Genomic DNA, 64034 nt, shown 5'->3' on the forward strand with positions numbered 1-64034 from the left:
AGAAGAGGAGTAATATCCCAAGCCCAAGATGGAGGAGACACACCAAGAAGTAAAGTCGTACAGTCTGAGAAAAGAACACAGAACAGCAAAAGGGAGAAAAGGAAAGAAGAAAAAGGTAAAGAAAAGAATTGAAAGAGAAAGGAATAGAAAGCGCAGTATACCCAGTGCGCCATCCCCGCAAACAGAGCTACATTCATGAAAGGCCGTGGTTCAAGCCGAGGGATTGCAGGTAATAAAACCAAGGCGACCAAAAACGTACTAAAAGAGTCATTCAGAATCTCTGTTAACTTTTCATTGATCATTGTGCCCATGAGCCTCTGTTTGACCTTGTTGAAGTTAAGTGTAGGTTTCTTCCAAGATCTTGCTATAGTGTGAGGAGTGGCCAAAATTACAAAGGTGGCTAGCTTAGTTATTATTTTAGTTTCAGTCCATGGTGTCTTATTCCAAAGGGCCTCCCAGGGTATTCCGAGGGAGGTCGCAATGTAAGAGAGTTCTAAGAAGATTGTACACTCAAATCCATAACTTCTGCACCTTTGGAAATGACCACCAGATGTGGAACATAGATCCAGGAGAGGCACAACCCCGAAAACAGTTAGGGGAAGCGGCAGTAACAAACCTTGCCTGCTTTAGATACCAATTCATCAGAACCTTATACGAGTTCTCCAGGCCAGGGCAATAACATAGGAAGAACTTTTAGACACATATAACCAGATTGTGTTCCAGTCAGCGCAATCAAGCCTGCTGCCCAGATCAGCATTCTGACATACTTTATTGCCAAAAGTACACTATATTGCCAAAAGTATTGGGACACCCCTCCAAATCATTGGATTCAGGTGTTCCACAAAATTTCCATGCTACTAAATATTCCGCGGTCACCTGTTACTGGTATTATTACAAAGTGGAAGCAACTGGGAACAACAGCAACTCAGCCACGAAGTGGTAGGCCACGTAAAATGACGGAGTGGGGTCAGCGCATGGTCAATAGCTACAGACCTCCAAACTTCGTGTGTCCTTCAGATTGGTACAACAATAGTGCTTAGAGAGCTTCATGGAATGGGTTTCCATGGCCGAGCAGCTGCACCCAAGCCTTACATCACCAAGTGCAATGCAAAGCTTGGGATGCCGCTGCCACTGGACTCTAGAGAAGTGGAGACGTGTTCTCTGGAGTGACGAATCATGCTTCTCTGTCTGGCAATCCGATGGACGCGTCTGCTGGCCCGGATTCCCCACAAGGCCACCGAGGCCAGGCCTCGGAGCAGCATGGAGCGGAGGGGCGGCAGCAATGTGGAATCCCCCAACGCCCGGAACATTCAGTCCCGGGTGCGGGCAGTTAGTTATTTTCTACATTTAGCCCTGCTTTGGGAAAGCAAGGCTAAATGTAGTGTGAAGCCGCTTGTTCGTCCCCCATCCCCCCGCAACTACCTCTCTCCTCGCTCCGCCGCCGAGTCCCACACTGGCCGCCGTTGTGGTGAGCAGAGTGGCAGGGTTAGAAGTAACCCTGCTGCTCCGTGTAGACAGTGAGAGGGGAGAGCTGTGCTCTTCCCCTCTCTGCTGTCACAGGAGTTCTAGCACAGCGCTATGCTAGAACTCCTGTCCTGGAGGTGCCAGGGTCAATAAACAGAACCTGTCACCTCCAAATGCTATCACACATGGGATTGTTAGCTCCTATGTGATAGCAATAAAGTTAAGTGAAATAAAATACAATTTAAAAAAAATGATTAAATATAAACAAATTAGTACAAAATAATAAGAAATAATAATTAAAAACATTAAAATGGTAATTAAAAAAGTAAAAATACGAAAAAAATAGAAAATAATAAGAAAATAATTATTAAAAAATAAACAATAAGATAACAAATTATAAAAAAAGTAAAAAAACAAAAACAAATTAAAATTAACTCTGCCGCCCCTGCCTGACTACATTGTACCAAGTGTAATGTTTTGTGGAGGGGGGATTATGGTGTGGGGTTATTTTTCAGGGGTTGGGCTTTGCCCCTTAGTTCCAGTGAAGGGAACTCTTAAGGCATCAGCATACCAAGACATTTTGGACAATTTCATGCTCCCAACTTTGTGGGAACAGTTTGGGGTTGGCCCCTTCCTGTTCCAACATGACTGCGCACCAGTGCACAAAGCAAGGTCCATAAAGACATGGATGAGCAAATTTGGGGTGGAGGAACTTGACTGGAGTCCTGACCTCAACCCAATAGAACACCTTTGGGATGACTAAGAGCGGAGACTGCGAACCCGGCCTTCTCCTCCAACATCATTACCCGACCTCACAAATGCGCTTCTGGAAGAATGGTCAAACATCCCCAAAGACACACTCCTAAACCTTGTGGACGCCTTCCCAGAAGAGTTGAAGCTGCTATAGCTGCAAAGGGCGGGCCAACTCAATATTGAACCCTACGGACTAAGACTGGGATGCTATTAAAGTTCATGTGCGTGTAAAGGCGTCACAATACTTTTGGCAATATAGTGTATATGATTGCCGCACAGGTACCCTCAGAAAAGTTAAGCCTCTATACAAGGAAGAAATCAGCCCAGTAGATTTTGTATTATGAAAACATCTGTCCTCAAAATTGACCTGTGATGATAATGAGGTTTGAGCATATCAATATTAACTATGAAATTCTGTTTTCTCTCATTTTGAAAAAACGCAGCCTTCAATTCAGTTCAGTTGACCTCAGGCTGCCCTAACTTTGCCAGGCGTCCTCGAATTGCAGCACTGGATATCTTCTAATCTGGGCCTGTGATCTTTATAGTCCTTAGTGAACCACTAAACTCTGATTGTTTATACAGAGCTTTCCCTAGTCCTGATGTGGATTAGCATTAATGATCTTTTACAATAGGTGCAGCAAATCTCTAACGCCATGATAATTGTCTTACACAGCTTAGCTGCTTCCCTACAGATTGCCTGGTGGATAAGGAAGGAATGTGTGGTATCCCACTGAGTCATAAACTGAGAGTGACAATACTAACCCAATTTCCATAACTCAGCATTGGAGAACGGCAGTGTAAAATGAATTGCATAAATACCGTTTCCCCGAAAATAAGACCTAGTACTATCTTTGGGAATTGTTAAAATATAAGACCTACCCTGAAAATAAGACCTAGTTGTGACCATTCCCGGGGCCGGTGGTGGCATAAGAGGGAACTTGAAGAGCTGCGGGAGAGAATCAGTGGTGCCAACCAAGCCAGCGCTAGAGGAAGTGAGGCGGCACCGGAGGGAGCAGAGCCGCATAAGCCGATGCCTCCTCTATAGCGCCGGCTCCTGTCACATGCGTAGTGATACCAAATGCACTCCCGCCTGTGAGGAATCCATAGTGAAAGCGCGCTTCGCTCATTCTGGCCAGCGGTTAGCAAATTGCTCTTGGAAAGGTACGGCACCCCTGATTGCCCTGATCACCATATTTTTGTACTTGAATACATGTAGACTGCTGTACATGAATAAGTGTGGAATGTTGTACATTAAAAAAAATACAAGACAGTGTCTTATTTTCGGGGAAACACGGTAGCTACATCGTGTATATGAGAAATCCACACATATCAATCATGGGTGGGTTACAATGGTCAGAAGCATTAAACCTCCTGGGCAAGCCATAATTCATATATACGTCGCGCCTAGCCCCAATGTGAAGCTAATATCATGATGCACAATACTTTAAGGGTTATCGGACAGTAATAGGTAAGAATATTAAGATATGTGAAAAGGTATGAGTTTGATAGTTCCGGAGGATCAGAAAAGGACATTGTAAAGTATTTTGCTGTGTGGGCAGTAAGGTAAAGTAGGAGCTTACTATCCCAAAAAATAGCTTACAGAGAAAAACACTGGTTCTATTTCCAGCCACATTCCTAAACATTTCTGTTTAATATTGTATAGAAATAGTGTAAGCTTTATATGGTTCAGCTTCATAAAGAAAGTTCTTCAGAACTTATCCACTCTCCAATGTGTGTTTTAGGGCTTCCAGCTCACTTTAATACAAAATAAACGCAGTTTAACAAAAGGATCTTTGCATGGAGGGGATGTTCCTGCACAACACGGTACCCATTTTCCAGCCTCCTGTCTATATAATGCACAGCTCTCTCTGTTTCATCATTAGGACAGAGCTGCTTCATTTCCATTCTCTAAGCTGGATTGACTCTCAGTCACCAAATTGGACTTTCAGCCTATTCACACAAAGACTAATACTTAAACAGATTAGACTCACTTGTCTGGTCACAACACTGAGACTTCCTCCAACTGTCATTCACATTGGTCTGGTTCAGGTGCTTGGCCAGACTGGGAATCAATGGTGTGGAGCAAGTTCTTGTGATAAATACAATTATACTTGACTCCTTTTACTGTGATAAAGGATTGTATGTAAGTCCAGGGCAGTGCAAGTTTGATCTCTCTGGGGTTATCTTTCAGGGTGTATTTAAGCAGCTGTTTCTATTGGGATTGGGAATTACTGTACTACACATTCATAGATTATCACACCAAATACTTAAACATTGTTAGAGTCCTGTGCGTTCCTATGTCCAGAGTCCAGTGCGTCCCTATGTCCAGAGTCCAGTGCGTCCCTATGTCTGGAGGGCAGGCTCATAAAGCGAACCTGTCACCTCCGAATGCTATCACACAAGGGCTTGTTAGCCCCTGTGTGATAGCAATAAAGTTAAGCGAGAAAAGTACAAAATAATAAAAGAAATTAAAATGAAAAAAACTGATAACAAGTTAAAAAAAATAAAACAAAAACATTATTACCTGTGTAACCTCAGGACCCACATTTTTCCTTAGTCATTAAGTTGTGACCCAAGTTGCACAGCATTGCGATGCTGCACGTTCCGATGCAGGCAATAGAACTGTGGGTGGGCGGTGCATTTGGGGTGTCATTCAAATGAATGGCAATGCAATGCACTTTTCACACCAAAATGCATGGTAAGTGCGATGCGAAGTACAGTGAGTTAATTGCATGGGACTGTGCGATTAGCGCACTGTACTAGTGTGAATGGGTCCTCAAAAACACACAACCACAGACACAATCTCACACACACACTCCCAAAAAAATAATTTTTGTTCCTTTTTTAAGATCCACCCAGTCTCCTTACCTTATGAGAACTGGAGTGGATCCTTAGCCTGGGGTCCAGTGTGGGCTGCTGTACTGTGACAGAGCTCTATCCATATGTGCATTGCTTGTACAGCTCCCTTGCGCACGCTGTAGAGGTGCAGGGAGCCAGTATGTTACATCACTCCGGTCCAGGCTCCGCTACAGGACATGCAAGGGAACTGTAAGCAATACACATATGGAGCCCACCCTACCTCAAGCTGACACTCGGCACCGGGCAGCATATTTTGAATGGCTGCTTGCGCAAGAACTGACAGTGCTGTGCTTGGGGGTAGGCTGTGGAGCCTCTCACCTAGAAAAGTGGAAGGCACACAGGGACCCACGGAACACAGGCAAATAGTCCCACCGCAATCCTGACCGAGAAGCCCCATATAATGTGGGGGGGGGGGTGCTGTAGTGGCTGCGGATGACGCCGCCTAATACTTGTAAAACAGAAAAAATGGTCACTAGCACTCCAAGTTCTCTTCAAAACGAAATCCTTTTATTCATTGTGCAGGTCATATCACCATGCGTGGCAATGATTCGGAACCTGTCCGGTCCCTTCATCACTTTTGTTTGCCGGATTTTGAAGAGAACTTGGAATGCTGGTGACCATTTCCACTGAACACAGGGTCGCGACCCACTTTTGTTATACAAAATATCAAATAAAATCAAATTTCTTCCTATGGGTAGGCCAAAATGTATTCTGCTAAATGTTTTTGGTGTTGACAGGGGACATGACTATGTATGTCAGTGAGAGGTTGAAAAGGGCAACTTTCTCTGGCTAAGAAGGGGTTAAGCCTTGCCCCAACAGGTACACCTCCTCTCTGTATAAATTAGCCTGCACCTGATCGTGACTGAGAGGGGGAGAGAGCTCAGAGCAAGATCCAGGCTGCACTGGATGGACACAAACTGGAGAGCGTCTGAATATCTGTGGTATAAGGTCTGCCAGAAAAACTGTATGTAACGGACTTTGGTTTCTATGCATTTTCATTTATACTGGAAGCTGGATTAGCTGCTCCAGTAGGACATAGTAAGGGATACTACAGTTAGTTAGCCTCCTAAGGTGGAGTAGGCCTGTTTATTTGTGTTACTTTTGAGTTCTGCCGGAAATTGTTTGGTTAAATAGGGAAAATGTACCCTGTGGATGATGAGACTTTTTATGTTGAACGCAATAAAGCTGCATTTATTGCCCATACTCAGGACAGCCATCAGGCGGGTATGGCAGATACTCATGTAAGGGGCCCGGGCAGCCTGGGGGGCCCGCCCAGGTCCCTTACATGACTATCGGCCGACGGTGAAGGGCGAGGAGGCAGAGGCCTGGCCCTAGCAGCGCAGGGCCCCAGCATTGCCGCTCCAGCGGCTTTGAGACAAGCTAGGGCCCCATCAGCGACGCTGCTCGTCTGATATCTGACTGGCCGGAAGTGGCGTCATGTTAGTGACGTCACTTCTGGCCGGTCCGGCGGCAGACGAGGCCATGTGTGCAGGTAAGAGGAGCTAGGAAGGAAAGGAGGGAGGGGAGGGATGCAGCCTTTACCAGCCCACCTGAGACCCCCTCAGAGCACACTATAGACAGTCTCAGATGGGCTGTGCAGCATCTATGGTGGGCTCTGCAGGGCCACTCAGGTGGGTCCCAAAAATTTCTGATGGCTGCCCTGCCCATACTGATTAAAGACCAGTGACTTTCTTACAGTGTATACTAAGCGGTTTGTGTGAATTGGTAGGTACCATTTATAAGACTTTTTAAAACATGGTTTTTATCCATATGGTGTCAAACAAAATCGGTATTGCTCAGGGTAAAGTATTGGTTTAGGAATGATATGGTTGGTATATATTTTCAAACCTTGGTGTGTCTGCTACATAAAGTCTTATAATTTGAGGAAGCTGAATCCAACCAGGGACATTTTTTTTATCTACGGCCCTGGCATTCTAACACAAACAGATGTGACCAAACAAAGAAAAAATTATTTTTTTAAAACAAGTAATGTAACCGTAGACAAATGTGCAAATTTTGTTCCATGAGTTGTCTCATTTAAGAGACACAAATTTGCATTTCGGGTAAAAAAACAAAAAACAAAGTGAAGTTACTCATAAATGAAGTAAAGGGATTTATTAATATTTTTGTGCAATTTTTAATCAAATATGACACAACAAAAAGTGAAGTAACAAAATGCAACATATGAAAGGTTAAAAGAAAAAAATTAATAACCAAAAGGAGGAGAGAAGGGAGGAGTTGAAGAAGAACTTTAAAAAGAGAACTATGAGGTGAGTGCTTTTCACTCGCCTCATAGTTCTAGACGACCTGTGACAATGAGACTGTCACAGGTCGGCTCAGTAGATCGGGTTCGCTCGCCTCTCGATCCTGTCACCGCTCTCTGCCGTGACAGGGGGAGGGGCTGCATTCCCCTCTCCCCGCTCCGATCTGCCAGCGCTGACTGGCGGAATGGACGGGGGAGGGGGCGGGTACAGCTGGCTCTGCCTCTAGATAGGCAGAGCCAGCTGTCACTCACGCAGCTGGGCGGATCTCGTCATCTACGTCGGGATCCGCTCCGGCTGCGGCGTCTCAGTATATACTGAGCTTAGGGTAACGGGAGGACGCTAGTTTGTGTCCTCCCGTTACCCTAAGGAGAACTATGGGGAAAAACACTGACCCCCATAGTTCTCCTTTAACCATATCTTCAAAATAACAACAAAGGCACCTATAGAAATGTTTTATAATGGCAATCTATAAACAGATACTTCCTCCCCTTTCTTCTCACAGCGGCCATTTTTATTAAGGGTCAGATTATTCCATCTCCCTTTACTTCCTGGAACTCTGGCACATGTGACTAGGACATGTGACCACGCACATCATCTCAGGGGAGGAAAATGCCTTTCCCTGAGACCTTGTGAGATTACAGATGAGATTTCCAAGCAATGCTTTGCGGATATCACCTTCCCAGGATGCAACGCTCGGGCACATTACATCACTTTTGCCAAAGAGGACCAGGAAGCTGAAAAATAATAATTGTAGGTAAAATAAAAATGTTTGTTTAACTAATGAATGTGAGATGATTTCATATCAGCATGCAGAGCTCCATACTGATGTGATTTTTAGCCAAAGGTCCGCTTTTAAAGGATGATTCGGGGTTAAATTTAAAAATGTTTCATTTAAAAAAGGAGACATTTATTTAACTGCAATATTAATTATATGCACTTTTTTCATATCCAGTATACTGAGAAACATTATTAATTGGATAATTACATCTCACAAAACCATATGAATATTTTAGGTTTGACATTTCCTGTACATTGTAGCCCCACGGCCCCCGGTTCTTGATGACCCTGTCAATGCTCCAGCAATATGAAGGTCAATACAGCCTACAATTCTTAATTACCAACTAAATTAGACCAAAGCCGCAGAGGAAGATTGCCTTTACTTGGGATTCTTGGCTTCTTGAAAACTTCTACTTGCTTCCCCTTTGTAATGTTAAGAGCGGCTAGTAAGGGTTTGTGTAAATCCCATCTGTACTGTGCTGGCTCATTTCATTATCATTTTTAAAGTAGATTTGAACACCGCCTGTCCTAATAAAGGGTTAAAGGATTACAACCCTGTAGGGATGTCCCGATGCCACTTTTTCAGGCCCAAGTACAAGTACATCCTCTCATGTACTTGCCGATACCAATTACCGATACTTTTACAAAAACAAAAAAAAAACCTAGCGCAAGCTTCGTCGCTAGGCATCGGGGCATTTTGACAAGTACTTGTCAAAATGCCCTGTAATCGGGCCCGATTCCGATGCTAGCATCAGTATCGGGACATCCCTACAACCCTGGCTTGTGCATTGTATGTTACTGGGACTAAACACAATCCACATATTCCTGTTCTCAGTCTTTATATAAGGAGATGTCACTGTGAAGGTGCTGAGCAAAACCCGGATTCAACCATGTTGCCTGCTGCAACAAACCATTTCAAAGGCTAGAAATATATATATATATTTTACATAAAATCACATTTTTTTCCATGTCTTACATTTTGTTTGCTTTCTAAAGCCGAGTAGAGTAGAAAGCCCGTGCCCCGCCAGCACCTGCAGAGCGGGACTCTTGCACTCTGTGGGTAAGTGGTCTCTCTGCAGAGATCCAACACGCTCCTTTTTAAATCAGAGCTAGAGCTCTCCAATCATCATAGCTAATGTTCCCCCGCTGATTACATAGTTACATAGTACATAGTATTTGAGGTTGAATAAAGACATTAGTCCATCAAGTCCAACCTATTAGGATCTCATTCTAGGAGTACCCGTACCCCTGTATATTACATCAGCCACATCCAGATCCCCCCCATCATAGAGGAGTTTATCATGTCTCTCTCCGTCATCATCTCCCTCCTCAGTATCACACAAGTCCCCTGTGTCTGATTCCTGTAAGACAGTCAGTGGGTCAGTCATGTTACACATCTCCTCAATGTGATCCATCTTCCTGGACAGCTCGGCCTTCTTTATTTCCAGCTTCTGGATCAGGTCAGACAATGGATGTGAGAGCCGCTCTTCCTGCCTGGAGATCTCCCTCAGGACTCTCTTCTCCAGGTCTTCCAGATGTCTCCTGAGGTCTCTGAACAGGGCAGTGACTCTCTCTGTTACACCGGCTGATTTTTCTTGTACTTTTCTCCTGCGTTCCTGCAGACTCTGGACTCTTCTCTCAGTCTCCTCTCTCTCTGTGATCAGTTTCTGAAGACCAGTTCTCAGTTTCTGTCTCTTCTTCTCAGAGGCCTCATCCAGAGTCTCCACCTTGTGTCCCTGGTGTTGTCCGGCCAAACTGCAGGACATACAGATACAGGCAGCATCTGCAATGCAGTAATATTTAAGTAGTTCTCTATGGACGGAGCATTTTCTCTTCTCCATGGAAGTGGTGGGTTCAGTTAAGACGTGGTCTGGTGATTTGCTGTGGACTCTCAGGTGATCATCACACAGAGAAGCTTCACAATGCAGACAGGATTTAACAGCAGGTACAGGAGAGTGAATACAGTAAGTACAGAAGATTCCAGTTGTCTTCTCCAGATCTGGATGAGTAGATCGGAAAGTCTCCGCTATGTTTCGCAGTGTTATGTTCCTCTGCAGTACAGGCCGATCCTGAAACTCTTCTCTGCACTCAGGACAGGAATAGCCTCCAGATTTCTCCTGTGTATCAAACACACGATCAATACAGACCCGGCAGTAGTTGTGTCCACATCTTAGCATTACAGGATCCGTATAAGTACACAGACAGATGGAACAGTTCAGCTCCCGTCTCAGATCAGCAGACGCCATCGCTGACAGCAGACGAGAGAAATTAAACTGAAAGAGAACAGAGAACAATTTACATTATTCTGTATAGGGAGGGGTGAGCTAATCTCTCAGCTTTTATCTACTGCAAACTACAAACACAAGGATTGTATTATGAGTTACAAACATCCTACTGCAGACTGAAAAAAGAGACCCGGGAATACAAACAGCACAGAATTTACAGACACCCCAACCCTGCCACACATGAAATACCTTATTGAAGTTGCTTATAAACTATCTGAATAATAGGGTGAATAGGGTATAAAATACATTGAGGGGAATTTACCAAATCTGGAGCAGTTGCCCGTGCCAACCAATCAGCTTCTCTCTTCAGTTTGTTCAGTGAAGATTTGAAAATAAAAGACAGAAGCTGATTGGTTGCAGTGCACAGCTGCTCCAGATTTTGTCTGCTCCAGTTTTGATAAATTCCCCTCATTGTGGTTGGTGTAACTCTGCGGATGGACAGCCAGTATATTTTACGGTTCTTTTTCCTTTTTTCTCTGTTATTCTTCTCTCTTCTGCTTTCTATTGTGCACTATTTCCCTATTTTCATGGCATCAAATCAGATCATTAATAATGATATACACGCACACATGGTTGCAATTTAAAGCTATGTATTATTTACTAATGTAGAACCTTGCTAAAAAGGAGTGCTAGATCATATATGTATTCTATGTTCAGTTCAATGACAGAACAATCTGTGAAGCTGTGTCTGCCTGCTGCTGGGTGTGGTACCACACAAAGCAGAACAGCCAATGAGGATTGCTATGTGCATTTATGTCTCCCAGCCAATCACTGTAGTACAGTAGCAGTGATGCATGCTGGGAGAGGATATAAATGGTGAGTGTGGCTGATGCAACAGTCTCTTCCCTTCCCCGGGGCCCTCCTGGCCTGGGGGCAGGATGTCTGCTGCTAATGAGACAGAATGGACTAGGCCTGAGCTGGGGGCCCAGTGGTCAGCCACTCATGTCTGAAGTTCAACCTGAACAAGACCCTTGACAGTACTGCTTGCCAGAAGTTCTCCACACAGATTGCCGGTATGTCTTAAAGGTCCAAGTCTGTGGTGGCAGCAGTTACTTTGCTCTGTTTCAAGTACAAGGAGTCTACCTTCATCCTGGATGTGCCTGACCCTCTTCCCTCTCTCCCTGGAGTTCAGAAATAAAAGAGAATCATCTTGGAGTTATTGTCTGGACTTCAATCTGTCGGTAACCACTAGAGGTGGTAAGTGCTATTGGGGCAGCCATGTGTTTTAATAATCCCTAGACAGGCTATGGAAGATCCGATCATTCATCAGCTCCTTCGGGGGTGAGCGCTACACTAATATCAGAATATTTTAAATCAATGTGACTAGACAACCAACCCAGATCAACCTCACCCCAGGATTTTGTACTTACCAAGCCACGCTCATTTGCTCCTCCCTCAGCAGCATTCTGGTCTGCCTAAGCTCCGGTGTCACCTGGTGTTTAGACAGGAAGATGTCGCTGGCCCCGCCATGTGATATTTTTCAGCCCTGGTGATTGGCTTCTCAGGTCAATGTACTGTCACATGGGTAAGATCCTTCCTCATATCCCAAATCCCAGCTCTGTTAGCCAGGGCTCTGCTGGAATGTGGGATCAAGTGTTAGGAACTATAATTGCCTGAGGGGGTGGGCTACCTGCATACACCGTCATTTTAATGGAAATGTTGCAGTGTCTCTTTAAAGTGGAACTCATTGCAGCTATTGAAACCACACACATACAAGCACATGAAGTGTGTTTCTGAATGCAATAGCTAAATCTTCATCGAAACATTTTGCAATTCCCGGTTACAGCAGCCCTCAAACTGGGAGAAGGAGTGAGTACTAGGAACCAATAAGGATCTGCTGCATGTAAATGTGCTGATAAGACAAATCATAATAGAAAGAGAGGGAAGAGAGATTACCTTATTGGTCTGCTGCTGATCCTTCACTCACAAATTAAAGGTTAGGGGGAGGTTGGTGACCACACTATTTCTTTTACAGACAGTTTATTCGTTTTTGTTAGAAATTAAATTAGTACAAAACAACATGAATGGTAAAGAGTATCATAACACATCTCAGGAAATGCAAAGCAAAAATACAACATAAAAAAATGACAAAAAAAGTTGCAATGCAAATCTTACAACTCAATTATTTCTTGAGAAAGTTAAACTGCCTATTGAGTAATGACAAAGCCAGTAGGAGCAACCCACAGCAAAGAGCATAGGTGTCGCTTCGGGGGGGGGGGCAATTGCCCCCCTAGGTTATTCCTTGCCCTCCCCCCCCCGCTGATTTCCCTTTAAAAAACGGCCACAGCCACCGCTAATACAGCGGCGATCTTCTTTGACAGCCCTGCTCTGTAGATGAGGAAATACATTAGGCTACCTGCCCGCTTCACTGTACGGGCTCCTCGGCAGTCGGTAGCCACCTGTATCTTCCTCAATTCTCCGCTCACCTCATGCTACTGGCTGGGAGGGAGAGTGCAGCACTGTCATTGCCTGCCTTTGTTTTTCAGCATAGCCTGAGGGGAGCAAATCAAGGCTGCTCCCACCACCCGGAGAGGAAGAAGGACGCGAAGACAGAGCACATGAATTTCACATCAGCACTGTAAGTCCCTTTTCTATCTGTGTTACACTGCTGGCATCTGCACTCTGCGTCAAACGCACCACTGACCTCTGCACTCTGCGTCACACGCACCACTGATGTCCACACCCTGCGTCACACGCACTGCTGACCTCCACACCCCTACGTCACGTGCAATGTTGACCTCCGCACCCTGCGTCACACGCACCGCTGACCCCCGCACATCTGTCCCAATAGTAAAACCGATACCAGCAAATTTTTCAAATTGACTTGGGTGTTTTAGGTCAGGCGCTTACTGGGGACCTTGCGGCAGCCTTCTGGGGAGCCACACAAAAAACACACCAACGACGCAATCTGTGACAAGGTAAATGGAGGGGAGAAGTCATCACCCTCATCACTTTGATTTTGATTATAGGTTGAATATCCCCAAATGGACAACTAGTCAGATCCATAAAACAATGAGCCCTCTCCATAGGTTTTCTCTGGGGAAGTCCTGAAACAACTGGCGAGTATCCACTTCTAACTCCCTATGCCGGATGACCAGCCCACTGTTCCTCACAAAAAATTGACCCACCTCTTTGTTTACCTTTATCATTGCCTTGTTCAGCCGTTCCACCGACCTGGCCAAACACCAGGATGCGCGAGCTACAATCTCCGACCACACCAACGTGTCAGGAAACGCTGAACGAAGCCGCAAAAAGTCGAACTTTACATCACGTATAAGCTCCCTCATAGGTCGTAAAGCCAGGTCATTCCCACCAACGTGCAGGAGTAAAATGTCAGGAGCCCTATCTAACCGTGCGACACTATGCACTTCCGGGACCACCCTGCTCCACAGCATGCCCGGCCTACCAATCCATCGCACGTCGGCCACGTTCCTTGGAACTCCAAGTTGTCTCCCATCAGGACGAACGTCAGCCCGCCTGGCCCCCAGAACACATAGGAATGTCCCAGGATTCAGACAAGGCACGGCCCACCACCTGAAAATAATAACAAACAAAATGCCGACAAAAGCCACAACAATATAGCTTAAACAAATTGAGGACGGACGCACAGGCGATAACGGTCAGACTCCCATCTACCTATGCGTTTGAGGGCGGGCTCGCCCAAACCCCATCTTGCCGCCTCCGTAGCAGCCCCAATTCTGAAAGAGTGGGAGGAAAAGTGTCTAGCGTCCAAGCCAACCCCAGCCAGACACGAGTGAAAGACCGAAGTAAATTGAAAACGGGATAAAGCAGAACCGTTGACATGAATTAAGAATGAGCCTGGCTGTGCTGGGCGGACCACCAAAAAGTCTTCTACCGCATGAACCGGACACAACGGGGAACCGCTCACCCGATAAAGCTCCACCCATGCACCTCTACCCATCTGATCGGTCTTAGAGCGCCGGATCAGAATGCAAACGGAATCATGCGACAGAACAACGTCATGGGACAAGATACCCCCCCTGAGGAACTAACCAATTCCCCAATCCTAAAAGCCCCAAAAAAGGCCAACAAGAAGGCCACACGAAAAAGCACAGTCTCAAAGTCAGAAAAGCAGCACCGCGGAAGATAACTTACGATTTTCTCCAAAATCTCAAAAGTAACCGGCCTACGCGAATCAGTATGACACTGTCCCTTACAAAATCCTTTTATTACTTGCCTCACCACAAAATCTTTGGTGAAATCTTGAAAACCTTGTAGCTTGAACAGAAACGCCAAAGCCGAGAGCTTATTGCTGACGGAAGCTGCAGACACACCTTGCAAACTGTTGCTAGCAATAAAATACAGAACCAATTCGGCACCTACCTTCCCCAGATCAATGGCGCCGACTTCCTGAAGTAACAGAAACCACTCTCGCCATACCTTTACATATGCAGACCACGTTGCCGGGCTCACCGACTGCTTGAACAGTTCCCCAATTACTCCAAAGGAAGCCTCCACAGGTGCCGCGGACAAGGAACCCCATGTTGCTCCGCTCCCGGTGCCAACGCACGGAACCTGTCCCACTGGAAACGCTATAAGGCATCTGCTAGAGTGTTATGAACCCGCGTCAAGTGGACTGCATAGATAAACGTATTAAGTTGTAAGCAGCGCAAAACCAGGTTACGGAACAAATGCACCACCGGCGGCGAGGAAGCGGAAACCGTATTGATAGCCTGCACTACCCCCATATTGTCGCAGTTAAATTGCACCCTTTTGTCTCCCGCTTAAAGGCCCCCAGATGTCAACCGCTAGCACCACTGGAAATAACTCCAGCAGAACTAAATTCTTCAAAAATCCTTCGCCCGCCCACTTCACAGGCCATGGTTCCGCACTCCAATGACCTTGAAAATACGCCCCATACCCGGTGGACCCGGCCGCATCCACAAGGACCATCCATTGAACGATTCCAAGAACATATGCCAGACCCGCAAATCAGCGCAATGTTCCTGCGTCAACCGAACAAAATGCAACGGCGCCCGGCCCCCGGCAGTAGCCGCAGCTAACCGACGACAAAAAAACCCTCCCCATAGGCATAATCCGACAAGCGAAATTTAGTTTACCCAGCAGGAATTGCAACAGCCGCAATTTAATTTTTCGTTTACCAATAGTCTCTCGGATCTCCGCCTGAAGGGTGAACAATTTGTCGTCCGGGAGGCGACATTCCATCTCTAGGGAATTGATCACGACACCCAAAAAACTAATCTCTGTGACGGGACCTTAAGTTTTGTCTTGCGCCAGGGGGACTCCAAAGCGTGACACCACATGTTGCAATGTCGCTAGTAACACCCCACACACGTTAAGAGTCAGGAGGGCCTATGCAAAGGAAATCATCTAAATAATGAATGATTGAGTTGATACCAGAAACATCTCTGATCACCTATTCCAAGAAGGAACTAAACGTCTCAAACAAGGCACAGGTAATCGAGCAACCCATCGGCAAGCACCGGTCCACGAAATAAGATCCCTGCCACATGCAGCCAAGTAACGAAAAACTATCCGGGTGGACCGATAACAACCGAAAGGCGGACTCGATGTCCCTTTTCGCTAGCAAAGCCCCCCGACCACACCGTCGAACCCAAGAGATGGCTGCATCAAAAGACGTGTAAGACACCGCACTCACCGTCGGATTAATAGCATCATTAACCGAACCGCCTCTGGGGTACGACAAATGATGTATCAATCGAAACTTGTTGGGTTCCTTTTTCGGTACCACCCCCAAAGGCGAAACCACAAGGTCTTCCAGGGGAGGAGCCGAAAAAGGAGCCCCCATGCGTCCCAAGCGCACCTCTTAAAAAGCCTGTCCGACATAACAGATGGGTGTTGCAAAGCTGACTTCAAATTAGCAGGAACTGGGGGGGCAGACAAAGAACAGGGTATCCTAAAACCAGACAAAAAACCCCTCTCAAGTAGGCGGGCCGCCGCCCTATCCGGATACCTACTTAGGAAAGGCAACATCCTTCCTACCATCACCGGAGTCCTCCCTTTTTCCCACAGCATCGCTGGCACGACCCTTAGCTTGTTTGAAACATTTTGAGAAGGCGTGGCTCCCCCCACATCCGTAACATTCGTGCCTGGACGGGCAAATCGCCATCCACTGACGAAATTGTTCGTCATAGCAGAGCCACCCCCGCCACCCCCGTACACACCAATCGCATCCATATAGCAAAAAAGAGCCCTACAATGTTCAGGCGTCTTTTCCCCTATTACGCTAGCTAAAATCGCAAACGCCTGCAGCCAATTAGCAAAAGTGCGAGGAATGAGGCGGTAGCGCCGCTTCTCTTCGCCTTCTATTTTACTCTCCTCCGGTTTGACTGTCCAAATTGAACTTTTCCAATGGAAGAAGAGTAAAAATCTCCACATACTCACCCTTCCAGATTTTTTCCTGAACTTCCCCCTTCAAATGTGACCCTAAAGGTCCCTCGAAACACACACAAACTTCACCTTGCGCCGCATCAACGAGACAAATGCCATCCCCACTTTTTCCTGCAGCTGCGTGACTCACCTGTATGTATCCCTCCAGTGACCCAGGCATACTTACCTCAGGCCTTGTCTGTCCAGCCTGTGTCCCAACGCCAGCTCCCGTCCTGAGCTCGCCGACTGCAGCAGAGGAACTCACCGCAGATGTGGACGCCCTCGGCAACCAGACCTCCACGGGCGCCACCGCCGTGGGGCCCCCAGAGAGCTGACCTAAAAGAGCATGCAGCCCTAACAAAAGGCCCCTTACCTCCCCAGACTCAGGGGTGCCCGACACTGTCCCCCTTAAACCTGAGCCAGCCTGACCTGCGCTAACCTGAGGGTCAGTCCCCACCTCTGCTAGTGTCCCCCTTCTAACACTGTGCACAAAATCCCCCACAACAGTTGGAACGGAAATAGAAGGATTAAAAGGTCTTACCTGGCTGTCTAGGGCCTCCCCATCAGCCGTTGCTCCAGCAGCCTGCGGTGTCCGTCTGGCCAGATGCTCGTCTTCTGAGGCCGACACCTCACCTTCAGATCTCACATCTTCGCGCTGGGGAACGACCATCTGCCGAACTTCTGGCTGCCCAAGCGCAGAACACCCAGCATCCGCCGTCCCGGCCGACGATCACGGAGCGAAGTCTTCTGGGGCCAGAGGACCTGCCTGACGTAGTAGGCTGCCCCGTGCGGCGCCTGCTCAGAACTGCAGCTGCAAGGTCAGGCACTGTGGCAGACAGCCCTCGCCGAGTGCTGGAGGAGAAGGGGGAGGGGCCGCTGGCCGCATCAAAGGCCTGGCCGGCACCCGCAGCGGATCTGTTCCCACGCCGAGCCACCTCACTGACCGGAGCCTCGCCAGATGAGGCGGCCGGGAGCTCCTGAACAGGTGAAGTGGGAGAGGGAGAGGCAACATGATGCCTGGACGCCACCCTCGCCCTGGGGCTCCGCCGATGGGGAGGATTCCTCCCAGACCCACTGCCTCTCAGCGCAGGTGCACGCTTGGGCGGTGGACCTGGAGGGTCCCTGGAGGGGCTCCTAAAGCGGCGCTGAGCGCCAGAACTGGATCCGGCCTCAGGGGAGAAGCGCGCAGGAGGGCTGGACCTCCTCGCACGTGGGGGCCGTTCTGCAGGAAGCTGCTGCACACCTTGCAGGATGCTGGAAACCTGCAGCCAGTCTGATCCATGTTCAGCCGCAGCAGCTGCGAGTTGTGCCATTAAATCACCTAAATCTGCCATTTTCTTCACAGAATCTGTAACACCGTGAAGGGAAGTGAAGTTCGTTTGCCGTGTGCTGGATCCCAACTGACCCGGAAAATTCTCCGCCCTCTCGGATCACTACGAAGCCCCTCCTGTCCCATCTATGACTCGACCAATCAGGTAAGTGACCTCTTTAGTTTAAAGAAAACCTTGACCTAGAACCCCTCCCATTCTTGTTCCCATGTCCACCCAGTCATGTAGTCCCTCCGCCTATTTCTTCCTGTCTTTTGCTCCGTGACTATCTGGAAGTGATGTATATTACATCACTTCCGCATTCAGCTGTCATTGCCAGCTACAGAAGCTGGGTAGAAGGTGGTGAAGAAGGTCTGTGCTTCATCAGCTTCTCTGGGGGTCCCCAGGTGACATTAGGGGTCTTGGAGACCCCGGATGTCTCCATAAAGAGTACCTGTCATGTAAATTGGCTATTGCATAGGGGCTTCTTATCCCCCTTGTGATCGCAATAAAGTTAAGTGTAAAAAAAAAAGTAATAAAAAAAATTAAAGCAAAAAATAAATAAATTCCACTTAATTTTATTTTAGGTCCCCCGCCCCCCACATACACACGCAAACATGCATCAGGTGCGCCTATGTGTGAAAACGACTATTGCGCCTATTGTGCTGCACGTTACATATCGCCGTGAACATGTCAGTGTGTGCAATAATTTTAGGGCCATCACTGATAATACTAAACTGATGAGCAGTAAAAGCGTTGCCTATGGCCAATTTTGGGTGTGGTAGTTTTTTGCGATTTTTTTCCGGCGAGCGCAATTTTAAGACTTGACATGTTTGGTGTCTATTTACCCGACGTGACAAAAAATTGGGGTGATATTAAATGTTTTATTATATTTTATAGGGAAACAGGGTTTTTTTTTCAAAACGTAAGGTACCTTTTTGTTATATAGTAAAAAATAAACGTGTGGTGGTGATTAAATACCAACAAAAGAAAGCTCCATCTGTCCCCAAAAAATGGTATAAAATGTATTTCAGTACATCGTTGTATGATGGAATAAACGTCAGTCAAAGTACCACAGCGCTGAATACTAAAAAATGGCCGGGACAGGAAGAGGGTGTAACACCGCGGACTTCAAGTGGTTAATATACCTATAAGAACTCAATATCCAGTAATATTCTGCACATTTAGGAATACATCCAGATTTTTTTTTTTAACTGAGCTTGCTAGAACTAGCTCCTGAGGGAGTCTATTCCACATTTTCAAAGCTCTAACTGTGAAGAATCCTTTCCATATGCAAAGGTTAAACCTCTCTTCCTCCAGACGCAAAGAGTGCCCCCTTGTCCTTTGCAGTGACCTTAAAGTGAATAATTTGCCACCGAGCTCACTATATGGAACATTCATGTATTTATACATGATGATCATGTCCCCCCTTAACCTCCCTGGCGGTATTCCCGAGTGTAGCTCGGGGGTTACTTTTCCATACCATAAGCTGTAACCCCGAGCTACACTCGGGAAAGCCGCATTGCATTTAATTACCTTGTCCCTCGAGCCGCTCTGTGTTCTGTGGCCGATGCCGGCTTCCATCTTCCGGGTTCCGTCCCTTGCGAACGTACGCGTCGCAGGGGGGCGGAACTGGCGGGATATTTAGAAAAAAAACGAAAAATTCAACAGACGAAAAAAATTCGGGAAAAAAAATACCGAAAAATGACATGAAAAAAAATAAAAAATCATACCGCCAGGGAGGTTAATCGCCTCGTCTCCAGAGAGAACACATTCAGGTCAGCTAATCTTTCCTCACAGCTGAGCTCCTTCATGCCTCTTATCAGTTTAGTCGCCCTTCTCCCCTTCCTGTATATACATCATTGTCAGGGTTCCACCATGACTTTACTGGTTTGCAGCATTCTGGCTTGGCTGCCATTTTCCCCACCTGTTTCCTTCTTTGCTGGAGCAGACTGTGTAACGTTGCTCACTACTCCCAGGCTCCCTCTTATGGCCAGACAGGAGAGCATCATCTGAGAGAGCCAGATGGGAGTTTCCTGTCTCTGAGTGATGATGTCACTCCACTCACTATATATAAACCACTCAGCACTGTCTGACCTTCTTCCTGCTAGTGCATTCCTGTTGCTCTGGGTATGCGCTGCGGTACTTTGACTGACATTTATTCTGTCATGCAACACTGTACTGAAATTAATTTTATACCATTTTTTGGGGACAGATAGAGCTTTCTTTTGGTGGTATTTATTCACCATTGCGGGTTTTAATTTTTTTTCTATATTTCAGAAAATTTACTAAAAATTTTTGGGGAAAAAGTTTTACATTATGTTAGGAAACAATTATTACCCAATTTTTTGGTAAAATATAAAAGTCGGGGTCACGTCGGGTAAATAGACACCAAACATGTCAAGCTTAAAAATTGCGAGCACCCGCGAAATCGCAAAAAAACTACAATACCCAAAATTGACCACAGGCGATGCTTTAAAAGCTTTTACAGCTCATCAGTTTAGTGTTATCAGTGATTGATAGCCTTGAATTATTGCTCTCACTGCGACGTTCGCGGCGATATGTAACGCGCGGCATAATGGGCGCAATCATCGTTTTTGCAGGTATGTGCACCTGACGCATGTTTGCATGTGTGTATGGGTGGGGGCGTGGCTGAGCGGACATCTAAAGACGCCCGCTCAGATCTAGACCTCTCGGCCGCCCGTTTTTTTACAACGGCCGGCCCTGAGGTGGTTAAGAGGATATGTCAGCAATATATAAAGTGCAAATGTTCAACAAAAAGGTATTTCTTAGTGTGATATCCTTAAGCTGGGTTCACACCTGAGCGTATTTTTTCAGCTCGGTTTTTTTGCGCGTTTTTACGTTTCACTGGCGTATGATTTTTTTTCCCCCCCCCCCTTATTTTCTCTACATATGTATGATGTCTCCCGAGGCAACGAACCTAGCGTCATGTGACGTCATGCTTCCCGCCTCCAAGATGCATTTTTTTTGTAAATGTGCACTTTTGGATTCGGAGCTTCGTTGCCTCAGAATCCTAAACAGCGTAATTATTAGTTTCATCAAACGAAACAAATGAAAATGTTTCTCCCTTTTCATTCATTTTGTACAAAACTACTTTTTATGCTGTGCCCATGTCTAGTGCATATTATGTCTATATTCTGAATTTAGGAATGAAGTTTAATGGGGTGGTTTCCTTTCCTATAAAGGTGGTTTTCACTTCTCCTATTTAACATGACACTGCAAGATAAAACTGAATGTATCACTTTAACCCCTTGAAGACCGGAGTGTTTCTCCCCCTTCCTGTCCCGGCCATTTTTCAGTATTCAGCGCGGAAGTTCTTTCATTGACATTTATTCCATCATGCAGCGCTGTACTGAAACGAATTTGATACCATTTTCTGGGGACACATAGAGCTTTCTTTTGGTCATATTTAATCCCCACTGGGGTTTTTTATTTTTTACTATATAACAAAAAAAGTACCCTACATTTTGTTTAAAAAAAAACCTGTTTCCCTATGAAATGTTATGAAACATTTATTATCACCCCAATTTTTTGGTAAAATATAAAAGACGGGGTCACGTTGGGTAATTAGACACCAAACATGTCAAGCTTTAAAATTGTGCGCGCACGCGAAATCGCAGAAAATGACCACACTCAAAATTGAGCATAGATGATGCTTTAAAAGCTTTTAAGGCTCATCAGTCTAGTGCTAACAGTGATTACTGGCCCTAGAATACCCGACGCATTTTTGCATGTGTATGGGGGGGGGGGGCTTTAAAAAAAGTTGTGTTATTTTAAATTACAAAACAAAAAAAAAATCCCCAGCACACCTGCCAGCTGGCCTGCCACAAAACAAATTACCCCGTCTAACAGTATATGATGAAAGCAGAGGTTTTAGTTGCACAAACCTTTGGCCAAAAATATGTAGAAGCCACACTGCCACCGTCAAGGCACCTCTGCAAAGTGTGGTCCTAACTCTATTTATATAAGTCTCCAAATGGGAGCAAATTGATGCAGTTGATAGATTGAATGCAGGTGTACCAGGAGGTAGCCTACCCTGCTACAAAGACTGGTTATAAATGTATGAGGTTACCATCTTTTTCTAGTGTTATTTTACATTTTTTTTTATTTCTGACAATTTTTTTTATGCTTTAATTTGTATTAAACTTTTTTTTTTACACAACTTTATTGCTATTACATAGGGGACTAAGAAGCCCCCTATGTGATAGCCAATTCACATAACCGGCCCTCTTTATGGAGACATCAGGGGTCTCCAAGACCCCTAATGTCACCTAGGGACCCCCAGAGAAACAGATGAAGCAGAGATCTGCTTCAGCTTCTCACCGGTGTTCTGTACCGGAGAGTGACACTGAATGCAGGAAGTGATGTAATATACATCACTTCCTGCATTCGGGGACCGAGAAGAGATCAAAGGGGGATCGAGTACTACTGATTTCCACTGAGAACATTGCTGTGCCGGTCCCAGCCGCACCGGGCACAGCGGATCTCGGGACCTGGATCGGCGGGGCTGGTGGATGTACGGGGGGGAGGGGGGCGCACACCCGCAGCTCCTGCAATCGATCAGGTGTCTCTAGAGACGCCTGATCGCTTGAATGTAAACAGCCATCGCTGGCTGTTTACATGCTGACATTTTCCCCAATCGTGTGCGCGCTGTGCGCTGCGCATGGGCAGGACGTCATAAGGCATCTTCCCGCTCCTACAAGACTCCCGTCCGGCCGTTCAGGTGGTTAATATTGAAAGCGGACCTTTACACTCATAAATCAAATTCTACCCATGCATCCCTCTATGTGTGATGATTAATAATAACAGACATGTCGGGTGATTGTGAAATACTTACACTTGCAGAGCGTTCTCTTCCTGCTGTGAAAGGGCAAAATGACTTCAGTTTGTCACACTGGGATCGCCTTGTCATCAGTAGAGCATTGCTGGGAAATCTCATCTGTAATCTCAGGAGATCTCAGGGAAAGGCATGGAGATGATGTGCATGGTCACATGTCCTAGTCACATGTGCCATAAATCCTGGATGTAAAAGGATAGCTAGTAATCTGCCCTTAGTAAACTGTTCGGCTATTCACTTCTGGCTTGTATAGCTGATTTCAGTCAGCTGAATATGCTCAGCATGTTCGGCTGAGCCAAAGTGCAGAAAGAGTTCGACTCAGCCAATCCAAAATCTGGATCGGCTGAGCGGAAGCTCCGGCAGCTCACTTGCTGCTGTTTGCCCCTATTCTCATAGGGGAACGGCAGCAAGTGAATAGCCGAATGTCGCCGAGTGACCAAGCACAATAGAAAATAAGTGACATAAAGAAAGAAAAAAAAAAAAGTTGAAATGTATTAAAAGGTAGGAAAATTGAAAAAAAAAATTTAATTGGTTTAAAGAGAATTTTTTTTTTTTTAAACGCAGGCATAGATGCCAGCAAAAGAAAAACAATTGGGCGGAGCTAGCAGTGAAAGCTAGCTCCGCCCAACTGTTTCCTATTGGCCGGGACCTGCTGGAGTCTTCTAGCAGGTCCCGGCCAATAAATAACAAATTAAGTGACGTCACAGATGGCTCAGCCAGTTGCTGTTGTTTAATGACAGATCAGCGTCCCCAGGTCATATGGGGAAGCTGATCTGTCATTACAACTGGACGGAGCAAGCTGGACGGCTGGTTCCGCCCAGCTGTCATTTACGGGGGGCGAACGGCCGGCCTTCAGCAGGCCGTTCTCCCCGCTTCGGCTGTCACTTCGGCTCAATCGAGCCTAACGCACATGCCTTCGGCTGCTGTACAGGCTTTTGTGAATAGCCCGTACAGCAGTCCTTTCCGTTCGACCGAACCGAAGGGCTCCGGCAGCCAAAGAGAGATGAAGCTACAGCTGTATCCTTCGGCTAAATAGTGAATATCCCCCCTTTAGTAGCTTTTCACAGTCAATGTCGTACCTATTACCTTTATACAATTTAATATGTGTTAAATAAGGTTTGTAGTTGGTAAGAGAGAGATTACATATTATAAAGTTGGGGAAAAGACATCCAGGTCCATCCAGTCCAACCTATGTGTGTGCGTTACATTAAAGTGACAATAAACTCAGCAGTTAAATCTTCAAAATGCATTCAAGTAACTTAACTAGTAACAAAAATGTATTTTTTTGGGGGGTATTACTCGGCTCACCGCTCCAAGCTCGCTCCTGTCATAGACTATAACTTCAGTACAAATGAGCAAACTAAAAATGAGATTGTAGTCCATCACAGGAGCGAGCTTGGAGCGGTGACTACTTTACAACACACAGAGACCATGGGGAACAAAAGTTGCCCCCCTCCAGAAGGAAGGACAGTGTCAGCACCAATTCAGAGATGATTGGAGGATCTACAGCCGAGCTGTACACAAATAAGATACGTTGTTGTTAATAGTTCGGGTACTTGAATGCATTTTTAAGCTTTAACTCCTGAGTTTAGTGTCACATTACATTTTCTATTCTAAAGGTGCCCATACACTGCACGATTCTCGTACGAGAATCGCGGGAAATAGCCTTCTCAGCTCCATTGAAATGCATTGGACAAGCTACATAGAGCGATATCGCGCGGAAATATGCACGATTTCACGGCAAAAAATGCACGATAAACTGCTCAGTGTGAACGGGGCCTTAGGTAAGTACGTTTAGATTACTTAATTGTTCCTTGTTGCTGGGGCCCTCTAGACCCCTCATTCATTTTGCTGCCATTTGCTGGACCGTTTCCAATGCTAGGACATCCCTTCTATGACTTAGGATCTTCTATCCCCCCCGAATAAATACAATTTTCAATGCATTAGAATATTTATCTTGCTTTGTCAGTGGCCTCCTGACATTGCACGTTGTTGGTAAATCTGTGGTCCACTAGAACCCAAATCTTTCTCTATCGCTTATTCGCCCAGATTGATCTCTCCTAATAAATATCCCAACTGCAAGTTTTTAGCACCCAAATGCACAACATTTTATCTTTGAAGGTTGAACCTCATCCGCCAAGTCTCTGCCCGTCCCTCTATTTCATCCAGGTCTTCCTGTAATGTTCCTACATCCTGTGCCATTGATATATCTCTGCATAAGAACAATAACAAATAACTAAACAGCCGTTACCCGAACACAGAACCCTGGGGCTTACCCTCCCAAACCTAAGCCTTCTCAGAAGCTGTACCATTTACCATTACCCTCTGAAACTGTTCCTAAAGTCAGCTTTCTATCCATGTTCATATACTTCCCTGCAGCACAATGGATGTAAGTTTATAAATTAAACATTTGTGGGGCACGGTGTCAAATGCCTTTGTATAATCCAGATAAATTACATGTACGGGACCCCATTCTGCTATCTATGTTACTGATCACTTCCTCATAGAACATTTACAGGCTGGTCTGAGATTATTCTGTTCAAAAAGAAATAATGTTCCCGTACCCTTTTTTGCTGATATTTTGTCCTTTTTTTTACCTTAGCCCCGGTGAAGAGGATGCCGATTCATTTTTTTTTTTAATTGTTTTTATTAAGTTTCATATAAAACAAACAGTACAGAACAGACACAGACAATTATCTCCTGAGAAAAGTCGCCAGGGACAATGGAGCGAGGATGCCGATTCATAAAGCTCCTTCTTTGGCTGGCAATAAATACTCCATGGATGTTATGACTGGAGCCTTTTTGATTTACTTTGCCTTCCATAGACAAAAGCATTGTTCCTCCCCCTAGAAAGGTGGTCTTGCTATGTTCTAACTAACTGACCTGAACTCAGAACCTGACCGATAGAAGATCACAGCTCTATGAAGGGAGCCTCCGTGCCGTCATGTCATCAAAAAAAGTTCAGTGTCCCAGAGAGGGCTGGTATAAATAAAAAGCCATTGAAAGCAAGTTCTCATTTGTATTTCAGTGACTCAGATAACAGGCCTATGGGATTGAAACCAGAACCATACAGTTACAAGACAACAGGTGAAGTAAATAGAGGTGCACATGTATGTATGTGTGTATGTGTATCTCAATTCATGCCTGCAAGCTGACACATATCTGCTTGCAATATATGTAGTAATACCACTGCTGGGTGATAATATATCCAGCTGCAAAGTTATACTATGTGCCAGTGCTAGGCAAAAGCAAACACTGCAATTGATGGGCAATATAATGCTCGGCCATTGCCGCGTGTTCCAAACAACAAACTGTCATGTGGGTACAGTGCCTATAGCTTGTAATGGTTGAAAGGTCTGACACTATGTCACCACTTCAGTTCTGGCTCTTTTTATATCACTTTAAGGAGCAGAGCAAATTATACATTTCTGCTATGAGCCTATTGATTGGGCAATCATTTTGTTGTAACTTAAATAACAATACTAATACACACACAAATAAAATAAACAAATATGGCAAAATATTTAATTGCTATGCAATTTAAAGACAAAAAGACTTGACAAAACAAAAAACAAGATTTTTTTTGTTACCAGTGTAAGTTTTGAAACAAATAACATTACTGTAGACAAAAGTGCAATTTTTTTATGATTTGTCAAATTTATAAAGATACTAAAATTACATTTCGGATTAAAACAACTTAATAAAACCCTGTATTTCATTTGTAAACAACAAAGTTATTTACAAATGAAATAAAGGGTTTTATTAAGATTTTTGTGCAGTTTTGAATAAAATGTGATGCAACAAAAAGTGAATTAACAAAATGAGTGACAATTAAACATACATATGAATGGTTGGAAAAAAAAAAGGAAAACATTAATAACTAAAAGGAGAAGAGAAGGGAACCTCTATAGGTTGAACTCGATGGACTTGTGTCTTTTTTCAACCTGACTATGTAACTAAGGGAGGAGTTAACTAATGATGAGTCGGTTTAACTAAAAGGCTTATTTGCAGAGCCATTCACCCTGCGAATATCTGTGAACGTGTGTTCTGTGTGGATATATGCCAAAACAAAAGTGTTCTTTAGTTTGTTCTGTACAAGGACATTTTTTTTTTCATGTTTTTTTCTATGTAATATCACATTATGGCCAATAGATAGCAATCAGGAGCATACAAAATAAATACTTATTTCCTATGCTCCTTTACCTACATCTAGTGGCCATAATATGATATTACATCAACCAATCCAGTACTAAATCAGTCTCTGACTCAACAATTGGGCATTGTGGACCTCTGTAGCAACACTACGGCATCCCCACAGAGAGCAAAGGTCCAGCTTTACAGCTTGCTGACAGGGGATAGGTGTTTCCACTCAGGATGTGTGGAATGGCTGCATTCTAAGGAAACTGAACTGTAAGCCTTCCAGCCATTTGTTTTGATGCAATTGGAATGTATTTAGCTAAAATAAACAGAATGTACAATGGGGATTCAAGGACAAATATGCTGTATTTTTTACCACCCCATACTTTATATTGATTGAATTAACAGCTGAAAAGTGTCTGGACACAATGAGGGGAGTTTATCAAAACTGGAGCAGACATAAACTGGAGCAGCTGTTCACGGCAACCAATCAGCTTCTCTTTTTCATTTTCCAATCCTCACTGAACAAACTGAAAAGAGAAGCTGATTGGTTGTCATGCACATCTGCTCCAGTTTTGATAAATTCTCCTCATTGTATTTCCACTCAATCCATTTCCCATAAGCTACACAACAAACTGTTATATTCTTCTACCTGTAGTGTTCCCGGTCTCTGGGCTGATTCTTTGAGATATGATCACTTTTCCCAACCTGACCCCCCAGATATCTTTATAGAACCTTTCCCTACCCCTAACGCAGCATGTAGGGGCTCAGTGAAGGTTGTGGTGAAGGTGTGTAAGTGTCGGATCGGGTCACACAGATCATAAAAGGACAGCTGTCCGGCCTCATAATCCAGATAGATCCTGACTCTGTTACTGGAGATATTGTTGGGTAACTGAATCTTTTTATTGTTATGGTACACTGAACACTGATTTGTGTGGCTGTATAAACCCCAGGACTTGTTGTTATTTCCAATCCATGACTGGTTTCCTCTCCTCTCTATACTGGGATAACACATCCCGACTACCCACCAATCTGATCCACTGACATCCACTTCCCAGTAATGCTGACCTAAGGAATATCTCCTGTTGCCTAATACCTGAAGGTATTTCTGAAATCTCTCTGGTGTTTCTGGACGATTCTTTCTAATATCTGACCAGGATACAGTTTTCATGTCATTTGATATCTGTAGATCATTATGAGCTGTGTTTACATCCAGTACTATACCTGACGCTTCCTGTATATTAAGGCAGACATTTACCCCTTTCATCATATCAGATAATCCTGTTTGTAACATGTGTGAGATCCCAGCCAAATCCAGATCCCTTCCATCATGGAGGAGTTTATCATGTCTCTCTCTGTCCTCATCATCTCCCTCCTCAGTATCACACAAGTCCCCTGTGTCTGATTCCTGTAAGACAGTCAGTGGGTCAGTCATGTTACACATCTCCTCAATGTGATACATCTTCCTGGACAGCTCAGCAATCTTTATTTCCAGCTTCTGGATCAGGTCAGACAATTGATGTGAGAGCTGCTCCTCCTGTTTGGAGATCTCCCTCAGGACTCTCTTCTCCAGGTCTTCCAGATGTCTCCTGAGGTCTCTGAACAGGGCAGTGACTCTCTCTGTTACACCGGCTGATTTTTCTTCTACTTTTCCCTTAGGTTCCTGCAGACTCCGGACTCTTCTCTCAGTCTCCTCTCTCTCAGTGATCAGTTTCTGAAGATCGGTTCTCAGTTTCTTTTTCTTCTTCTCAGAGGCCTCATCCAGAGTCTCCACCTTGTGTCCCTGGTGTTCTCCATCCAGCCTGCAGGACACACAGATACAAGTGGCATCCACAAGACAGAAATATTCCAGAATCTTCCTATGCACAGAACATTTTCTCTTCTCCAAGGAAGTGGTGGGTTCAATTAAGACATGTTCTGGTGCCTTGCTGTGGACTCTCAGGTGATCATTACACAGAGAAGCTTCACACATCACACAGGATTTAACAGCAGGTACAGGAGAGTGAATACAGTAAGTACAGAAGATTCCAGTGTCCTCCTTCTGATCCGGATGAGTAGACCGGAAAGTCTCCGTTATGTTACGCAGTGTTATGTTCCCCTGTAGTACAGGCCGATCCTGAAACTCTTCTCTGCACTCAGGACAGGAGTAACCTCCAGACCCCTCCTGTTTATCCAACACACGATCAATACAGACCCAACAGAAGTTGTGTCCACATCTCAGGTTTACAGGATCCGTATAAGTGTTCAGACAGATGGAACAGTCCAGCTCCTGTCTCAGATCAGCAGATGCCATCGCTGACAGCAGAAGAGAGAAATGAAACTCAAATAGATTGGAAGTTAATTCACATTCTTCTGTATAAGAAGGGGTTGAGCTAATTTCATAACTGTCTGTAGGGAACTACTGAGGTGAGTGTGTAGGTTAAAGGGTTTCAGGATAATACTGAGACTGTGTATGCAATATATCTACTGCAACCTACAAACACAAGGAATGTATTATGAATTACAGACATTGTATCCCAACTACAGACTAAAGAAAGGCATCCAGAAATTATTATTCACATAGTTTAGTGACATGCAGGCAACTTCAGTAGGGTAATTCTTTTATATGTGGGAGGGTTGGGTGTTGTCCGTATGTTCTGTGCTGTTTGTAATTCCTGGGTGCTATTCCTCAGTCTGTAGTTGGAGTACGATGTCTGTAATTCATAATACATTCCTTGTGTTTGTAGTTTGCAGTAGATACATTATTGCAGACACAGTATCACCCTGAAACCCTTTCTCCTATACATGCACCTCAGTAGTTCCCTGCAGACAGTTAAAATTCTCTTCTCATCCAGAGAATACCCCTTTCACCCACCCTGTTACCCTTACTTGCTCTTCAAGCTCAGCTCTTGACAGCAATTGAAATTCCTGTATGGCTTGCTTGACCTGTGCCTGCTTCTGAAGTTTCTCATGTTAGCAGGGGAGAATTGTAAGTTATTGCTGGAGTGTAGTGGAGGTGTGTGCTGTATATATGTACTACATATACATTACACACGTCCAGTACACTATAGCAATAGATTTAAAGCCAGCCCTGTCCCAGCTTCCCTCAGTCACAGTTTCACTCTGATCCCTGTTGCCTCACGCGATGCCTCTTGTAGTCGGCGCTGGGCAGGATCGCTGCATCGCGTCTCGGTGCTCAGCTTGTGGGAGGCGCTCAAAATTCTTCCCTACTAACCTTCCCTACTATGAATAGGTTAAATCATGATCCATAGTACATATACAGTACACACGTCCAGTGTATGTGTGTACTGTATATGTACTATGGATTATGATTTAACCTATTTTATTGCTACAGTCTGCAGCAATATAATTGTGTACTGTATGTGTACTATGGATCATGATATAACCTATTCTATTGCTGCAGTCTGCAGCAATAGAATTACATTTCTCCCCTGCTAACATGAATGGGTTAAGTGATCCATAGTACAACTATATATTGTACTTTTATGTACTATGGATCTTTTAACCTATTCATATTAGCAGGGGAGAATTGTAAATCTATTGTTGCAGTGTACTGGACGTGTGTAACATACAAGTACTATGTACTACATATAAAGTACACTGCAGCAATAGATTTACAATTATCCTCGGCTAACATGAATGGGTTAAATGATCCATAGGTTAAATGATCCATAGTACAACTACATGTTATGCACTATTAATATTAGCAGAGGATAATTGTAAATCTATTGCTGCAGCGTATTGGGAATATGTACTGTATACACTGCAGTAGTATTACAATTCTCCCCTGCTAACATGAATGGGTTAAATTATCCATAATACAACTAGATGTTATGTACTACGGATGATTTAACCCATTCATATTAGCAGAGAATAATTGTAAATATATTACTGCAGTGTATTCTATATGTAGTACATGTATACAGTACATATTCCCAATACGCAGCAGCAATAGATTTACAATTATCCTCTGCTAATATTAATAGCTTCTTAATAGGGACCTCCCTTGCCTCACTTACTGCTCGATGTGCCTCGCTGGTGAGGTCGTAGTCGGCGCTGTGCGGGAGAGCAGCGGCGAGTCAGCGCTGGTCCGGTGGGAGGAGTTCCAGGTGGGGTCCTAATTTAGCTGGCCAGCGACTGCCCGGTTGCCGGCCAGCTAAATTAGGACCCCGCGTGGAGCCTCTCCCACCAGACTAGCGCTGACTCGCCGCTGCTCTCCCGAACAGCAGCCGGAAGGTAAGGGAAAAAAATATTTAAAAATAGCGCAAGCTTCGGGCTATGTATCGGGGCATTTTGACATGTACAAGTACTTGTCAAAATGCCCTGTATTGGTCCCGATACTGATGCTAGTACCGGTATCGGGACATCCCTAGTGGACATAATGGGACTGGAGAAGCAGTAGGCAGAGAGGATGCTGTGATGGACCCTGGCCCTGTTGGCTTTGGAGAGAAGGGAGTTGGTAGGGGGAGTAATTAAATGCATGCAACTCATCATCAACAGCTTGGGCCTGTGGCTGAATGATGGGTACACCAGAGACGTGTTCCTGCTGTTCTTCACCATAGCCAACAACCATCTTAGCTACCACCAGAAGGAACACTTCTAAAATAAATGCTGGGCACAGCATTATGGTGGGTTAGGTATTTTGCTGTGTGAGCAAAGAAATTATGTGGGAGCTTATGATCCCAAAACAGCCTACAGAGGAATAACATTACATGTGATTGTATTTTTAGCCACATTCATCCAGATTTCCATTAACACTGTATGGAAACAGTGTATGTGTTACACGGTTTCAGCTTCATTCAGAAATCTTTTAAGTCTGCTCTCCAAGGTTTGTTTTAGGTCTTCCAGAAGGAGCACTCTCCAACTGTCCATAGTCTGGTGCAAGCAGATTAGAAGAGTTACCCTACTCTCCCGTATTTATTAAAGATCCAAGGAATTTTATTCTACAATACCACATGAGTCTTTTATTCAAAATACAAATACAGTGGAACCTCGATTCACGAACAGGAAGTTCGGCAAAATTTTGCTTCCGTTCACGAACTCCGCATCGGGTAGCGAACATGACCGCGGCCATCTTCCCCACTCTGACACGTGGTCGTGGCTTCCGCTAGTCAAGATCGGGGTTGCAGACAGACCTGTGAACAATTGCTGTGAAGTTTTTTTTGTAGGCTGTACAGTATTATTCAATCCAGCATGGCTCCAAAGAAAGTGCAGAGCAAGCATGGTGGTAAAAAGAAAGTGCAGAGCGGAAATGAGTTTACATATGGTTCAGAATGGATTAACCTCATTTACATTGAACCTTATGGGAAAATCTGATTCGGTTCACGACCAAAATCGTTTCGCGACCACGTTCGTAGGGGTCAAAATAGATTAACCTTATTTCTATTGAACCTTATGGGGAAATTTGATTCGGTTCACAACCAATTAGGTTCGCAACCAGAATCATGGGAACGAATTAAGTTCGTGAACCGAGGTACCACTGTATATGCAGTCCATACATGCTTGTACATCCGTTTCGGACCCCCTGGATCGTTCCTCAGGTAACAAAAGAATGCTAAAAGTGCTTAAACACTTCCCCTACATATACTGTATATTCACAATCATAGACCGGAAATATGTATCACGCATTATACAAAGAAATCCATCTAAAAATACATTTTAACCACATATCAAACAACAAGGTACCATAGCAGTGCAGCTCTCTCTTCAACTTAGTATTTTCAGCAAAAAAACCCCCACAAATATGACTACAGATGACTATAAAAGACATGAAAGTCATAATCAACATTAAAATCTGAATTGCTTCAAGATCTGAAATCCTTTCACTTCAAAGTTAACTCTACATTGCCATCTCATTGTGGTTTTGTTACCTGATCTGTAATCATGAACCCTAATTGTAGGGATGCACCAATACCATTTTTTCCAGACCAAGTACGAGTACCAATACTTTTTTCAAGTACTCGCAGATACCAATTACTGATACCTTTTTAGTGTCATTTGACAGTTTTTCTAAAACAATGCAGGCTTATGATTTTAGGACAGTGGTGAAGTCAGGGCCGGATTTCCCACAAGGGCAACCAAGGCCCGGCCTTGGGGCAGCAGGGAGTAGAGGGAGTAGAGGGGCAGCAGGGATGTGAAGATCCTATCTCCCAACGCCTGGGACATGCAGTTCCGGGCACCGGGCAGATGGTTGTTTTCTACATTCAGCCCTGCTTTGGGCAAGCAGAGCTAAATGTACAGCGGGGAAGCCGCCTCTTGTTTTGTACAAGTGATCCCGGCGATGTCACCGAGATCACTTGTATGCAGCCTGCAGGTCTGCCATTCTCCATGAAGGGGGGGCTGGTAGGGTGGCGCATTGAAGAACCTGGGCAGCAGAGAGAGTAAATTCGGCCCTGGGTGAAGTTCCAAGGCCCATTCACAGCTGCAAAGGCTGCGATCATGGTAGCTCTGCCACTGACTCCAAGCTGTAGAGGATCTGCAAATCTCAGCAATACATTATACAGCAATGCAGAATACCACCAGTTATAGAGGACTACAAGTCCCAGCATTACATTATACATCAATGCAGAATGGCACTGGCTATAGAGGACTACAAGTCCCAGCATTACATTATACATCAATGCAGAATGGCACCGGCTATAGAGGACTAAAAATCCCACCAATACATTATACAGCAATGCAGAATACCACCAGTTATAGAGGACTACAAGTCCCAGCATTACATTATACATCAATGCAGAATGGCACTGGCTATAGAGGACTACAAGTCCCAGCAATACATTATACATCAATGCAGAATGGCACTGGCTATAGAGGACTACAAGTCCCAGCATTACATTATACATCAATGCAGAATGGCACCGGCTATAGAGGACTAAAAATCCCAGCAATACATTATACAGCAATGCAGAATACCACCAGTTATAGAGGACTACAAATCCCAGCATTACATTATACATCAATGCAGAATGGCACTGGCTATAGAGGACTAAAAATCCCAGCAATACATTATACAGCAATGCAGAATGGCACCCGCTATAGAGGACTAAAAATCCCAGCAATACATTATACAGCAATGCAGAATGGCACTGGCTTTAGAGGACTACAAATCCCAGCAATACATTATACAGCAATGCAGAATTTATATATGAATTTACTAAATACTCTCTGCTGCCACTCTGCTCTGGGGTGCTGGCCTGATGTCACGGGTGGAGGTTCTCAGGAGGGGGAGATGTGGAAGGTCTCAAGAGGGGTATGGAGGGTCTCAGCGGGGGGGAGATGTGTGGGCCAGTGGAAGCTCTGTAACCAGACACCGCATGGTTCCTCAGAAAGCTGCTGTGAGGTCCCCAGAAAGCACTGGAACTCGGGCAGCTGGATCAATTTGAAAAATCAGTTTTTTAGTATTAGGGCATTTTCACAAGTACTCATGACAATGCCCAGTATCGGCACCAATACCGATAACAGTATCGGTATTGGTGCATCCCTACTTAATTGAGACACCGAATGCTTATATTCCCTGTGAGTGTATGTACACATCCTAAGCTACTGGGTATGGCTTTGATTGATGGGGATCAGACTGAGTAATCATAAAGGATCTTGTTGAAATTGCTAAGTTACTGATGGGGAAGTTGAGACTTTAATTTGATGAGTAATCATAATGAGCTTTTCTTCTATTGATTGTTTAGTGAATCTAACACTCAATTGCAATAATTCATCCCATTATCATTGTTTGGGCAGCAGTGGGAGCAATATAACTGCTCTGTCTAGTTTGTGAGAAACCAGAATATTAGGTGGAGTTCACTACAGGAATTGGCTTGGAGTCAAATCCCCATACGGTGACAAGTAGGCAATCACTCGGGGGGAACTGCCCCAGTTGTTGGAGGTAGCCGCTAAGGGTGACAGGGGAGGCACCAATCAAGCCAGTAACAGGACCCAAGATTGGCTACCTCTGGGAAAGGAGACCTTAGTAGGGTCAGGTTGGATCAAGCCAAAGTCCTGAGTCTATCAACAGGACATGATAGACAAGTATGGAGCGTGGTTGATCCAGGATATGAGTGACTGGGATGAGTGGGCTGGTATTCTAGGAGAGATACCTTCAAGCCCAATATTCTTGCTTCTGTAATTGTGGTACATAAACGTACAAAATATTGGGATGCCCTGAAGATTATGATTCAGATAACTGTTGAATTTCACGGGGAACTTTATAAGGTACAGGAGTAATTGTTGAGAAGTTTGGCAGAGCTTAAAACTTGGAACGATTTCTATAAAAATTGTGATTTATAAACTGATTTGTCATATTAGAGAAATGAAACATTCTTCGCTGCATACTTCCTCATTCTATAAAGCCGTGCCTAAGACACTGCCGACTTACTAACTCAGGTTCCCTTATGACTTCTCAGAGCGCGTGAATTGAAATACAGGAAGTATAGAGGTAGCCGCAATTTAAGAAGCGAAAGATATGTGTATATTTTTAAAATCACTATACTATGTTCAGGGTCGTCTTTAAAGTATGGCAAAAGGGGCAGCTGCCCCGGGCCCAGTCATTGTTGTGGGGCCCTAGCGTAAGGCTCAGGCGGCTGGCATAGGAAGAATGCACCCTTCACCGACACTGTACACCCATAAACTAGGGCTGATACTGCATCTGCACTGGCCACCTCTGCCGCACCGCCCCATCGGACCGCTAGGGGGCAGCAGTCTCTCCTCCTTACAAGCTTCTGTAATCTCTGCAGCCCGGGAAGTCACCTCCCGCACAGTCTGTGGAGGAGGACGGATTGTTCGCAGCACAATGCGCATTGGGGCCCCAGCCTTCCCTCTTCATGGCGGCAGCCTCAGCCACCCCCTGCTCATGTGAGTCCTCAGGGCTGCTGATTTGGGCCTCTATCGTGGGAGGGGTAAAAGAGGGTGGGGTGTGGCATTGCGACTGGATGATGTCATATGACGTCACTGCTGGTATCACAACAGCTGAGGGGCTCAGGCTGGGATGTCATCCCCATCATCGCCAATGTGTCACCATCACCCCCTCTTACATCATAGTGGGTGTTTGTGGATGTTCCATAGGGACATGGATGTGGCATGTATGCCACCGCTGGGACATGGCATAATGCTGCCCGCGAAGAATAATACTGACTCCAGTGGACATGCTCAGGTGTCATTATTATTATTAATGTTGTTACTCTATGCAGTGGAAGAGGTAGGTGGCAGATTATGACACATTTACCCTGAAAGGAGAATTATGGAATGACTGAAATACACTCATCCTCATAGTTAGAGCCGACGTGTGACAATGCAGCTGTCACATGTCGGCTCTATGAACTGAGCGATCACATACTGCTGATCACTCAGTTTCCGATCTTCACATGAGGGGCAGGGTATAGCAGGGGCTTGACAGGTGGCGGGGGAAGGGGGAAGAAAATGTTTGCCCAGGGCCCAATCAATATTAAAGACGGCCCTGAATTTATTTCATGCATAACACGTTATTGTCCTTCAAGGGGAAAGATAATTCTAAGGATATTTCCAATGCACTCAATGCGGTGATATACTGTATGTATTCCCTTATGGACAGCGTATTATAAATTACATCAAATTCCTAATTCAACTATGGTGAATAAATGATGATCTTTGGCTGTAAGAGAGGAACATAAAGATATCCACATGGTATTAATGGATATTATTAATATTATTATAATACAGGATTATTATAGCACCAACAGTTTGCACAGCTTTTTACAATACAAGGAAGACATTACAATCACAATACAATTCAAGACAAGATGGTAAGGAGGGCCCTGCCCCTGAGGGCTTACAATCTAACAGGGAGGGGCAAGTGATACATGAGGAGGTAGCTGTGTGGGAATGAACTGTTTGAGAAAGTGATGGTCGAGTGGTTAGGTGGGGGTGGGATAGGCTTCCCTGAAGAGATGAGTCTCAAGGGATCGCCAAAAGGATATAAGCTCATTAGACTTTGGTAAGAACAAAAGTGCACCATAGCGGGCCACAAGTTTAAAAAACCTGTTTTGTATAAGTAATCTTTATTGATGACCATTTATAATGTATTAAATTTCGTGGCTCATTCCTAGGAAATGAATATGGTGAAGTGCCGGTGAGACTTCTGGGTTGTATTTATTCTGTTTGGATTGTACTAAACGGTATTAACATTCTTGTCTGATTCTTTTTGGTTCTGTAGGATTAAAGAAGAAGACTACAACAATCCTATATATTATCTGTTTCTAGGGATGTGGGAAATGTTTTAGGACAACTAGTATAAAGCCCATTAAGCATACTAAATAGATTAAAGAAGTCCTCAAGGCTTTCCTGATGAGGTGGCAAATATAAAATATGCAGCAAGTGTTACTAATGTAGCGCTCACCCCTGAAGGAACCGCCAGAATAACCTGGGTCATCGCTACTCTGTCTAGGGGTATGATCTTCAGCTGCCCCATTAGCATTTAACCGCCCTCTTCTAGTGCCCACAATGGGGTCCAGCACTTTCAGTTTTTTCCTCCATCGCAAGAGTTTCCTCTCCTGATCGGCCAGTGTGAAAGGGGCCTAAGTGTATTGATGAATGCAGGGGATTTATAAGATCATGTTCATCTTGTACAAGATATTCAAGTGCACCTTAAATTTATAGGTAGAAATTAATACATATATATATAATTAATATGTGCTTTTAACTGTTGTTCCTCTGTACATTTATAAATCCATCATGATTCAAAGCAATGTATTATGAGAGTGCGTGGAGTCAGGGCCGGATTTACTCTCTCTGCTGCCCCAAAGCCAGGTTCCCTAATGCGCCCCCCTACCCGCCAAACCCCTCCAATGGAGAATGGCAGACCTGCATCACCGAGATCACTTGTACAAAACAAGCGGCGGGTTCCCCACTGTACATTTAGTTCTGCTGCCCCGAGGCCAGGCCTTGGTTGGCCTTGTGGGAAATCCAGACCTGCGTGGAGCGTGTGCTTTGTACATGTGACAACGTTGTCATATTAAAATGGAAGATATTGCGGTGTGGTGTTGGTTACAATTCATTCTTTGGATTTTAGGATCATAATAATAAAGATTTTTGATATATGCCAACTTGGGAGCCCTTGGTCTATTAGGTGACTTCGTCCTTTGCAAAACAGTATTTTTGGAATTATACAGGAGCAAAGGACATAGGATCGGTAAAATGTGAAGGTAACAAGTTATATCCCCCAGATCCCACTGGAGAGAATTATGAAGGACGGTATATTATTTATATTATCTTCAGGCGAGGTGAAACAACATAAAATGAATTATTACGACTCTCCTGCCCTTGTTCAAGGATCCTTAGCTGATCAACATTTCCACCCTGCGGATAGTACCCTAGAGATTTTGATCACTAAAAGCCCCAACGATGACACAGATACACATCCCTCCCCTTACTTGTTGAACACACACGTCAAATCATGTAGTATGAGAAAACATTTGCATTCCTAGCTTCTAAATCAGGGGTCTCAAAGTACCGGCCCGCTAGCCAGTACTATGTGGCCCGCAGCCGGCTGACAAGTCGGGCACACGGTCACGGACCGCGTGCCCGACTTGCAGGAGCAGATATCCGGTCTTCATCTCTGTCGGATGCAGAACGCAGAGCTGCTCCTGTCAGCTCCGGCCGGAGCTCTGTCAGTTCTGAGCTCCGGCCGAATGATGGATCATTAGTAAGGTCTGCACTAGACCTTACTAATCACCACTAGATCACCAGGGAACGATGATGTGCCTCCTCCCTGCAAAGATGCAAGCAGGTGAGGGGGCTTGGAAGGAAAGGAGGGACGGGGGAAGTTTATTATTATATGTGCTGGGGGCAGTGTATTAAATGTGTGCGGGGGGCTTGGACGTAGGGTTGCCACCTTTTCTTCAAGTTAAACCCGAACACTCAAGCGACACACAGACATTTTTTGGGGAGAACGAGTGGTGGCTTATTCATAGGTAAATAGCGCTGCTCATTTATATGTTAATATCACAGTTGAGACTATTTTCTTTGGGGGGGCCAGTAGCCCTTATCTTAATTTTGGTTGCCCCTGTCTGCCTGACATCTTGTGTCCGGGTTTCTGCTGCCTTGAAACCTGGACACAGCATTCAAAACCCGAACTGTCCGGGTGAATCCTGGACAGGTGGCAACCCTACTCGGACGGGGGTGAAGTGTATTATGTGTGTGTGGGGGGGGGGGAGTGTATTATTATGTGTGAGTGGGGGTTGGATGGGGGAGTGTATTATTATGTGTTGGGGGGGGGATTGGAATAGGGGAGTGTATTACTAAGTGTGCGGGGGGGATTAGAATGGGGGTCCCCTATATTTCAGGTGCGATTAGGGATTCCTGTGTCACAAACTTGCGTTTTCCTGCAGCAGGAATCCCTAATCTGGCGTTTACATGCAGCAACTTAATGATCAGGTGACAGCCGCTGCATTTACACGCCTGCATACCACATGTATCGTATGTGATATGATTACATGCAGTTACAAAAACAATCACTATCCCTGGATAAACAATTGTGTATCCAGGGAGAGTGATTGATTCCTAACTGCATGTAATCCTTTCACATATTTCATGCGGTGTGCAGGCGTTTACATGCAGCGGCTGTCACCCGATCATTAATTTGAATTGGTGACATTTGCCGCTTGTAACATGTGCAGACATTAAAACTGGTACCGTATATAGTAGTGGCCCCCACCGGACTAAAAAATTTGTCCAGTGGCCCTCGACTAAATTGAGTTTGAGACCCCTGTTCTAAATACACCAAAACCTTAGTACTGAGAGAAAGGACTGATACTAAAGATTTGAAGTAATGGAGTTGGAGGCAGGAATGTCCCTATGCGCCTTTGTCCTACAAACTATGAGAGAAACTTGAAAGTCTTGTGTAATAAAATAAGAAGCTTGACTGTTAAAGGCAGTAGATGTACTGTATATCTCTAGCAAGTATTTCTTTTTAAGAGATAAAGGGATATGTGGTTTCAGAAACGACTTTTCTGAAGATCTTGTTCTCTTCATACTTAATTTTTGAGGACACCCCCTTTTGGACCGGGAATCAGTGAAAAGAGCTTGGAGAGGTGTCCATTATAGAACTCTAGCACTGCTTTCTAATCCTCCTTTTGATATTTGATTTGGAACCTGGAGACTTGTAATTGTACAAATATATCCTTCCTTCATTGATAAAATTGTGATTATTATTTTTTGATATTTAAGTGAACAGGTATGGAGTATTGATCTCAGATACCACAAATGGATATCTCCCTGGACCACGGAGCTTCATCCCTGGGTATGATAGCGTTTTAGAATGCTAACATACATCAGATGTACGGGGCTGAGTGGGATCAATATAGAATAGGTAGGGAGAGACTAGGAAAATGTTTAAATACTTTGATTGTATTTGAAATTGCATGATCAATATTATCCATAATCAGAATGATTCCAGCAATGCTTGTTATCGGTCCATTCTAATAACTGTTTAAAAAATGTTTGTTTTTTTAAATCTCCTTTTACATGTACGTTACTGCGCACGGTGCCTGATCCATATGAGATGAACTCTTTTAAACTTTGCCCTGCTGATAGCTCACAATGAATATTTCTTCTTTCATATTGTATCAGAGGTCATGATGATAGCTAAAACATGAAGAGTTCCTCTTTCAAAATATATTAAAAAGCTGTAAAATAACAGCTAGAGATGAAGGCTTCTCCTTTTTTCATAAAATGTCAGAAGTGTGCAAAGAGGTCAAGTTCCTTAAAACATTTATTATTTTCTAATCTAGACCTCAAGTCTAATTCCTCGCGTGTTCAGTTCAGTTTGACTCGGATGTCTGGCACAATGGTAGTTCAATAAGTAGTTTTTTTTTGTAGTTTTGGACAGTTATCTATCTGTCGTGCTAATTAACCCCTTAGGCCCCATTCACACTAAGCGGATTGCCGCGCGATTTCCGCCGTGATATCGCGAGTAGTCGCCGGCCAATGATTTTCAATGGAGCTGTCTTAATGTACAGCTCCATGTCGCCCATCGTGGTCGCAAGTCTCTCCCGCAAGACCCTTTTTTTGACAGATTTCGCGCAATTTTTCTATTTATTAATGCAGCCCGACGGTGAAGGTCGCACTACCGTCACTGGATCGTCGCTGGAACGTCACCCCGAAAGTCGCGCTATCCCGGTGTCAGGATCCAGAGCACCCCCAGGTGGCGCTGGAGCCAGGTCCTGCAGTTCCTGTGCTCGCCTGCGGGTGTCTCCAGCAGCCAGGAACTGTCAGGAACCTGCAGCTCCAGTACTCACCTGCGGGTGTGCCCCAGCTTTGACTGATCATCCCATCACCTGGTGCTTCCTGGGAGGGTATTTAGGCTCCCCCTGCAGTCAGGAAGCTGGCTCAGTATTGCGTCGTACTATGGGACCTGGAACGTTGCAGATTACATCACGTCTGGTCCCATAGCAGTCAGTGCTCGGCTCCGGAAGCCCAGCTATAAGCTATTGAAGTGCGATCTGCACTTCAATAGCTTATTTCAAGTGTAAAGGTGACACCAGCGGGCTTAGTGACGCGCTGGACTCAGGGCTTAGTGATGCGCTGGACTCAGGGCTTAGTGATGCGCTGGATTCAGGGCTTATTGACCCGCTGGACGCAGGGCTTAGTGATGCGCTGGACTCGGGGCTTATTGACCCGCTGAACTCACCTGAGAGTGACCCTGCAGAGCCCACCATAGATGCTGCACAGCCCATCTGAGACTGTCTATAGTGGGCTCTGAAGGGGTTCTAGGGTGGGCTGGTCAGGGCTGCATCCCCTCCCTCCTTCCTTCCTAGCTCTTCTTACCTGCACACAAGGCCTCCTCTGCCGTCGGACTGGCCAGAAGCGACGTCACGAGCAGCGTCGCTGATGGGGCACCAGCTTGTCTCGAAGCCGCTGGAGCGGCAATGCTAGGGCCCTGCGCTGTTCACTGTCGGCCGATACTCATGTAAGGGTCCCGGGCGGGCCCCCCAGGCTGCCCAGGCCCCTTACATGAGTATCGTCCGTACCCCCCTGATGGCTGCCCTGACGCTGACTGAGGTCTGTAGAGTCTGAGATGGAACTCTCTGTTTTTTTGCAATTTCTCCGAGCTTTGCACGGTCTGACCTTGGAGTGAATTTGCTGGGAAGTCCACTCCGGGGAAGATTGGCAACCGTCTTGAATGTTTTCCACTAGTGAATAATCTGCCTCACTGTAGAATGATGAACTTTAAACTGTTTGGAAATGGCCTAACCGTTCACAGATTGCAGGCCAGTTCACACCACAAACAGTGCGTTCCAGAGCAGTCAGGCCAGCTCCCTACGTTCAGGTTCCGTAATATTTTGTCATTAGTCTCTCAGTGTCTGGGTTTAAATAGGCACTGGGGGTTAAACCATTGGAGTAGATATCTTATGCGCGGCGGAGCAATGTCTTCTTGGCGAATGTATGGACGCACGCCTGGGGCCCCCCATGCAATGCATGGATTTATTGGCTTGCGTGGATACATTTGTTTTGAACGCAGTAAAGGAACGTGCGTTTATTGTCTCTAGTGCGCCTGATCAACCGCTGGAGATAATATGACATTGTCCCTGTAATTAAGCACGCATGAGAATCACAGTTTCACTCCGGTGGTAATAGATTAATACAATAATGTGTTTTGTTATGTTGAAGTGATGGTGGTTTCCTGTTCACTTCCTGTCTGCCCCACTTCCTGTCTAACATCAGTTCCTGGTTTGCTGGTTGTTGAAATCATCTGCTGGTTTAAGACATCACTTCCTGTCTGACATCACTTCCTGTTGGGGGAGCTATAAAACAATAAACAAAGGCTGTGCTCACTCGTAGCATGGGATTAACAAGCCAGCAGCATCGGTCTCCTGTCTCCTAACTCTACATTGACTCTAAAGAGGGATACTTCCAGTCCTTGCACAAAAGAGCGTAATACAGTTGTGCTTTTAAGCACAGGGGAAATTGTTTGTGTTTGGCGCAGTTTAATGCGGCATGGATTTGTGTGTTGAACCAAGCGAATTTCCATAACAGTTTTAAATAATTTTCAGGCCTAAAATGTGGAATATAATATGAGTGCAAAAAATGAAGACAAAAAAAAGGCCTCAGTCATGAAGGGGTTAAAGGAAATACACATAAAAGAGCACAAATTGTGACAAATGATCAAGAAAAATACAGAAGTTCTACAGTATGAAAAAGGGAACATTTACTATACAGCAAGCCAGTATAGAGCGGGGGAGCCAGCGGGGGAGCCAGCCGGGAATCCATTATCAGGAACATTGCGGTGTGGTACAGCAAACAAATCATAATTTTAGGAATTTAAAGACAACATGAAACATGTAAGATGTGGTGATTGCAAAGTGATGAATAACGATGACAACAAAAGAACCCATCACCCTAATCTAGAGCAGGCTGTGGGTCAGATATATGAAACTCACCGTATTCAGAGGAAGAGGGAAAGGAGGGAAAAGTAAGCAGAGAAAAGTATGCGGCTAAAAAAGAGAAAGGAAAGATACAGAGGAAAGAAAGGAAAATAGAAGCAAGAAAGGGGAAGAGAAGGGGTTCGGGTGTTAGGAAAAGTCACAATTTGACATTTAGGAGTAGGAAATCCTACTAGATGTATTACTGATCCTAGTAATCCGAGTAGAAATTCTCAGTACAAGTTTGCACTATGGGGGAGGGGGGTAAATCTGGTTGCCGGCGTTACCTCCTCGTAGTGCAAACTTTTTTGTATTGAGAATTAAACATTGGTTGCGTTATTATAGCAAAGAGGTTTGCCTCGAAACGCGTTGCTCCTTTACCCATCCGCTCTTTTCACTTCGATTCCCCACTGGGTATACACCAACCAGGTGACTTTAGATTTCACCAAAACACTCCTCTGTCATTAGCAGCCATTCAGGTGTGACACAGCGCTGACACTGTACCGTCCATCGTACCCGGCCCCCGTCACCATCCAGTGTAAAGCGACGGCGACTTTTTTCTCCCTCTCATCATCAGCCCTGAGGCGATCCACTCCTCCTCGCAACTCAGACCGACAACAGTTTTTTGGGTGCACGATCTCCCGCGTACCCCACACCACATCCTGTGCGGACACTGACGCCGTCACAGACGGCACTTCATTTACAGCTAGCAACACATCACAACTCACCCAGGATACCACCCATCCTCCACCAAGGCCGCTTGACGCCCAGTCCTCACCAGCATCATGTAAGTGTTCTCAGCAATTGGTCATGTGATTGCGCTCTCGTTGTTTTGTTGGATTTGTAGTTTTTGCACAGGTACTCTCCGCCTGTTTCTGTCAGAGCTGCACCCCAACCAGTGTACCCCCCTAATACCTTCCATACCACACTTCTTACTTTGAGAGCGCCAAACAATGTTCTATATTTTTTAGGATACGGCCCGTCTTCTATCTGAGTTACCGCTCACTTCCTCATAGAACTTCTACAGGTTGGTCTGAGATTACTCTGTCCAAAATTATTCATGTTCCCCCATACACATGGTTGGTTATACAATTAAATGACAATAAAAAGATCATTTTTTTTCTCCCCCAGTGTAAGTTTTAAAACAAGTCATGTTAACGTAGATAAAAGTGCAAATTTTATTCTTTGATTTGTCTACTTTAAAAAACACTAACTTTTTTCAGGTAAAAAAAGCACATTGAAGATATTTATAAATGAAACTAAGGGATTGATTAAGATTTTTGTCCAATTTTTAATCAAACGTGACACAACAAAAAGCGAATTAACAAAATCAATACAAAAAGTTTATTTGTTTCTTTACAAGGAAATGTATATTTGAGTCTTTGTTTTTCTATGTAATATCACATTATGGCCACTAGATGGCAGCGAGGAGCATAGAACATAAATATCTATTTCCTATGCTCCTTTAGCTCCATCTAGTGGCCATAATATAAAATGACATTAAAAAATTAGGAAATATATTCTACTTGTAATGAAAAAAACTAAAAGAACGTTCATTTTGACATCTATTCACACAGAGTGAACATTCACAGATATTTGTAGAGTGAACCGCCCTGTGAAATGTTTATGCATAGACCCCTAAATGTTAACAAGAGGTTAAATAGAAAAATATTTCATTAAAATATATATTATATTTTTTGTGCAAAATTGCTTTAAATGCAGTATGAAATTATATGCAATGTTATCATATCTAATATACTGAAATACATTATTAATTTTATAATCACATCCCACAAAACCCACATTTCCTGTACATTGTAGTCCCACCGCCCTCGGGTTCTTGAAGATCCTATTAATGTTCCTGTAATATGAAGGTCAGTACAGTCTACAATTAGGGATTCCTGCATCAGGAACTTGCGTTTTTCTGCAGCAGGAATGCCTGATGTGGCGTTTACAAGTGGCAGCTGTCACCTGTTCAAGTTAATGATCAGGTGATAGCCGTTGCATGTAAACGCCTGCACACCGCATGTAATTGTATGTGATATGATTACATGCAGTTAGAAAACACTGTCCCTGGTTGCACAATCGATGCGTCCAGGGAGAGTGACTGATTCCTAACCGAATGTAATAATATCACACACCATTACATGCGGTGTGGAGGCGTTTACATGCTGCTGTCACCTGATCATTAACTTCAATGGGTGACAACGGCCGCTTTTAAAAGCTAGATTAGGTATTCCTGCTGCAGGACAATGCAAGTTCCTGATGCAGGAATTCCTAATTACACCTAAAGATACAGATGTGAATGTAGCCTAACACACTCCCCCCATACACATAACAAAAACTAGCCCTGCACATATACAATACAGGCAGTCGCCGGGTTACATACAAGATAGGGACTTTAGGTTTGTACTAAGTTGAATTTGTATGTAAGTCGGAACAGGTAAATTGTTTATGTGTAACTCCAGCCAAAAAAACATTTTTTAGTTTTGGATAGCATAGGGAAGGGTCACGGTTTTTTTGCTGTCTGTTCCTGTTGTTCAGAAGATTATAATATAATTAAAAACTAGGGATGTCCCGATGCCACTTTTTTAAGACCAAGTACAAGTACAAGTACTGGCCCTCATGTACTTGCCGATACCAATACTTTCTCTTACCGGACAGGTGACATTTTTTTCAAAAAACAATGCAGACTAATAATTTTAGGCCAAATTCTTTGATATTATGAATAAACGTAATTTAAAAGACTGTTTTAGAGCAATAAAACCAGCCCACATGAGGATCTATGGTGGGCTCTGCAGGTTCACCCTCAGGTGGGATCTCGAGTGGGCTCTGCAAGTACAAGTGAACTGCGGGCACTGGACGAGTTGTCACTGGATAAGATGCTGCATTGAATTGTTAGCCCCCGACAGCACTTCCGCAGACAGCACTTCCACAGGCGGCCCAATTTGTTTGCATTTTTATTTATTTAACGTTTTCTTTACTTTTTTTTGTCTTTTTAATTTAGTTTTTTTAAATTTTTTGTATTTTAATGCTGGGAGCCATAGCCAGCCTACTATTGGATATTTCAAATTGCATTAGCCAATAGCAGGCTGGCTATTGCGTCTGCCCACTGCCTGCTGTCAATCAGTAGAGGAGGGGCCTGAAGCAGAAAGTTCTCTATCAGGTCCTCCCATGCTGATTGACAGCAGACAGTGGGCGGGAGCAATAGCCAGCTTGCTATTGGCTATTGCATTTTACAATATCCTATAGCCGGCTGGGTATGGCTCCCAGCCTGCAATGAATAGTGGGCGGGGCAGAGGAGCCGCGGCCGGACCAGGAGACCGGAGGATCGTCCGGACCGGGGGAAGCCGACGGAACGGCTGAAGAGGAAGCGGCACATCAGCAGAGGTACGTGGGGCATCGGTGGTATGCAGCGGTCTGTGTCCCCGCTGCCTCCGCCAACACAGGCGGGGAGAGCAGCGGGGATTTGAAAGGACACAGGCCTCTGCAGCCACAGTTCTCCTAAATGTACCGGGGGCTGCCACTACATTTAGGAGAACTGTGGACCCCGAACGTAAGTACGGATTGTCCGTAAGTCAGATGTCCGTAACCCGGGGACTGCCTGTAATACACTCCCCCCATACACATAACAAAAACCAGCCCTGCACATATAAAATAATAAACTCCCCCCAACCCCCATACACATAAAATAAAAGCCTACTCCTGCACATATAAAATAATACACTTCCCCCCCCCCACACACATCAAAACAAAATGTGTTCAATGTCTTACAATTTATTTTTTTCTAAAGCTGCTAAATCCTGATTAGAAAAGCCAGTCCCCTGCTGAAGCAGTGGTCTTTCTGCAGAGGTACAACATGCTTCCGTCAGAGTTCTCCAATCAGCAAAGCTCATGCTCCCGACTGATTGGTAGTTCTAACTTTGACTCAGCAATGGGGCATGTTGGATCTCTGCGGAGAGACCACTGTTTCCACAAAGAAAGAAAGGATCTTTCTATACAGCTTGCTGGCAGGGGACCGGCTTTTGTACTCAGGATGTGGCAGCTTTCTAAGGAAAATTAACTGTAAGCCTTTCCACCTTTTGTTTTGATGCCCTTGGAATGCATTTAGCTCATTTAAAGAGAAAGTGCAATTGGACTTTAAGGCTAAATACACTTTATATAAAATAGGAAGGTTTTATCACCCCCCTAAATTTATATTCAATTAACAGCTGAGAAGTATCTGGACACATAACCAGAAAAATACATTTGTAGCTCCACCCAAATAATTTCCCACAAGCTGCACAATGAACCATTATATTCTTCTACCTGTAGTGTTCCCGGTCTCTGGGCTGATTCTTTGAGATATGATCACTTTTCCCATCCTGACCCAATAGATATCTTTATATGACCTTTCCCCACCCCGAATGCAGCATGAAGGGGCTCAGTGAAGGTGGTGGTGAAGGTGTGTAAGTGTCGGATCGGGTCACACAGATCATAAAAGGACAGCTGTCCGGCCTCATAATCCAGATAGATCCTGACTCTGTTACTGGAGATATTGTCAGGTAACTGGATCCCTTTGCTGGTATGGCACACTAAACACTGATTTGTTTTGCTGTATAAACTCCAGGACTTGTTATTGTTTCCCATCCATGACTGGTCTCCTCACCCTCTCTATACTGGGATAACACATCCCGAATACCCAGCAATCTGATTTACTGACATCCACTTCCCAGTAATGTCGCTCTGAGGAAGATCTCCTGCTGCTTAATACCTGAACATAATCCTGAAATCTCTCTGGTGTTTCTGGACGATTCTGCCTTATATATGACATGGATACAGTTTTCATGTCCTCTGATATCTGTAGATTATTATGAGCTGTGTTTACATCCAGTACTATATCTGACGCTTCCTGTATATTGAAGCAGACATTTACCCCTTTCATCATATTAGATAACCCCGAGTGTAATGTGTGTGAGATCCCAGCCACATCCAGATTCCTTCCATCATGGAGGAGTTTATCATGTCTCTCTCTGTCCTCATCATCTCCCTCCTCAGTATCACACAAGTCCCCTGTGTCTGATTCCTGTAAGACAGTCAGTGGGTCAGTCATGTTACACATCTCCTCAATGTGACCCATCTTCCTGGACAGCTCGGCCTTCTTTATTTCCAGCTCCTGGATCAGGTCAGACAATTGATGTGAGAGCCGCTCTTCCTGCCTGGAGATCTCCCTCAGGACTCTCTTCTCCAGGTCTTCCAGATGTCTCCTGAGGTCTCTGAACAGGGCAGTGACTCTCTCTGTTACACCGGCTGATTTTTCTTGTACTTTTCTCCTGCGTTCCTGCAGACTCCGGACTCTTCTCTCAGTCTCCTCTCTCTCCGTGATCAGTTTCTGAAGACCAGTTCTCAGTTTCTGTTTCTTCTTCTCAGAGGCCTCATCCAGAGTCTCCACCTTGTGTCCCTGGTGTTCTCCAGCCAAACTGCAGGACACACAGATACAGGCAGCATCTGCAATGCAGTAATATTTAAGTAGTTCTCTATGGACGGAGCATTTTCTCTTCTCCATGGAAGAGGTGGGTTCAGTTAAGACGTGTTCTGGTGACTTGCTGTGGAATCTCAGGTGATCATCACACAGAGAAGCTTCACAATGCAGACAGGACTTAACAGCAGGTACAGGAGAGTGAATACAGTGAGTACAGAATATACCAGCCGTCTTCTTCTCCAGATCTTCCTGAGTAGATCGGAAATTCTCTGCTATGTTACGCAGTGTTATGTTCCTGTGCAGTACAGGCCGATCCTGAAACTCTTCTCTGCACACAGGACAGGGCTAACCTCCAGACCCCTCCTGTGTATCCAACACACGATCAATACAGACCCGGCAGAAGTTGTGTCCACATCTCAGGTTTACAGGATCTGTATAAGTGCTCAGACAGATGGAACAGTCCAGCTCCTGTCTCAGATCAGCAGACGCCATCGCTGACAGCAGACGAGAGAAATGAAACTGGAAAACAGAACAGAGAACAATTCACATCCTTCCATATAGGGAGGGGTGAGGTAATCTCTTAGCTTCTATCTACTGCAAACTACAAACATATTATGAATTACAGATATCGTACTACAACTACAGACTGAAGGAAGAGACAAATTGCACAGAACATGCAGACACCCCCAACGCTCCCACACCCGAAAGAAATATCTTATATATTTATATCTTATATATAATATCTTATTACTAAAGCTATAGAAAATTATTTTGTTCATAGGCTGGTGAGGTGTTGGAGGGTTCTGTGAGGGAGGGCCATAAAGCAGTTGTTAGGGGTGAATTGATTTAAAGGGGTTCTTATTTAAATAAGACTAGAAGGGAAGAGATAGCTATATTGATAGGAAAATTGCAGACTGCAGAGTGAAAACATAAGTATACTGGTTCACCAATGGATGAGCAGAATCTAGACTCTCTACGGCAAGCCTTATCTAGCTTATTAGAAGAAAGGGTTAGAAAAAAACGCAAGATTTATGTTACATAAATTTAATGAGCACGGTAATAAATGTGGTAAGATGTTGGCAAGGGGCCTTAGAAAACAGAGAGCCTGAGGATTAGTGCCAAAGCTCCAAACAATTCCTGGGGTAAACGGTTCAACATACTTCTAAGGTTATGGAAACCTGTTAGAACAATCAGGTCCGAACAATCTCGGGTTCAAAGAAAATACTTTATTACTCGTGCGAGGAGACAAGACATAGAAAAAATCTAACAGCTAGTAAGCATCTACGTCTTGTCTCCTCGTATGAGTAATAAAGTCTTTTCTTTGAATCCGAGATTGTTCGGACCTGATTGTTCTAACAAGTTGGTCCTTCGAGCCGCAATCCAACATCCTAGTGACCGAACCCCCATCGGAAGACTGATACCGTACGGGGAATTATCACCTAACGTGAGATTCCAAAAACTTGAAAAGACCTCTATCTGAATTGATGCCAAAAGAGGCCAGTCTAGGACCAGGGGTTCGGCACGGGTGACGGATCCCGAAGAATTGGCGCCAGGACGAGCAATCTCTCTTCAAAGGGACAAGGTAATTAACTTTAAATGTCAACCTTTGAAATATATGTATGTTAAGTTGTTAAATTGTGAAGAAGTCTGTTGAAGTCTGTGGTCAGGAAGCCTGAGCAGGCACGACCTGTGTGTTGGCAAGACGTCGACAGTCGAGCACGAAAGTCGAGCACGAAAAGGTCCCGGGAACAGACGAGACGCCGTAGAAAAGTGTTCAAGTAAAACTTATAGGTGGTCTTCAGAAGAAGTTTTGTGGGACCCACTGAGTCCAAAACAGCTTCGTGATCTGAAGTAATTCCATCGAACGGTTAAGAGTACTTGAATAAGTTTCTATCAGAAGTGAAAGATAGAGTCAGTGTGAGAAGACTTTAACAAACTCCGTGATCACGATAATCAAGAAACCATGGGCTCAGGATGTAGTAGATTATGTACTTGTATCGATATGTGTAATGTGATGTAATTGTTTAGTAGTTTCTGGTGGTAGAGTCAGTGTGTTTGTGGTTAAATGAGACGTTGCCCGGCAACGAAGCAAGAGTAGACCCTGTGCAGGTGCAGTTCTCGGCCAGGTGTCGAGTCACCGATAAGTGAAATTGTTGTTTTATGATCTCTTTGTGTTGAGAGTCTCTGACCCCTAATTAGACTCTCAATCCTCACCCTACCCTCTGTGTCTGTCTTGGTGTCTCTAGAGTTCAAATATGGGTGGGAACCAGTCAGTCCCGACTCCCTTAGAATGTTTGATAAATAATTTCAGGAAGGTATTCTGTAAGGGCTGTGATCTGAAACAGCCCCAAGAGACCGGAAAGTCTATGTGTGAAAGACTGGCCCCGCTATGGAACGCGGTGGCCCCCACAGGGAACAGTTAACTTAGAGATTATTGACAAGCTTCAATAACATGTTATGACAGACTCACAGAAACATGAATAGCCCCCTTCATATATAGAGGGACGAGCCCTGGCGCCCCACTCGGTAGACGGGGGTTATCAAGCTCAAGCCATTGCCCCTCCCCAGAAAGATGCCCTCACACATCTGACCCCATCAATGTCTAATCTCAGTATATATACTCCCAACTGTGACACTCTCAGTATAAACAAGATACATTCAGATTCAAATTCAAATGGCTGACAAAAGACGCACTAACCTCTATGGAGGACCTTTAGCAACCCCGAGAGTGCAGGACACAATTCTATGAGAGACTGATAACTAATGCTGTGGGGTTTTTTTAGTCAGTCTAAGAACTGAGATGGGAATGTTTCACACTGCTGCTAGAAACTTAGAAAAAGGGAAGTGGTTTGATGGCAGCTGTGCTGTCAGAAGATTTATAAAAGCAGAGAACGCTGCAATAGAGTACTTGGGGAGATTATGTGTCAAAATTGTGTAGAAATCAATGTGCATATTGCAAGAGTGAGGAAAAGAAGGGCCTCTGACCTACAGATAGGAAATTGGAAAGATAATAAATGGCCTCACCTGCGTATTGTTATGGTCCCGCCACTTGGGCAGAGGATGGGTCATATGGCTACAGAACTCCTATCTATATGCTTAATTGAATTATTAGGCTACAAACTGTATTAGAAATGATTACCAATGAATCTGCAAATGCTTTTAATCTGCTTGCCAAACAAAGAACCTAAGCTGCGTATTGCCATTTACTGGGACAGACTTGCATTAGCTGCGGAGAGAAGTGTTTGTAGGAAGTTCAACTTAAGCAACTGCTCTTTTACCACAGAGCATAACAAGCAGCACCTAAGACCCCCCCTTCCTGTCATAGATCGTAATGACTGTTTGTGCCAAGATGAGACACCTCACTCATTCTAACTAAAGAATGGTTACAAGACATGCAAAAGCAAGCACCAGCACATGAGAAAGATAGCTGGCACAAGAGGGGGACCACACAAGGACAGGGCACATACACCAGCATTCATGGTAAGCCCATCCTCCCCAGATCATTGTATAGGTATGCAGCATTATTGAGCCATGGGCAAAGCCATGTCTCAAGAGGAGGGATGGTACAGATAATTGAAAGAGTGTTCACAGCATATGGCTTCGTAAACTACTCAAAAAAATGTTGTATGGCATGCACCACATGTGCCAAATACCATGCACAGGGGGGCCTGAAACCCCCAACAGGTCGGTTCCCACAACCTCCATACCCATTCCACACAATATGTATGGATTTAATCGAACTAACTAAATGTGAAAACAAAAAAGTATTGCCTGGTCATAGTAGATATGTTTTTTAAATGGGTAGAAGCTTTCCCCATGACACACCCGACGGTGTATCCGTAGCAAAGACACTTGTGCAGGAAATAATACCCAGATACGGTATCACATCCATGATCTATAGTGATAATGGATTACATTTTGTTAATCAAACAGTACAACAATTAAGTAAATGGTATAACATAAGTTTAAAAAAATAATTGCGCTTACCATCCCCAATCAGCAGGGGCAGTAGAGAGACAGAATGGTACCTTGAAGAATAAATTACGGAAGCTGCTAGAAGAAGCACTGAACACCGCCCAACCCGGTGAATGGGTGTGGGTAAGAATCATTAAACGTAAGAACTGGTCAAGCCCAAGGTGGGAAGGACCATATCAGGTTTTATTATCCACACCAACGGCAGTTAAAATAGCTGAAAGAATTCCATGGGTACATTTAACACATTGTATGAAAGCCAAAGGTTTAGGGACAGAAGAGGGAACATCCATAGGATCATAACCAGAGAAGGTCCGGCTACAAAGGGGGGTGAATCCAATAGGGACCACTCGTCTCAAACCCGGTGAAGAAACCTACCCTGGGAAAAAGATCCTTAGGGATGGAAAAAGAATACAGGGAAAGATGGTTATTAGAACCAGGGTATTTCACAAAAACATGGACAGGCAGGGTTCTATCGGTAGCAATTATCTTAGGACTGATCACAATATCCACCTGGCTTACATTATCCTTGACACATAACCATAGAAAAAAAAAAAAAAAGAAGAGGATTGACAAAAGGGAAGACAGACCAAACAGTGACTTTGACAATACAAGAAGGGATTACCACCACCGTCAAATTTGATATATGTGAAGCAGTTCCACGTGGAAAAGGTAATTGGCCAAAGACCCTTGTAACTATGAAAAATACCTATGCCCAGATCCCCGGTGCTCAGATTGGAAGGTAGTTTGGTGGAGCACCGATCTGTCCGGTTACATCACGGAAAGGGCAGAAATCCCTGAAAGCAAAAAAGGCCTAGTTGAAAGACTCACCCTTACTAAGTTAAGAAAAAAACGAAATACAGTGTAAAAATCAGAACAAATGTAATCCGGTGTCCCTAACCTTAAAATCCCCTGTACCACAGGATACAGGTACGTATGGTATAGGTGTTCATGTGCCCCCTGGAGCAGACATTATCCGACCATTTAAGATATTGGTAAAAAAGACTGCAGAGGACTCAGAACGAACACCTACAGATAATCCACTGATGAAGAAACTTAAACCAGATCTGTTCAAAACAAATTTTACATATAAAGAACAGATAAACTTTGAGACAGGGTTTGGGGACAAAAATGAATGGCTAGAATGGGTCAGGTGGACCACGCAGGAAGTACAAAAACAAGGTAATTGTATAGCTTGTTCCAAGGCTCGACCCCAGCTAGCCACAGTACCTGTGTTTGAGGAAGAAACTAACCTCATCTGTCTCATAAAATTGTTTTCGGAAAATATTACGGGTAACGAATGTATGACCAAAAGGCAGACATATCCCATAACTAGGATCAAGGGCCTACCCCCCTCGATTACTGCAACTCCAGGTAATGTCACCTGTTTTCGCAGCTCTCTAGAGGATGGGACACAATTCAAGCTTTTGCCCGACTCCTTTTGTAACCAAGTTATAAACATTGCCTCACCGCCATAACAGAGCAATGGTTTTTAGAGCAAAAGCAACAACCCTCAGATCTCTGGTGGTTGTGTGGAGATATGAAATTGAGATCAAGACTTCCCCCTAAATAGAGAGGAGATTGTACTCTGGTACATCTCCTCTCCCCTTTTTTCCTTATCCCACTAGGTCATGAAGGCATACCAGACACTCCAAGGAAGAAGTTCCAGAGACGGAAGAGGAATGCCCCGCATGGATGTTTTGACAACAGGGTCTACCTGGATTCCATAGGTATACCCAGAGGAGTCCCAGACAAATTCAAAGCACAAGATCAAGTGACAGCTGGATTCACCTCCATTTTTATCTGGGTGCAACCCAATAAAAACGTCGACTGGATCAACTATATCTATTACAATCAGCAAAGATTCGTCAACTATACCAGATATGCCATTAAGGGCTTGGCAGAGCAACTGGACGTCACCTCTCTGACAGCGTGGCAGAATCGCATTGCATTGGATATGTTGCTGGCAGAACGGGTTGGGGTATGCAAAATGTTCGGTCCCTTCTGCTGCAGGTTTATCCCAAACAACACAGCTCCGGATGGTAGCGTGACTAAAGCGCTACATGGCCTGCAAGCCCTGTCTGAAGAATTGGCCGAAAACTCTGGTATAGACAATCCCTTAAGTGGACTATTTGAAAAATGGTTCGGAAAATGGGCGGATCTAGCCAAGAGCTTATTAATATCGATATGCATGGCAGCTTCAGTCCTGATCCTTTGTGGATGCTACTGCATCCCCTGCATACGAGGACTACTGCAAAAATTAATCGATACTTTGCTTACCAAGGTAATGTACTGTAAAGAACAAGACTACTCTCCAATCCAGCAAGAAGATAAAGATGATTCTGATGACACCTCGTCCGTGTGAGGATATAATGACGGACATTCTGAAAGCATACTGGGATGATCCCGACGAACATTCCTCATATTATTATAAAAGTATAAAAGGGGGGAAATGTCAGAGGTAAAAATACCTTGTTTAGTTAACTTGTATAATCATATGCTAGAAATGCTTTTACAATTAAGTTACAGAAGAAATGATTTTGCAAGCATGTTACAGAAACCAATATGTGACGTGTCTTTACTCTTAAACACGGAAGTTTATCTCTTGCTACCATGTAAGGGCTGAAGAAGACGACCAATATAATAGCTTATGATAAGGAACTCTCCTCTGCCCAGGCTTTATAAACTCTTGCAAGCTAATTTTAGTTGGACAAGACGTGGATGCTTACTAGCTGTTAGATTTTTTTCTAGTCTTGTCTCCTCGTACGAGTAAGTAAAGTCTTTTCCTTTGAATCCGAGAATGTTCGGACCTGATTCTTCTAACAAAACCTTCCGGCAATATTGGGCAGGATTATATAACCTGGAAAAATAGGTATTCTGCGCCATAGAACAAACTGAAATCAAAGAAGAAAAAAAGAGTCAAAAAGAGGAAAAACCGGATTAAATACAAGCTGCTAGAACTCAGGCTAGGAAGCCTCAAAGGTTAATTGGTCGATGGTACAGCGCTATGAGTCTCACGGTGTATATTAATAAAGACTAGTGTGTGAACTGAAAAGTGTCCGTGAATATCTACAACCACGAATCAATTGTATAAATAAATCAATATATCAATTTATATAAAATGTGTACCTGTCTTCATTTATCCATTGTATCAATACGTGAAAATATATGTGAAACTTTACACGGAAATAAATAAAATTAAGTATAAATGGATCTTCAAAACTGAGTGGATAAAAATAAATATAAATATATAATATAAATACTGCATTTAACTGTGTGTTTGAACGTTATCTATTATTCGTATGAGTGTGGATCCGCCTATCATCATATATAGTGCAATCAAGTAAGTGATATCAAAGGCATAAGTGTTTACACACAAATCAAGTGAACAACCAATCCTAAGTGGTAAATAATAATGTCCGATAGTGTCCTATTCCTGGGGAGACAAATTTTAAACTGATGGGGAACCAGATGGATATATCCCAGTTAACGGTATCCAGGAGAAAGGTTTGTCAGAAGAGAAGTAGACCCCCGTAGGGAATACACTCACCAGATGTCGGAGAAATAACAGCCGTCTCTTTCACCGGGATGGAGAAAGGGGTTAATATTCACTCTGTCTTTCCGTGAGGTGTTGCGGTCTACTTTCAATCCTGGAGTATACGAAAAACTACTGTTACTTCAATCATGGATTTCTTGTGCGGCTTCCAAAGGTTATCCCGGTACCCGATCCCAGAAGAGGTACCGATGCCAAAGTAACGAAAGCCGTCCTGGGATTCCCTGTATTGCTTCCGGGAGTCTATCCCAGTTCTTGGTCTCACAAAAATGAGTACTTAGATCCGGGAAAGATAAGGAGAGAGAGCAGAACAAGGGCTCGTAGTGTATTAAAATTAAGATTTATTGGATCATGTAACCGCTACACATGGCGTTACTCGTAAAAAACAGCGAAACAGATGCTAGCTAGTCTGCTATAAAACAAATGCCGGTAATCGTTAGACTGTGGATGTGCCGTAGAAAACAGGCCCGCCTGCCGACGCGTTTCGTCACCAGACGTTGTCAAGGTATGGCAGGTCTGTATGGATCACACCACAGTCTATCTTAAATAGTCAGAACAATCATGAACACCAATCAACCGTGTGACGGGCAAGGTGCACAATTACCTCTAAATTCATTAATAAAAACAATTACATATTAGAAGAGTGATAACATTTGCATGTAAATAAAGATTAGAATTAAAAATTAAAAGAGCAAAGATTATATTAAATGGTAGAAAACGTAGCTGATCACGTAAAGGCCTGCTATCTAGACTATATCTATGAGTATTAAGGGGTAGGAATTGTATCAATGTGAAAAAGTGATACATAAATGTATAAATAATATCAGTGTAAAAAAATACATAGATAAATATGGATTCGGGTGTATATCATCTAAACCAGAAAATATCACAATGTGCCAATCAATATGGTGTATCACATATATACAACGAATCGGATATAATCAATAAATATCATTGCAGTGTCAGTTAATCAACTTAAATTGTAAAATCAATGTCAGTGTTTACAACGTGTGCTTAGGGTGAGATCGATGCATGTCGCTACCTTTAGAGATACTAAGACAGTTTATGTATCTTTAACTCATAGTGTACAAAAAAAATACATATATTTATTTAAGTGAATGTGGAAAATAAGTGAAAGAAAGTTCATTATTTAATGTTTTCGGGAGGAAAGATCCAAAGAATAAGTGTAAATGATTAAAATATCGTTTATAAATGCATAAGTTCGTTTGGAATTTAAAATCCCATATGTTGGGTTGTATCCCTGTAGATCATCTGCTGGGCCATACGGAGAAACGAGAAATTTGTATCTAGAGGGCTTAGTACAAGTGGATGTATATATAAATATGAGAAAAAAATCCAATCACATCTATAGTGTAAACTGTTCATATGGAATTCGAATAAGGTGTTTTTTAGCTGTCATTGAGAAAACAATTCAGGTCAAACTCTACATTTAGGCCTTTTGGTAATAATGTGTCTAGGAGATAAATCCATTTTGATTAATTTTTAGAGATTTCCCTAATTAGGTTGGAACCTCTCCAGTGACCTTCTATTCTGTCAATTGCTACCATTATTAAGCAAGATGGATCCCTATATGAACATATTTAAAATGTCTTGACAGACTATGTTTGTCAAATCCTTTTTTAATATTATTAATATGCTCTTCCAGGCGTTTTTTTAGTTCTCTTTTAGTCCTGCCAACATATTGGAGACCACATGGGCATTCAAGAAGGTAAGTAACATATTTACTAGAGCAAGATATGAAGTTATTAATTTTATATTCCTTATTTGTAGAGGCAGATCTAAAGGTTTCTACTTTTTTCCTAGTTCCTGTAGTTCTGCATGCAATATTATTATTATACAGGATTTATATAGCGCCAATAGTTTGCACAGCGCTTTACAATATAAGGAAGACATTACAGTCACAATACAATTTAAGACAAGATGGTAAGGAGGGCCCTGCCCGTGAGGGCTTACAATCTAAAAGGGAGGGGCAAGTGATACATGAGGAGGTAGCTGTGCGGGGATGATTGTTTGAGAAAGTGATTGTTCAGTGGTTAGGTTGAGGTGGGATAGGCTTCCCTGAAGAGATGAGTCTTAAGGGATTGCCTAAAGGCAGTCCGTGTGGGAGATAGACGGACAGGTTGGGGTAGAGAGTTCCATAGAATGGGAGACACTCTAGTGAAGTCCTGGAGGCGAGCATGGGAGGTGTTGATGACGGAGCTGGAAAGCAGGAGGTCTTGTGAAGAGCGGAGGGGACGGTTAGGGTAATACTTTGAGACCAGGTTGGAGATATAGCCGGGGCCAGAGTTGTGGATGGCTTTGTACGCGGTTGTTAATATTTTTAATTTTATCCTTTGGGCTATAGAAAGCCAGTGGAGGGATTGGCAGAGGGAGGTTGCAGACACTGAGCGGTTTGTTAGGTGGATGAGCCTAGCAGCTGCATTCATGATAGACTGAAGTGGGATACAGTTTAAGTAGAGAAGCCACAATTGTGAGAAGCAATGGTAGAGAACGCATGGTGTGCAGAGGAAGTATGAGACACTAAAGTGAATGAGGAGTAGTAGGTATGAAACGGGTGCAACAATGAAAGGAAAGAGGTGGGGAAGAGGTTAAAGCGGGATAGTATTGAAATCTGGGAGAATGGTCAATGAATAACAGCTGCTGGGCAGCTGAATTGTCCTTGAGTCAAGTGCTGATGTATCTCTATAAAGGTAAACTGAACCATGGGGTGGGTGGGTTGAGGGGAGGGAGGGTGGAAGCAATGCTCTGCGGTGAGCCGTAGATGGGATTTTGGTTGCTTAAATACTCTATCTGTTAGCCAAGGTGCAAACTTTAGAGAAAAAGAAAAAAGAGAAAGGCAGGGGGTTGCTTGAAGTACAGATAAGGGGGTAGAGGGTTATAAACTTCAACAAAATTTATGGTTTGACATACAATACATCTCCTGCATGGATAAAAACCTTTTCCCTCAAAAAATGTAAAATTCCATGTTGTAGTTATGGACAAGACCTACTATGAGAATGAGATGAATAACATCCTTAACACCAGAGACACATATTTGAAATTTAAAAAACCCAGCCAGTACCTATAAAAAAGAATTAGAGAAAATAATTAGTAAAGGACATAAGAAAGGTTTCCTAACTAAGAAAGAGAAGGACTACCTATTACCCTCCACATGCCGGACACCTGTTCTGTACTTCTTACCTAAGATTCACAAGAATATTGAGAAGCCCCCAGGGAGACCCATCGTGAGCGGAATAGACTCCCTATGTTCCAGAGTAGGGGAATATATTGATTGTTTTTTACAACCCTTAGTGACCCAAACAGAGGCTTTTCTCAAAGACAGCAAGGATATACTTAATATATTAGAGAACTTAGAAGCGAATGAAAATATGATCCTGGCTACTATTGACGTCAACTCACTTTACACTGTAATACCTCATAAAAAAGGATTGGAGGCCATACAATGGGCATTCGATAAGTTTGGTACTATAAAACCAGAACAAATCAAATGTATGCACAGCCCACCAAAGAGTCACAGGTGGGCTGTGCAATACCTTCTGGTGGGCTTTGAGGTATCCATGGGGGGCTCTGCAGCCTGCAAAGCCCACCACAGATCATGCACAGCCCACCTAAGATCTGGCAGACTGCAGGGTCTCAGGGGGTCTCTGCAGGATCTGTGGGGGGCTTTGCAGGATCTGTGGGGGGCTTTGCAGCCTGCAAACCCCCCACAGATCCTGCAAAGCCCACCACAGATCCTGCACAGCGCCCCTGAGATCCGGCAGACTGCAGGGTCTCAGGGGGTCTCTGCAGGATATGTGGGGAGCTTTGCAGGATCCGTAGGATGCTCTGCCACCTGCAAAGCCCACCACAGATCCTGCACAGCCCCTCTGAGATCTGGCAGACTTCAGGGTCTCATGGGGGCTTTGCAGGATCTGTGTGGGCTCTGCAGCCCCATGGTGGGCAGAGCCCATTACAAATCCTGCACAGCCCCCCTGAGACCCTGCAGACTGCAGGGCCTCCAGGGGGCTGTGCAGGATCTGTGGGGGGCTTGGCAGGGTCTTGGGCCTGTGCAGGATCTGTGGTGGGCTCTGCCCACCATAGACCCCACAGAGCTCACCACAAATCCTGCTAAGCCCCCCTGAGACCACAGCTTTCCTGCTATGCTAATAGCGGAACATGTCAAAAGCTGGATACAGTGTTTGCACTGTATCCAGCGACTGACAGGTCACGCAAAAAGTATTAAACAGGAAGGGGTGGGGTAAAGTTAGTGGGGGTGGGGGCGCCCGAGTTTTGCCTTGCCTAGGGCAGCCCCAAACCAGAATACACCACTGCGTTCAGGGACCACCAATTGAAATAGATCCGACTGACCCGGATCGCGATCCGGGCCAGTCACAATTAGGCAGCGGCAGCCAATAAACAGGTAGGTTAGACGGCTGCGTCCTCCTCGCTAGGACCCCGGGAGACCCCGCAAGCGGTCGTCTAATCTGCCTGTTTAGAGGTCACTGCCGCTGCATGATTATGACCGTCCCGACTACAGTGGCGATCCTGTACGTTCGGGTCCCCCGTGAGAGCCGTACAAGGCTGTAAGGCAGTGATGTTGAACATTTCTTAAACCCGAGCGCCCAAACTGCAATACCAAACTTATTTTCAGCGCTGGCACTTTGAGATAAATAAATTGATTTTGCGTCGCAGTTTGGGCACTCGGGTTCAAAAAGGTTCGCCATCACTCGTCTAGGGGATGATCTTCAGCTGCCCACCCAATAGCTCTAACCGCCCTTCCTCTGGTGCCCATAAACTGATGTCCATTCCAGTAGTATGATGCTAAGTAACTGATTTATTGAACATTCTATATTGGGAGAGAGGGTATAAGGGATTCTATGTATCCAGAGGTGACCATCAGAAGCTCCAGACTCACCGGACCTTGTAGGAATATCAATGTAGATCCACCTGGGAGACATCAGATAACCATTGATGTGACAGACAGTCAGGATGGATGCAGATCCTCAATCCAGGGCACTTCAAGAGCTTGCACCGGTCCTGGTTCTCTTCCTCTTCCAGCATCTCAGGCCTCCTCCATGTTGGAGGCCTCAGGGAAACCTCTTCCCTCACACCAGCCCATGCCCACTGTGCTGCCCCCATGGGGCATAGAAGTTCTATTTAGATAAGGATTTATATAGATTGTTTTCTCTATACCATTTTCCTATGGATGTTTATATCTAGTTCACATGCTGCCATCTAGTGACCCTTTGTGGTAATGCACATGTTTTCTATGTTCCCTTTCTGTAATATCTACGACACATTTCCTGTGTGTGTAATGCCCCACCCTTCTTCCTCGTTAGTACTTCCTGTGTCATGGCCACAGCTAACAGGCCACATGTAACAAGGGACACATGTATTCTGCACAGTACTCTACGAAAGCATCATCTTTTGACTGCATAATACCTTAACCATTCATTCTGCTTCCTGTCATCTGCTGTAACCGTGATGTTCAGAATAAAGCACTACATACTGTTGGGTATCCTTAGACGTGTGTTCACTATATACTTCAATACCTCATTCCGTAGGATTAAATGCCCTTCTGTTTTTTTCATTCAAATTCATCCCTCAATCAGACTCATGCACAATTCATTATGGATTGTACCGAATTTACGTTAACCCACAATTTTTTTTTTTCGTTTGTGGAAAATTTTTATTTACAGATCAAAGGTACAGCCATGGGAGCAAATTATGCTCCGAGTTATGCAAATTTAACCATGGGCTATTGGGAATCCTTCAATATATGGAAGAATAACCCATATGCCAATAGGATAGTCTATTACGGCAGATATATTGACAATATAGTCATTATATGGGATGGCCCCCCAGATACAGTTATAGATTTTGTAGCTCATTGCAACAATAACAACTTAAGCCTCTCTTTCACCCATGTGGTCAGCCCCACCGAGTTGGTCTTTCTCGATCTAGAGTTGACAACTATCGAGAATAGCTTCATCACCAGAAACCATGTCAAGCCTTCTGGTGGCAACTCGTATCTCCATTACCATAGCTGCCACCACCCACGATGGAAGAACAACATATGGACTTACATGCCCGTGTGGTCTTATCTATGTTGGACACACCATGCGCCCTCTGCGCAAAAGAATAAGTGAGAAGGGTGATACAGAGCATAGCGTCCCCAGACATTTCACTATGAAACATTATATAAACACATCTGTATTAAACATATACGCCATTGAACACATATCCACTCAATCATCACCTTCCGAAAGGTTTCGCCAGTTGTGCAAGAGAGAAACCTTTTGATCTATAAATTGAATACACTAGTACCAACCGGTTTAAATGAGGAAATTGAAATACACACAATCCTATGAGCATTAGTCCTTTGAGTCAATAGGTCCGTGCATAGATAATCACAATAAAAACGAAAAAATATAGTTTATTTTTAACTTCGTTTACACTGTGATTCACAGGTTTTATGCATTTTTACTATGATCCACTTCCTTCCCTTTTATTAGGATCCACATCCTTCTCCTTTTTTTCATAATCTTTTAAACTTTTTTAATAATGATAAAATATGTTCTTATTATAATATTTTTACATAATTTCTATTCCTTTGTATCATGTAACACTCCCTTAAAACCAAAAGTCCATGATTTGGACATATAGCCCCCGTTCACAATTCCCCATCCATTTATAAAGTCCGTGTTGCAACAACCGAATAAACTAATAAATGTTGTGTTTAAACATGCCACCAAGATTTCACATGCCTGCATGCCCAATGCGTTCTGTTTGTGAAGAACAGTTCTATTACTACGATGTCCTAGCCGCAAACCACACCTTTTTCAGCCCTGCACCAACCAGGAATCGACACGGGAGATGTACCCACCCACCTGCCATATTTAAATAAGTCTTCTTGATTCCCGCCCGTTCTTGATTTTCTTGTACGGCTTGAGAAAGAGGCACCGGCCTCGAAACGCGTAGCCAGCCATTGGACAGCTGCCTCCCAGCCCCTCACTGAGGTCACACTGTCATTCCACACTGACAGCTAGACACTGCGAGCCGCGGCTTGAGAGACAGCGCAGCAGCGGCATCCCCAGCCGTCCTATCACGGATGCGAGCAGGCTCAGCTTGGCCAGCTGAGCACTTCCTTTTCGCCCTAAAAAACATATATCACTCACCCCAGACTGAGGTCACATTACAGGGAGCATTATGGTCTTCTGACCCACGACCCCCCACCGGCAGGGCGACGCCACCCTCTGGCCGCAACCAGATCATCCAACAGTGAGTCATTCTATTTTTCTTTGATACCTATTATTGTGATTAAGCCACCACATTCATCCTACTTTATGACTACACTTGTACAATAGGGTAGTAGCGCCTCCTTCCCCAGTCTTCTTTTTTTCTCTGCCATACGGCCTGCAGGAGAGATGGGCACAACAGGGCTCAAGGTACAAAAGAGACTATAACGTATCTTTTCCTCCATTCTCATATTTTTGCAGGTTCATCAGTGAACAAGCCTGGATGAGAAACGATCCCAGCTTCAGCTTCAGTGAACCCAACTTGCCTGCTTCATCATCATCACCC

General features: G+C 44.3%; 2 protein-coding genes, 1 long non-coding RNA gene and 1 pseudogene across 3 annotated transcripts in view; 1 reads left to right on the forward strand and 3 right to left on the reverse strand.

The window, feature by feature from the left end:
- LOC108790603 (E3 ubiquitin/ISG15 ligase TRIM25-like) overlaps window positions 1–10369 on the reverse strand; it is an 11652-nt gene extending 1283 nt beyond the window's left edge. Inside the window, exon 1 of the mRNA XM_018560911.1 lies at window positions 9377–10369. Coding sequence (XP_018416413.1) covers window positions 9377–10363 — 987 coding nt within the window. The 5' untranslated portion in view covers window positions 10364–10369. The remainder of the gene's footprint in view (window positions 1–9376) is intronic.
- A 17401-nt stretch (window positions 10370–27770) lies between these two features.
- Window positions 27771–29396, reverse strand: LOC108790604 (E3 ubiquitin-protein ligase TRIM11-like). The gene has a single exon (XM_018560912.1). The coding sequence runs from the start codon at window positions 29367–29369 to the stop codon at window positions 27771–27773; it is 1599 nt and encodes a 532-aa protein (XP_018416414.1). The 5' UTR covers window positions 29370–29396.
- An 18418-nt stretch (window positions 29397–47814) lies between these two features.
- LOC108790605 lies at window positions 47815–49444 on the reverse strand (annotated as a pseudogene).
- Window positions 49445–52446: 3002 nt separating this feature from the next.
- Window positions 52447–59555, forward strand: LOC108790626. The gene is made up of 3 exons (XR_001941458.1): window positions 52447–52527; window positions 56891–56893; window positions 59544–59555. It is a non-coding gene; the product is annotated as an uncharacterized LOC108790626 (long non-coding RNA).
- The last annotated feature ends 4479 nt before the right edge of the window (window positions 59556–64034 follow it).

This window comes from Nanorana parkeri, unplaced genomic scaffold (genome assembly GCF_000935625.1).
Source record: "Nanorana parkeri isolate BGI_ZX_2015 unplaced genomic scaffold, ASM93562v1 scaffold488, whole genome shotgun sequence".
Lineage (NCBI taxonomy): Eukaryota > Metazoa > Chordata > Amphibia > Anura > Dicroglossidae > Nanorana > Nanorana parkeri.

Excerpts from the sequence above, each read along its gene's own strand:
- LOC108790604 (XM_018560912.1), bottom strand. The coding sequence starts at position 29,369 with ATGGCATCTGCTGATCTGAGACAGGAGCTGGACTGTTCCATCTGTCTG.